The sequence below is a fragment of the Typha latifolia genome, chromosome 1, assembly GCF_019914945.1.
Source record: "Typha latifolia isolate L0001 chromosome 1, TyphaL0001v2, whole genome shotgun sequence".
Taxonomy (NCBI): domain Eukaryota; kingdom Viridiplantae; phylum Streptophyta; class Magnoliopsida; order Poales; family Typhaceae; genus Typha; species Typha latifolia.
In genome coordinates, this window is record NC_133086.1 from 23,076,390 (window position 1) to 23,134,877 (window position 58,488).

General features: G+C 38.1%; 10 protein-coding genes across 13 annotated transcripts; 6 read left to right on the forward strand and 4 right to left on the reverse strand.

Moving 5' to 3' along the window:
• The first annotated feature begins 456 nt into the window (after positions 1–456).
• On the forward strand, positions 457–11,437 carry LOC140800874 (enhancer of mRNA-decapping protein 4-like). Of its 3 annotated transcripts, none has more exons than XM_073155814.1 (12): positions 457–1,466; positions 2,916–2,965; positions 3,048–3,204; positions 3,381–3,599; positions 5,268–5,396; positions 6,062–7,687; positions 8,965–9,324; positions 9,414–9,533; positions 9,882–10,052; positions 10,171–10,332; positions 10,490–10,633; positions 10,783–11,437. In XM_073155814.1, exons 1-12 carry the CDS (start codon positions 690–692, stop codon positions 11,089–11,091), a joined length of 4,224 nt encoding a protein of 1,407 aa, XP_073011915.1. In that variant the 5' UTR covers positions 457–689; the 3' UTR covers positions 11,092–11,437. The 3 variants fall into 3 exon arrangements, with proteins under 3 accessions (XP_073011915.1, XP_073011998.1, XP_073012076.1); XM_073155897.1 differs by having other exon boundaries at positions 10,505–10,633; XM_073155975.1 differs by having other exon boundaries at positions 10,508–10,633.
• Positions 11,438–14,118: 2,681 nt separating this feature from the next.
• On the forward strand, positions 14,119–18,218 carry LOC140801141 (probable galactinol--sucrose galactosyltransferase 1). The gene is made up of 13 exons (XM_073156165.1): positions 14,119–14,463; positions 14,802–15,061; positions 15,176–15,266; positions 15,524–15,572; positions 15,658–15,749; positions 15,835–15,942; positions 16,049–16,183; positions 16,282–16,692; positions 16,782–16,923; positions 17,011–17,078; positions 17,162–17,296; positions 17,377–17,594; positions 17,707–18,218. Exons 1-13 carry the CDS (start codon positions 14,273–14,275, stop codon positions 18,081–18,083), a joined length of 2,277 nt encoding a protein of 758 aa, XP_073012266.1. The 5' UTR covers positions 14,119–14,272; the 3' UTR covers positions 18,084–18,218.
• A 990-nt stretch (positions 18,219–19,208) lies between these two features.
• LOC140801502 (heme A synthase COX15) lies at positions 19,209–24,620 on the forward strand. Its single transcript, XM_073156697.1, has 8 exons — positions 19,209–19,565; positions 20,326–20,639; positions 21,389–21,614; positions 21,710–21,955; positions 22,042–22,152; positions 23,458–23,589; positions 24,091–24,277; positions 24,386–24,620. The coding sequence occupies exons 1-7, from the start codon at positions 19,371–19,373 to the stop codon at positions 24,262–24,264; spliced, it is 1,398 nt and encodes a 465-aa protein (XP_073012798.1). The 5' UTR covers positions 19,209–19,370; the 3' UTR covers positions 24,265–24,277; positions 24,386–24,620.
• A 415-nt stretch (positions 24,621–25,035) lies between these two features.
• Positions 25,036–30,007, reverse strand: LOC140802166 (small nuclear ribonucleoprotein SmD1b-like). Its single transcript, XM_073157630.1, has 4 exons — positions 29,839–30,007; positions 29,687–29,763; positions 25,553–25,744; positions 25,036–25,457 (listed from the first exon to the last, which is right to left on the reverse strand). The coding sequence occupies exons 1-4, from the start codon at positions 29,850–29,852 to the stop codon at positions 25,396–25,398; spliced, it is 345 nt and encodes a 114-aa protein (XP_073013731.1). The 5' UTR covers positions 29,853–30,007; the 3' UTR covers positions 25,036–25,395.
• A 676-nt stretch (positions 30,008–30,683) lies between these two features.
• LOC140799440 (oleosin S1-2) lies at positions 30,684–31,145 on the forward strand. Its single transcript, XM_073153816.1, has one exon. The coding sequence runs from the start codon at positions 30,684–30,686 to the stop codon at positions 31,143–31,145; it is 462 nt and encodes a 153-aa protein (XP_073009917.1).
• Positions 31,146–31,350: 205 nt separating this feature from the next.
• On the reverse strand, positions 31,351–36,082 carry LOC140801222 (probable galacturonosyltransferase 4). 2 transcript variants are annotated; one of them, XM_073156344.1, is made up of 9 exons: positions 35,580–36,082; positions 35,440–35,474; positions 35,291–35,314; positions 35,060–35,171; positions 34,530–34,894; positions 33,441–33,715; positions 32,889–33,246; positions 32,111–32,686; positions 31,351–31,975 (listed from the first exon to the last, which is right to left on the reverse strand). In XM_073156344.1, exons 1-9 carry the CDS (start codon positions 35,686–35,688, stop codon positions 31,700–31,702), a joined length of 2,130 nt encoding a protein of 709 aa, XP_073012445.1. In that variant the 5' UTR covers positions 35,689–36,082; the 3' UTR covers positions 31,351–31,699. The 2 variants fall into 2 exon arrangements, with proteins under 2 accessions (XP_073012445.1, XP_073012367.1); XM_073156266.1 differs by having other exon boundaries at positions 35,273–35,314; positions 35,580–35,943.
• A 7,153-nt stretch (positions 36,083–43,235) lies between these two features.
• On the forward strand, positions 43,236–44,481 carry LOC140801842 (chitinase 2-like). The gene is made up of 2 exons (XM_073157210.1): positions 43,236–44,184; positions 44,337–44,481. Exon 1 carries the CDS (start codon positions 43,317–43,319, stop codon positions 44,172–44,174), a length of 858 nt encoding a protein of 285 aa, XP_073013311.1. The 5' UTR covers positions 43,236–43,316; the 3' UTR covers positions 44,175–44,184; positions 44,337–44,481.
• Positions 44,482–45,144: 663 nt separating this feature from the next.
• Positions 45,145–47,581, reverse strand: LOC140801354 (disease resistance protein RPM1-like). The gene is made up of 2 exons (XM_073156471.1): positions 45,593–47,581; positions 45,145–45,187 (listed from the first exon to the last, which is right to left on the reverse strand). Exon 1 carries the CDS (start codon positions 47,574–47,576, stop codon positions 45,621–45,623), a length of 1,956 nt encoding a protein of 651 aa, XP_073012572.1. The 5' UTR covers positions 47,577–47,581; the 3' UTR covers positions 45,145–45,187; positions 45,593–45,620.
• An 80-nt stretch (positions 47,582–47,661) lies between these two features.
• Positions 47,662–48,365, reverse strand: LOC140799534 (disease resistance protein RPM1-like). The gene is made up of 2 exons (XM_073153924.1): positions 47,771–48,365; positions 47,662–47,675 (listed from the first exon to the last, which is right to left on the reverse strand). The coding sequence occupies exons 1-2, from the start codon at positions 48,363–48,365 to the stop codon at positions 47,662–47,664; spliced, it is 609 nt and encodes a 202-aa protein (XP_073010025.1).
• A 7,768-nt stretch (positions 48,366–56,133) lies between these two features.
• On the forward strand, positions 56,134–56,964 carry LOC140799616 (chitinase 2-like). The gene has a single exon (XM_073154038.1). The coding sequence runs from the start codon at positions 56,134–56,136 to the stop codon at positions 56,962–56,964; it is 831 nt and encodes a 276-aa protein (XP_073010139.1).
• Positions 56,965–58,488: the final 1,524 nt, after the last annotated feature.

The following is a 58,488-nucleotide window of genomic DNA, read 5'->3' on the forward strand; positions in this document are numbered from 1 at the left end:
TTTTTTTTGAGCTTATTAAAACTTTTTTTTGTTTAGGCCAACCGAGAGTAGCTCGCTTATTTTGACAGCCCTATATATAGAGAGTTGGTCTTTCCATCTTGTAACGCCAGATGAGGAGGATTCTATAGATGATTTAAATGATGTATCAAAAATAGCCAAATTGAACAAATATTGGATAACCTCGAAGAAATGGTTAGGGCAACCTGTCTCATGGTGCTAAACAATTGGAACTGCTTATTGCTATGTACAAAGCGAGAGAGAGAGAGAGAGAGAGAAAAGCATTGCGGAGAAAAAGAAATTAGAGAATTATTAATGTCCTAACTCCTAAATTTAACCGCCATTCTAATTTATAATTTCTACCAATCGTTTCAATCTCTTCTGCTCCGCGGGTGAGCACAAACAAATTTAGCCGTTTTATTAATATATCCTACAAATCTATGAATTTTACTTGTTTATTCTTTAATTACTGTTTTCTTTCCCTTTTGTTGCTTCCTCTTCCACGCTCGTTCGTCCTCTCCTCTTCCCTTTCTCACTCCTCTCTTTCTCTCTCTCTATCTCTCTCCCCCTCAGATCTACTAGCCTTCTCATCCGGCGCACGATAGTCTACCCTCTCTCTAAAACCCCAGCTCTTGTTACCACCGCATACGGCGGAGCCACCACCACCTCTTCCGCCGCCTCCACCTTCTCCGATGGCTTCCCCCGCCGGAAATCCTAACCAATCCGGGCCCTTCGAGCTAAGCAAGCTCTTCAAGCCACCTCCAAACTCTAACCCTAACCCTAACCCTAGCGCTCCTCCACCCTTCCCTCCTCCGTCATCGTACGCCCCTGGGCCTCCGCCGTTCCAGGCGGCACCGCAGCCTCCATCGGGTCCCTTCTCCTACCCCCCTACTACTCCTCCCTTCCACCATCGTCCCTTCCTCCACTACCCCCAAGAACCCCTCCACCGCCCGACTATATCCTACCAAACTCCACCTCCTCAACTCCCAAACCCTAACCCTAACCCTAACGCCGGGGCCCGCCTCATGCAACTCCTCGGTAACACCGGCACCACCCATCTCGAATCGGCGGTCTCGATGCCTCCGTCTTCTATTCCTCCAGAGTTCGCTGGGCCAGCAACAGCGAACGCGCCGATTCTTCATGCGATCCCGTCGGCCCCGGCGGCGGCGATGCCTGGGTTCCCCCAGCCGCCCCCGGCGAGGATGCCCAGTAGTAAGATGCCGAGGGGCCGACACCTCGGCAGTGGGGATAGGGCGGTGTATGATGTCGACTCGAGGCTGCCAGGGGAGTCGCAGCCGCCTCAGCTCGAGGTGACACCGATCACCAAATATACATCAGACCCTGGTCTTGTCCTTGGGCGGCAGATCGCGGTGAACCGGACTTACATTGTCTACGGGCTTAAGCTCGGGAATATCCGAGTGCTTAATATCCACACAGCATTGAGGTCTCTCCTCCGGGGCCACACTCAGGTCCAATCCCATAGAACCTTTACTATGTTGACGTTAGTTTCTTGTGAAGATTCTTGTTCTATGTTTGTGTTATTATGGTACTTACTAGATTTAGATATTCTAATTTGGTGCTTCAAAGAAGGGCACCAGATTCTGCTTCTGGCGTGCAGAGCGCGATTGTAGACGGAAAAGCTCAAAATAAGCTCTAAGATTTCCTCTCCTTGAAGGTTTAAGGGTCTAAGAAACTCTTTCAGCACCAATTTTCTTTTTTCTCATGACAATAACTGGTCCCTAGGTGTAGAAAATATCATCTTTTTTGGAATCACTTATTGGTTCCCTGCTATAACAGTTGGTTTCCACCTTGGATTTTGAAGAACAAGGTAGAAGATCGGTATTTCTTTACTTCTTTGAGTGCACACAATGTTCATTGGCTAACTCAGAAAAAAGAGTCATAGCTAACCGAAGTGATTCAAGTTAATGGTGCTTATGTTCTATTGATTTCTGAATTGCTCGGCTATTGGGTGGTGTCAAGTTTGATAAATGAAATATTGCAACTAAGGGTGATATGTGGAGACTGGGATGAAAGGATTCTAGTGATGTTGGAGTCTTAAAGTGAACATTAACTACTTATATCTTTGACTACTATGTGCCGTTAATCGTATTTTCACATAAATGACGATTCAGGCGATGCATTGTAAGTAGTTGAGAGAGCAGCATTTTGGTGCCAATTTTTTATATGTAGCTAAAAGTGAAATTTTACTTTTCTTCAAAAGCTTGGTCGAACATTCAGTCATTCATTGTATTTGATTACATGGTTCAGTATGCTGCTTATGGTAGATGCATGTTTTTCTAGTTACAACAATTGTAACTGAAATACTAACACGCCATGCAGTAGGCGTTTAAGATATTTCAAGATTATGTCTATCATGGGATTTACTTTTCTAACTTGTTGAAACAAATGTTGTTGCCAGTCCATTGTATTATCTTTTAGTTTTGCTTTTCGATATTACCTGTACTTTGATCATTCAACTTGGATGCTACTACGGGAGGAACTGGAAGACCCATACAGGATCTCTGAGGCGAGTCTGACCGCTTATGTAGATGGCAGGAAATTGATTTTATTATTAGGTCCTAACAATTGTGATGCTTTTATGTTTGTTCGGGAGTGATGAGATTCAGATATAAATCAACTAGCATTCTAAAAGATGACAATTAATAGGCTTCTGCAGTACTGTCTATATATTTTTAAGGTAATAGGAATATCTTATTCATATTAGTATCTTGAATCAGTTGCTGTCTTTTGCATAAAGTCATTACCTTCCAGAAATATGTTATTTGGTGCTCACATTTTCTCTTGATCCTCAAGTGGCTTGCGGCGAGTATTTTCTTATCTTCTGTGGGATTATTTCTAGGCCTGTCCTAATCAAGTGTTTGTTATTGACATTTTTACTACGTTTGCATTTTCTTCAGAGGGTTACAGACATGGCTTTCTTTGCTGAAGATGTTCACCTTTTAGCAAGGTACTTTTCCATGCATCATCTGTTTGTCTTCCTTGATTTTTTTTATTCTTAGTTTTTCGCAATTTGTATTTTGCTTTTACAGTGCAAGCGTAGATGGGAGGGTTTTCATATGGAAGATTGATGAGGGACCTGATGAGGAGAATAAGCCACAAATAACAGGAAAAGTTGTTACTGCTATCCAAATTTTAGGTTATGGTGATTCGTATCATCCAAGAATCTGTTGGCACTCTCACAAACAAGTAAAGTCAGATTTTGCATAGGACCCTCAACTAGTGACTTTTCTTTATTCTGTTATATAACTTCATATCAACAGTATAATATGTGTTTCACTGTGACTTGCCATATGCATTTATTTGTAATGTTATATTTTGATGGAACTTGAACTCATGTTCTATTGATTAAATTCATATGACAGGAAATTTTGTTTGTTGGAGTTGGGAACCGTGTGCTAAAGATCGATACAACAAAAGTGGGAAGAGGAAAAGAATTTTCTGCAGAGGAACCACTTAAATGCCCTATTGAGAAGCTGATAGATGGAGTACAGTTGATTGGTCAACATGATGGAGATGTGACAGATTTATCCATCTCTCAGTGGATGATAACTCGTTTGGTTTCAGCATCAAAAGATGGCACGGTTTGTACTTTTGTTAAACTTCTTATTTTTCTGATTTGAGATTTGACCTCATTAGCCAATAGGAAGCTATATATATACTATCCCTAAGAACTAGCTGCTGTTCTTCCATTTAGGATTAGTGAGCATTAGAGTAACCGTATCTGACAAAACTGGGCATTTAGATATCATTCTGACTTTGTGATGCTTTACTGTAAAAATCTCGCACATTTCTTGTCTCTCTCTCTCACCTCTGCATGGTGGGAGTTATGTTAGTGGTTGTATCCATAGAAGATGTTCTCTTTTCTTGTCTGTTATATGCGTCTATGCAACATACCTCAATAGCTTACACATTTCATATATCAATGACAGAATTTTATGGCACATACATAAAGTTGCATATAAGAAATAGAAAAATAATGAAGCAACATGACACTTTTACTTTTTAACTTGAAATGTTTGTAAGCATCATTTCTTTAAGATATATATTGAATATGAAGATATGCAGATAGCCAAATACAGATTATCTATTTTAATTGCATCCTTATATTTTTCTCATGTATTCAAAGTGGCCTCTTTAAATGTGAAAACCTCTTTACCCTATACCGAAAAGTATTTGTCATCACAAATTGTCTGGTCCTTATGTGAAAATATCTGCAAAAAAAAAAACTTTTTTTAACAATACCTGAAAAGTATTTGTCGTTACTTCTTGGGCAAATTTCAGTCCTATTTTTGTATGAAAAACGTTGTAAGTACAATTTCAGTCCAATGCTGGTGTCTCTAGCTAATTTCATAGCTGGTTAAAGGGTTCTCTTTTCCTTCTAGTGTGTCACCTTTGTCTAGTTTCTGAGGTGGCTTGTAGACTTGTAGGAGGGTATTGATATCCATGTGTGCACATGTTTTTTCATATTTCATGGCAGTGGGCAGTGAGGATGGTCCATGAGGTCGAGTTGGATGTAACATGGATAATGTGCCATGTGGAACTCTTTACAATCTACTAAAGATGTTTAGGGAGGCTGTGACACCCGAAAACCACACACGTAGGAGTTTCAAGTATTTGCACGCATGCTCGTCTTTTAATTCATTTTATTGTTTTGACTCTTTGGCTAGCCATGCAATTGTGTTGGCTATTGGGAGGCATGATGTTACTTATGGTAGGCTTTTAGAATTTATGTTGTCATCACGGGAATAGAAAGATGAATAACTTTCTCTATGGAATTGTGTTAGTGGGAATGAACGATATGTTGGTCTCTAGGAATTTTCAAACTCATGCATGGTAGTGAGTAATTAATGCGTTCAAGGGGTAGTTGTCCCATGAGTTCCATATGTACCTAATGTATTATCTAAAGTAAGCTATTTTGTGTTACTAAATAAATCTCTTTGAGAAGTTCTTCTTTTTGCTTCTATTTCCTTGGTAGATTCCTAGTGAAGAAGAGCATGCTCGACTTCAAAATGGAGGTGCGCATGTTTATTCGACCATATTTGTTTTACCTCCTCTAGTCTCCAAATTACTCAGCATCAAGCTGTCTAACTTTTATGGCACCAATATGTTATTCCTGGAAAGCTCCTAAAGATGTACTTGGAATCAGTCATGTTTATAGGGCCTATCTTCTGCTTCTTAACAAATAGCTTCCATTTTCCCAGTCACGTAGTAGTTTCTATTTGAATCTTGAGTATCCTTCTAATCTGCAGGTAAAGATCTGGGAAGATCGGAAATCAGTGCCCCTTGCTACACTGAGGCCACACGATGGTCATGCTGTCAACTCAGTTTCATTCCTTACATCACCTGACCGCCCTGATCACATTAATCTTATAACAGCGGTATGCTATGAAGCCTCTATAGATGCCCAGTAGATAATAATATATTATATTCCTTCTTAATAGATACTTTTGGGTGTGCACATATCTATTCCTTCTGTATGGTCTCATATTTTGTTGATTCAAGATAGGAATGTAGGTTTCTTTCAATAAAAGTGATTCAACATATCTCTCTGTGATGAAAGCAGATCAAAACAAGCTTGACCAAGCTGAGTCTAGAACTTTCTTTTTTTATCGCAAGAGACAAGAGCTGAGAGTCAGCTAAGAACAGTTAACGGGGTTTGGCAGCCCCATATTCATCCAAGCACAAAAGATCTAAATGATCCTGAGTGAACTTTTTATTAAGCTGCTATGGCTTGTCTCAATTGTTAGTCAGGCTTTAATTCATTTTCCTGATACAAGTTCCTGAAACAACCACAACTTATTAACCCTCCCCACAACTTATTAACCCTCCAATGTTTTCAGGTTTTTTTTAATAATTCTTCAATCTAATTTTTAAGTTTTAACAAAAGACAAGATATGAACTTTTCAAGAATTCCAGCCAAAGATGTCATTGACCATCAGAAAAGTTCTCTAGTTTCATAGAACAGATATATCTGCATTTTTCTTGCGTCTAATACTCTTATTTATATGTTAATTTCGTTAATGGTTTCTTATGTATATTGCAGGGCCCTCTGAATCGAGAAGTGAAAATTTGGTCATCTTCCGGTGAAGAAGGTTGGCTATTGCCAAGTGATTCTGAATCATGGCATTGTACTCAAACATTGGATTTGAGGAGTTCTTCAGAACATCGGTTGGATGAAGCATTTTTCAACCAACTTGTGGTTTTGCCTCGGGCAACCCTCATAATACTTGCGAATGCAAAAAAGAATGCTATATATGCAGTTCATATTGAGTATGGTCTTTGTCCTGCTTCTACTCGCATGGACTTCATCGCAGATTTTACTGTTGCAATGCCTATTTTGAGTCTCACTGGAACAAGCAATTCCCTTCCTGATGGCGAGCAAGTTGTTCAAGTTTATTGTGTGCAGACAATGGCTATTCAGCAGTATGCTTTGGATTTGTCACAATGTTTGCCTCCATTAAGTGATACTGCTGGACTGGGGAGGGACCCATCAATTTCTCGTGCTTTTGATTCACGTAATTTATCAGGAGCAGCTGAGCCTTCTGGTGGACAGAATGTTACTGAGCCTTCTGTTGGAATTACTTCACCAAAACCTTCGCCAACTGATAGCCCCACTGAGAGTGCAACTGCACGTTCGAATCATGTGATCTCACTTTCTTCAGAGTTCATCAGTAGTCGTGATGTGTCTACATCAAATACTGAAGTTAAACCATCTGCTCCTCCAATTATGAGTGCAGATGCTGATGCTGCGCAAATTTTGAACTCACCTATTCCTCTGAAATTGGATCCTGCAGGAAGGCTACCTTCCTTGGAGAGCCCTTCAAAAGGTTCTGAGCAGGGGCCATCACTTGGCGATCGTGATGGCAAGCATTCAGTTTTGGACTATCCAGCTGACAGGAGTTCAGAATCTGTTGTCACTGGTATAACTGATGCTTCCCCTACAAGTGATAACTTAGGGAAGGATGAAACTAGAGATGGTCAAAATGATATTTTGTTGGTCCCAAATCCTCACATGATTTGCAATCTAGGTAACAACACAAAACACCTAATAACTCCGTCAGAAATCTTATCAGGTGTGTTAACTTCCTCCAAAAGCCCTCATGTCAACCAAGGCCTGAAAGGTGATGAAATGAAAATTCAAGATGTGATTTCCAGTAACAACTCTGAGAGCTCAGAAGTAGAAGCGAAAGCTGTAGATGAGAGTAAGTTAAATCAAAATGTGCACCTCAACTCTAGGAAAGAGCCTCAAGTCATTTCCGATGAGAATAAGGAGCAAACCTCGAGGGTTTCGGGACTAAATCTTGATATAGTCAATGGAGCTCCTACACCAGCAGACACTTACAATGTGGACAAATCTCTCTGTTTAGATGGTAATGCTGCTCCCAAGTCATCCGAGCAGTCTTCTGCTACTGCTGAAGGAGAAATTCGGGGTCGCTTAAAAGATACATCTGAAAAGGTTGAAGAATATGCTGTTGATATAGCACCAGAACCTCCAGCTACAAAAGAGAAGCAGCAGAAAGCAAAAATATCGCAAGAATCTCGTTCATCATCCCCTTCTTTGAGCCCTTTTAACTCTATCGATTCATCAAATGAACCTGGAAGTAGCGAAAATACTCCTACTGATGTTGTTCTCCCCCAAATTTCGACCATTCAAGAAATGCTGAACCAGGTGATTGACATGTTGTTGTAAAATGCTTTACATACATAAATAAGTCTGTGATATATTGAGGTTAGTATGATGGTAGAGTAATTAGCATCACTATCCCAAAATTGTTCCTACTGACCTACAGTTTTCCTTAGTTAATGCACTGTTACTTTAGATTTTTCTTGCTTATATTTTTGTTGTCAAAACTTTTGGCTGTCTTTGGTCTTATGCTGGCTGCCTAGATGCAGTGCCTATTTGGCATGTGGTAAGTTGTTAAATGAAAGTATACTAAATTTTCTTTTTTCCTCTGCTTGTGTGTCACATGTAATGTCTCCAGGTTTTGTAGTAGTATCACATTTTCATGTACAGTTGTACAGAGGTATATATCGTAGCCATCCAGCTTGTAGATCTTGTACAGCGTATCAACAGAATCATGTTAGTTTAGGAGGAAACTCTAATTGGATGCCTAAGGTTTACCTTCATGCCGACACTATAATATTGATGAAATTTGCAATACATTCTAGGTAAAAGACATTTGCCTAAGCAACTTAGTCACAACCTCACCGTTGGCCACTACTTGCCTTGCCTGGCAAATTGTGTGCTTAGCGTACCTGCAATATATATTATAGGAAAGAATGTTTGCTAGATGTTGTTGCCGCACCACACAATGTCATACCTGCTGTATTTTATACACTCAAGCTTTCCAAAGAAAATGGGTGTTTGGTGGGCAGTTTTAATGGATCGCTGTTACATGATAGCATTTGGAATTGTCTTTCTTGCACATAAGGCAATTTTATGTTTGTTGCCTTTGGCTGTCTTGCATCGAAAGTGGTTTCTTTTGAAATTTGAGGGGATGAGGGGTTGATTTTGGATCTTTTTGTCGGCTCTTTTGCAAATTTTTATTTGTTACCTTTGTTGGAATTTGTTATGAACCACATGGGCAGTTCATTTGGCACTTTGCAGGCGATTATGTGCCTGTTTAATATTTGTGAATATTGTGAATTGATGAGCTAAAACATCTGTAGGCCAAGTTTCTTGGCTGGCAATCATCATAGCATGTGTTATTCTAGTAAGAAATTAACCAAAATCCTGGGTCAATTTGGATATTGGTTGCTTCAGTCATGATTGTGATTTCAAGTGCGACTAAACTGTGAAACTGTGTGCATGTCACTGGTCCCAGTGGTTTACAATATATTATTTTTATTTACTATTTCTGGAAGTTCTACTTCCGAGCTAATATTAGGAGTCATTTTGCACCGCCTATTTACTCTGTTCTTTATTATTGATGGTCTGTCTTGCAGATTATTACAGTGCAAAAGGATTTGCAAAAGCAATTGTCAGTGATGGTTGCTGTTCCTGTTACCAAGGAAGGTAAAAGAGTGGAAGCAGCCTTGGGCCGGAGCATGGAGAAAACAGTCAAGGCTAATGTAGATGCTCTGTGGGCCCGGCTTCAGGAGGAAAATGCAAAACGTGAGAAAGTTGAGAGGGACCGGGTCCAGCAAATAACTAATCTGATCACAAACTATATGAACAAGGATCTGCCTGGCATATTGGAAAGGGCATTGAAGAAGGAAATGTCGGCTCTGGGGCCAGCTGTAGCTCGGGCAATCACACCTGTTATTGAGAAGACCATATCTGCAGCTATAACTGACTCATTCCAGGTTACATATGATTTCATGTTCACTGCTTAGATTACATTTTTCATTAAATTACAAATTTTCATTAATTAAAGTCTGATTGATCTATCCAGAAAGGGGTGGGGGATAAGGCAGTGAATCAATTGGACAAGTCTGTCAATTTGAAACTTGAAACTACGGTGGCTAGGCAAATCCAAGCACAGTTTCAAACTTCAGGCAAACAAGCTCTTCAGGTTTGATAGCTTGGCAAGAGACTCTTTGTACCCTTGAATTTCTTACCTCTACTAAGAAGTAACCTGCTTAGAATCTGAAACTCTCTTTATATGCCTATACTAGAGATATACATGAAAGATTAAAGGGCATTGCTTAGTGCTTCAGTTTGTTGAATTAATAAACCGTGTTTTCTTTTTTTCCTTTTGATGTTCTAAAAATGCTTGAATATGTTATGAATCTCTCATAGCAACAATATAGTTGTCATATGTCTATATATACTGATCGGTTTTAAGAGCTGTCCTTTTTCTTAGTGGACATTACGTTGATGCTTGTACTCAAATACTTATCAATAAGTCATGTGCTTGCAGGAATCATTGCGTTCTTGTTTGGAATCATCAGTTATTCCTGCATTTGAGCAATCTTGTCGAGTGATGTTCGAGCAAGTTGATGCGTCATTCCAGAAAGGCATGTCTGAACATACAGCTGCTACTCAGAAGCAATTTGAGGCAGGACATACTCCGTTGGCACTTACTTTAAGGGTAATTGCTTGCATTGCCGTATAATGGTTGTGCAAGGACAAACTGATTTTGTTATAAATTTTAGAGTAACTAGTAACTTGGCTAATAGTCGTCACCTAATTTTATTTTGCCTTTGCAGGAAGCTATCAACTCTGCGTCATCAATAACTCAAAATCTCACCACTGAATTAGTTGATGGGCAGCGCAAACTTTTGGCTCTTGTTGCAGCAGGAAACACCAAAGCACTAAATCCTATTGCCGTGCAGGCAAACAATGGCCCCATGACCGGTCTTCCTGAGATGGTAATGATCATTGATTTCTCTTGTGTACTTTTGTGCTTCTATTTATATTATCTGCCATTTTCATTTGCCATTTGTATTTTAAAGAGTAAAGCACAGTTTAGGACAAGGCCCATGCGCAAAGTATATTAGCTTACTGAGTCATGGTTATTTCAAGCAGGCATTATCTGTTCAGCAGGTTGAGGCACCCCTTGATCCGACAAAGGAATTAAGCAGACTGATATCAGAACGGAAGTATGAGGAAGCATTCACAATGGCTCTTCAAAGAAGTGATGTCTCCCTCGTATCTTGGTTATGCTCTCAGGTATGGTGTGCTTTCTTGTCCATGTGTAGAGGTTAGGATTAACCTGTCAGGTCCTTCAATAATGTTGCCATGTGGTAAATTGGGGAACTTCCATATCCTAGTGTCAGCTGTTAAAGTGCTCTTTAAGCATATTGACCCATCTTTGGCAGGTTGATTTGCGTGCGATATGCTCCATGGTGCCACTTCCTCTAAATCAAGGAGTTCTACTGGCACTTCTGCAGCAACTAGCATGCGATATCAGCAAAGAGACAGCACGGAAGGTTGTGTGGATGAGGGATGTAGCCATTGCGATTAACCCGACAGATCCGATGATTTCAATGCATGTACGGCCGATATTCGAGCAAGTCTACAGCATACTGGCCCACCACAGATCGCTCCCCACAACCACAGTGGCTGAAATTGCAGATATTAAGCTAGTCATGCACGTCATAACATCAGTCCTGATGAGCTGTAAATGATTTCTATCCATGTTCCTGTTGTGATTTATTAGTGTGCAGAATCATAGGACTGCTTACATCTTGTATAGTGAAAAATCAAAAAAGCCTACGAGGAAAAGATGAGGGACCAGTTCTCAGATCAGAGTTGTTGTCTTAGTGTAAATTAGACGTAGATGTGGTCTGTTTGATTTTGCTCGTCAACTATTTAGTAGTAATTCTGTGATTTTGATAATGATGGCTATTCTACAGGTAAAATCTACCTATGTTTTGTATGATTTGTTACAGAATCATTGCCAAAAACATCTTGAGCTAACTGTTTATGTAGTGATGATATCTTATCAAAGTGTCAATCCATGTTTATTGTCAATCTGGTTTGTTGTAGTCCGTAAAACAGGAAAATGGTGCGGGTCTGAGCTTGAAGTTTATTTGAGGTATTGAGACAATTTGCTTACTTTGCCATTAAAAACGCGTTATTTTAATTAATTATTTACTCTCTCTCCTCCTCTTATCCATCAAATACCAATTGTAGTTTGGTTATATGCCAAAGTATTTTTTTTCTGTAACTATTACATCACTATATTGGTTTGTAATTGAACAACATAAAAATTTAAGTTGGTATAAACTTTCTTATGTAACATAAAAAGAATAACCCGTATGCATTGAGACTCAGGAAAAATCTAGAAAGCTATCTTCTAGATATATGCCTCTAATTAATCTATAGTAGGGTTTTTATTATTATTTTTCTATTTGCTTGTAATATAGAATGATATTGTAACAAATACTTTTGATATATTTAATGTAGAAATTAAACTTTTTCTTTTGTCTTTTATGAATTTAGAAAGATAACTCTTTAACGTGACATAAAGTGTATTGGGACTAAATGACCAGAAAAAAAACTTCTAATATATCTCGAATGCACCTAATATATATATATATATATGTGTGTGTATTAACATTCTCTATGTACGTATTTAAGTAAACAAATGAGATTTATGGATAACACGAGAGGAGATAAATAGAAAAATTGTGTAAGAAAATTGAGCAACAGAGAAGAGAAAATATTATTAGAATAACTTTAGACAAAATAAAGATAAAAAGCATAATTGTCACAATCTAAGATTTAATTTGAATAAATAGTATTTTAAATCTAGAGCTCGAAAAGAAATAATCCTCTCAGGGCACAACCAGACTCCACCAAATGTGATAAGCAACAATAAAAGTAAAACCAGATAAAAAAAAAACCATGGCATGCAGATGCAGGTAAACCTTGGCAAGATATTTTGGTGTACGAAAACCTTGGATCCACTCAGGGTTACAAGCTTTTCGACTACAACCTATTACATATTACAACAAAGCCGTCAAGATTAGCGGCTCAAAACGCATGCATGTGATCCAGCGCTAGCGACAGCCGATCAAAAGCTATTCTGTCTCTTACTGTATATTTATGGTCACTTATTACTAATCTTTTGCGTACCGAATTTTTCTCTCCCTTTAAGATAACATCTATAGAAACAACAATTTGGTTTTGATTCTTTTGCTTTTGCTTTTGCTTTTGATTGCAAGTGCCGAGTTACTGTAGTTATCTCTCTATCCGAACGATATGGACAAAGGAGATGTTCTGATGCTTTTTTTCCAGCAGTAGGTGAAGAAAGTGGTGCCATGATATGGACAAGAGAATCTTATACCTCACATGTTCATGCACATGAAAATATCCACCAGCAGTGAATTTGGAATCGTGCATTTGGCACGCAGAACTGCACCATAGTCAGGTGTTTCAGAAAAAATATCTTTAGAAAAAAGAAAAGGAAAGAAAAAAAATATAAGATGGAAAGAGCGTAAAATGTGACTCACTTGAAGGAGGTTAATTACTCCATAATTAATTGTAAGTTTTGCACTTAATACAATCAGTAGGGTGGATGGGTTTTCTGGGTTTGGAGAAAGTGTACTATATATAGTTGGCAAAGCCAACTCATGCTCATCGTGGCTTCTTTCCGAGGATTGGATTCTCATCTCGCCAATGGACAGAATTACCCTTCTAGTGTTTATGCTTTTCTTTTTCCCTCTTCATTGTCTTTTCTTTCGTAACGTAAATGTAATTTCGTAAATGCTACACTTGGTATACATACGAAGTATAGAAAAAAATTTCTGAATATTTTTTTTAGTACATTTTTTTGAATTTATATTAATTTTATAATTGAAAGATTAAGTAAAATATTTTTAATAATTTAGAGAGTTAATATCAAATTAATGGGAGAGTGAGAAGTGAATTAATATCAAATTATTATATCCTTGAGGGGTAAATTCGTCAATCTATCTTCTCAATAAAGAGTGAACGCGAACAATAGCCCGTGCTATTTACGAGGCGCCACGTATAGACTGACGAGGACGATAGCGACCCGCACATGACCGTTCTACGTCAAATCTACGTGTCTTTAGTAAGCTAATTTGAAATCAATCCAAACCAGGTCCAAAATAGCCATTACAAAGTATTTTACGCATCTAGTTTACTTTAAATTTTAAATTCGAATTTTAAATAAATTTCATCATATCAGAATTAACTCGATAAAAATGTTGAACCGTAACAACGAACTATTTTCCAATTCAACAATTTATATAATTTAAAAATAAAAAATTAAAGTAAATCGGTTAAGTGTTTCACTGAGATATAAAATTCACACCGACTTTATCTTTGAAAGTTATTAAGAAATTAATTCTCACATGAGTTACCTACGGGTTGAGCGGCTTATATGATACTCCCACGTTTCCACGTCAGCCTGGGTGAAAATTAAACTACAACTGACGTATACTTAACACCAATCAAATGGCGGGGCCCACCGGAAACAAAGAGGTTTAAAAGTGGGTGTATTCGTATTTTCACTGATTTGGGCTCTTTTGAGACTGGACCCAAATGCGTCGAACCAACCATTTGGGCCGCTTCCCGCCACCGCAACCTCTCTCCCATTCGTTCGTTCGTTCGTCGTTGGGTTCGTTGCAAGTTTTGGATCGCTCTGAGGTCCCTATATAAGGGGAGGGGGGAGGCATTTGAGCTTGGTACCGTTCAATTAGAGGGGAGATAGATAGATATCTTTGTGGGTTCTCTTAAGTTTGGATTAAGATCTCCTCTCCTTGGTTTAGTTCGTGGATTGTTCATAGTTTCTTCATTGGATATTTGGGGTTGTGATCGTGTTACTCTTTAGGAAAGATGACGGTTGGGGCTGGGATTAGTGTTCAAGATGGGAACTTGATGGTGCTCGGGACTAAAATCTTATCGGATATACATGGAAACATAGTTTTGACGGCGGCCACCGGTAACGGCGTGATGAATGGTGCTTTCATCGGCGTTAGGTCGGATCGCGGCGGGAGTCACAATGTTTTCCCCGTCGGAAAGCTTCAGTGAGTACTTCTCTTTTACCCGTCTCTGCCTTCCATTGAGTTTGCTTTCGTTTCTTCTTGTTCTTCCATTTATTGGGTTTTTGTTGCTTTTTTATTTTCATGATGGTTTTTTCTTCTGAAGAAAATTTGCTTCTTTGTTTTTTTAATGGTCGGTTGGATTTCCTCCTCTTTTATATAAGTTTAAAGAGGAAAAAAAAAGAATTCTTTTTGCTTCAACAATGCTGACTATAATCTGTTTACAAAATCTCGGTGTATACATTTTTATTTCTTCCACCTTGGTATATTATTATTTTCGGAAAAGAAAATCGTAGTCCTCTTCATGTGTTCTGGAATTGTAGGAATCTACGATTCATGTGCACTTTCCGATTCAAGATGTGGTGGATGACACAAAGGATGGGATCTTATGGCCGAGATATTCCCTTTGAGACCCAGTTCCTGATCGTCGAGAGGGATGATGGTTCTCATTTTGGGGAAGGGAGTGAGGATGGTTCAGGACAATCTGCTGTTTACACTGTCTTCCTGCCAATTCTCGAAGGCGCCTTTCGGGCAGTTCTTCAGGGCAACGCCAATGATGAATTAGAAATTTGCTTGGAAAGTGGTAATGCATGGACGATAATATTTATCTTCTTTCCTCTAGAAGTAGAAGAACTATAATTACTGAGATTTGTGCTTATAGAAGATGCTGATTAAAGAACTTATGATGGAATTTCAGGTTGTCCAGCTGTTGAAGCTTTTGAAGGTAACCATCTGGTTTTTGTTAGTGCTGGATCAGATCCATTTGAGGTCATTACAGATGCTGTAAAGTAAGTAGTTATGTTTCTCATGTCCTGCTTTTGACTCTATCAGAACTGATGGATTTGCTCTTTTCATTTGGAACTTATGCATTTAACTCCGGAGTAGTATTCTAATGTATAACTTTGTTGCATTAGACAAAAGATTTTATCTTCATGTGTTTTCTTTTTTCCAAATCTTATAAATTAGGTGTTTGAGTGAGATGTTGATAGTTATACAACATTTCTTGGTATGAACATTGTATTTGTTGTTCTTCAATTTCTTCCAGGACTGTTGAGAGGCACTTGCAGACATTCTCACACAGGGAAAAGAAGAAGGTATTTTGTTATCCTTACATCTGTGATCATATATCCTTTAGCCTTTAGGTTACTTGGCCTCAATTGTATAGTGTAACTTCTGCAGATGCCAGACATGCTAAACTGGTTTGGCTGGTGTACATGGGATGCATTCTATACGAATGTAACTGCTGAAGGGGTTCAGCAAGGACTCCAAAGGTACATATCCATTATCTTTATATTCATATATAGTGCTTAGCATGAGCAATAAACAGAGATTTAAAATGTTTTCCCTTGATTCCAGCTTAGAGAAAGGTGGAATTCCTCCGAAGTTTGTCATAATCGACGACGGTTGGCAGTCTGTTGGTATGGATCACTCGGCAGTTGCTTCTGAAGCTGATAATTCAGCAAAGTAAGCACTCTGGACATACTTGACCTTAAGATTTATTTGCATTGCATTTCCTTATTTATCGGTTCCAGATTTCTAGTGACCTCACTTTCCTTTTTTCCCCATTCAGCTTTGCAAACAGGTTGATTCATATCAAAGAGAACCATAAATTTCAGAAAAATGCAAAGGAAGACCACAGAGATGAGGATTCAGCGAATGGCTTTGCTCACATTATTACTGAAATTAAGGAAAAGCATGCACTAAAGTAAGATATCTTTTGCTGTTCATTTAATATTCATTATAGTATGCACATATTTATATTCTAGTCATTTTTGTAAAATGTTGCCACTTTCTTTCTCTCAGATATGTCTATGTGTGGCATGCAATAACTGGCTACTGGGGTGGAGTAAAGCCAGGGGTAACAGGAATGGAACACTATGAATCCAAGATGCAATATCCTATTTCATCACCTGGTGTTCAGTCAAATGAACCCTGTGATTGTTTGAACAGCATAACAACAAATGGTCTTGGACTTGTGCACCCAGAGAAAATTTACAATTTCTATAATGAACTTCACTCTTATCTTGCATCTGCTGGGATAGATGGTGTCAAAGTAGATGTGCAGAACATTCTTGAAACACTTGGTGCTGGCAATGGGGGAAGAGTATGGCTTGCTCGAAAGTATCACCAAGCTTTAGAGACTTCTATTGCCAGAAATTTCAAGGATAATGGAATCATATCTTGCATGAGCCACAATACTGATAGCTTATACAGGTAGCTGTCCATATCTTGATTTCCTGATACTACATAATCTAAATTTTAAGATAGATGAATTGATTCTCTTTTTCTTTTTCTGATTATAGCTCAAAGAGGACTGCTGTTGTGAGAGCATCTGATGATTTCTGGCCAAGAGATCCTGCATCCCACACTATACATATTGCATCTGTTGCATATAACACTGTTTTTCTTGGAGAATTTATGCAACCCGATTGGGATATGTTTCAAGTAACTTGTTCCTTACTCTGTACTCCCTGATTGTATAATTTGATATACAATGTTCTGTTACTAATTCGATTTTGGTGTTTATATTAGAGTGTTCACCCTATGGCTGGATACCATGCAGCAGCTCGGGCAGTCGGTGGGTGCGCCATATATGTGAGGTAATTGGAACATGGCTGACCACTAGGATGCCTAAATTAATCCAAGACCAAATATGGATTCTTTTGTGAAATTTTTTATACAGTGACAAGCCAGGAGACCATGACTTCAATTTGTTGAAGAAACTTGTGCTCCCTAATGGGTCTATCTTGAGAGCCAAACTCCCGGGAAGGCCCACGAGAGATTGCTTGTTTTCAGATCCTGCTAGGGATGGAAAAAGGTCAGCAGTAGTTTGTTGCGGTTAACCATGTATTATCCATGAGAAAATTTCTTATTATTTTACATTACATATTCCTGCAGTCTTCTAAAGATTTGGAACTTGAATGACTATTCTGGGGTTATTGGGGCTTTCAATTGCCAAGGAGCTGGCTGGTGTAGAGTTGGAAAGAAAAATTTGATTCACGATGAACAACCTGGGACAATCACTGGATTTATCAGGTCAAAAGATGTCAATTATCTCCCAAGAGTTGCTAATGGCGACTGGAATGGTGATACCATCATATATTCCCATTTAGGAGGTACGTATTGAAATTTCTGCCCACAGAAGAACTCGTTCTCCTTTGCAATATCAAGATAACATAATGCTGTTGTTTATTTTTCATCTTATGGCTGCTTCTATGTGTGTTACAGGAGAGGTAACTTACCTACCAAAGAACGCATCTTTGCCTGTTACACTAAAATCCCGAGAATTTGAAGTCTTTACAATAGTTCCTGTCAAGAAGCTATCAAATGGAGCCTCCTTTGCCCCCATTGGATTGATCAGTATGTTTAACTCTGGTGGAGCCATCAAGGAACTGAGATTCGAGTCATTAGGAAGTGAAACCATAGAACTACAAGTGCATGGTTCCGGCACAATCGGAGCCTATTCATCTGTGAGGCCCAAGAAAGTTACAGTTGATTCTGAGGTGGTAGAGTTCAATTATGATGAGGGTTGTGGTCTAGTGACCTTTGCTTTGGAGATTCCAGAGCAAGAATTATACTTGCGGAATGCTTCGTTGGAGTTATAAACGGTTGGAGTCTATGTTCTATGTTCTCAGTCATTTGAAGAACTCTGACATCAGTGATCAGTAGCTTGTGACGACAATGTATCCAAGATCTTACTGAATGGAAAATGGCTCAACGACCATTAGTGCATTGCATCAGATTGGAAGTAGTTCAATGACTTATTTTATTTCTCTTTAAATTTAGAATGAAGTTAATAATATGTTTCCTGGCCACCCTGCTTTTCTTCTTCTGCCAGTGATGATCATATTAAGATCATGATTCTTCTTCACTCAAGTTAAAAATTTTGATTTTATATCAGGCTAATTCACAATCTCAACTAGGATTGACTCTAACATGAGCAATTCCTCCTCGTAAGAGTAATAACACCAATCTCTTGATATATACTCACCTAAGGATCACGATTAGCGTACTTATGACTTCTTTCTTAGTCATTACCAATGCGGAATTTTGGAGAAGCCGAAGCCGGCAACGAAGGTCTCTTCTCGGCCGTGAACACCATCTTATTATGGAATATGGTGGCCCTGCTCCAGCGGCTCCCGGCCGGCCTCTACCGCCGCCGCCTCCTCCGCATCAAGTCCTGATGGTATCCCACGAGATAAAGCCGGCACCGAGCGCACCGGCCAACACGTGGTGCTCGCCATGGACGACGAGGAGGCGATAGAGGACGTCTACTTCCCCTCGACAAGTAGTGGTAAAGGGAAGAAGGGCCGCGTTAGTGGGTGTACTATTGCTGGCCGTTGGAGAAAGGGGCGCCGGCGCCGGCGGCGCGCAATGTAGTTAGTGAGAAGAAATTTTATACGTTGACGTTCGACGCGCGGCATAGGCCTGAGGTGGTGGAGGAGTATATTGAGCATGTCATGGAGATGAGCAGGGAGATTGAGACGAGGAACCAGCAGAGGAAGCTCTCTCCATGGGTTTGAAGAGGAATTATATGTTGATTATTGCTAGCATGCTTATACTTTTTTTCTAATTCTATTGCTTGAAAAGAAGGTGATCAATATTATATTTGAGGAAAAAAGTATAGATCATTACTGTAGCTTGATTTCTCCCTTGACATTAAGCTCAGTATTTATTCAATTTTTTTAATCTAACGTATAATAAAACTTGGAGTAAATTGTGATATTTTAGTCCAACCTCCCAGCAAGAAAGACTAATTTTTTTAATGTTAATTAGTCAACACCGCGCAGCGAGTAATACAATAATATGTTGTTTAGAAGGTGCGACGTCGCGTAGAGTTCTCTCACATTTCTCTCCGCTTCAGACGCGAAAGCTGTGGGCGCTCGGGAGCCATGCTTGGGAGCAGAGTGGGAGCTCTTCTGCGGCGGAGCAAAACCCTAAACCTAATCGCGCAGCTCAAGGGCTCTTCTAGGGTTTCTAATGAGTCATCTCTGCTCGCCTCTTCGAGATTCGCCGTCTCGGAACCTTGTGAGAGATGCGTTCTTTCGAGATACGCCTCGTTCCATGCATTCCGATCGCTACCCAAGGTTCCATTGATTGCTTCGCTTCTATGGGATTTAGCTTGATATGCCAGTTCTTTTGTTTGCGGTGATCAATTTTTTTTTTCTATTTTCGAGAAAGTTCCTAACGTGAAGGAATATGGCTTGTAAGAATCACAGGTTTCATTAGGGTTTAAAGATGGAATCTGATGGATATCAGTGGATAGGTAAGGCTGGGAGAAGATAAAATCGATTGGTATTGTTAACTAGCTTCTTCGAAACCCCGATTTGATTCAAAGGAGTTGTAGTAAATATACAACAAAAGTCCGTTCCTTGGATTTTCGCAGATCTCTCCTATTTTTGAGTTTAGCCCAACAAGGGAGCCGAATGCTATGATGCCCTGTTTAACATCTTTTATCCACCACTGGTTTGATGTCTAAAGTTTGTTTAGTTACAAATATTTGTATTTAAAAAATAATAGGAATTTCCGCATTTTCCCCAGGTTCTATTTGTATGATGTTCTTTCTTTTATGATTCAATTTTTCAGAGAGCCACCTATCACATTACTATGCCTTGTGCCGTGATCACTGAAAGAATTGTCGCAGACATTCTTTTAGTTGTTGTTATCATTGTCTAGTTAAGTTTGAACCACATAGTACTAGCTGAAAACACTTTTGCAGTTTCCATTTGCTGTTAATTTTTTTTCTTTTCAGTTTTTCGTTCATGGATGAATTAATCTTCTCTTGTCTGGCCTTCTCTATTATTGCCTTTTGGAAGACCTGACAGATCATATTTGCTTCTGTTTTAGGCTGTATTCGTCCAATCTTCGAGGAAGATGTCCAGTTCTGCAACACTCTTGAATTCCAGTAGTGCTGATTTAGCAAATTCAGGGTTGAAATTGCTTGTGTCAAAAGGACCCCAGGCACAAAAAATGGTTGGAGTATGGCTTTTTGGTTGTGCTGCTTGGGTTTTCAGTTTGGTGGTACTTGGTGGTGTCACACGCCTTACACGTTCTGGTTTGTCAATGACTGACTGGAAGTTCACCGGATCTCTGCCTCCATTGTCTGAGGATCAGTGGTTGCTTGAGTTTGAAAAATATCAGCAGTCACCTGAGTTCCAACGGTAAGGGTACAGTCTGTTTTTCAGTTTCCCATGTAACTAACCTCACAAATTCATAATTTGCTTTCTGAAATTGCCAATACATTCCACGAGATCACATTCACTTATCAATCACCTACTATTTTACCTCTCTGTTGCTTTCTTCAGTCGGGGATTTTCCATCTTTTGCTGAAATAATGTTATTCTATTTCAAGAAATTCTATCATTCCCGATTCATGTCTTTATTAACATATGCATGCACTGTGACATGTATGTCTGTTCAAATTTCCCATCTCAAAGAGAAGCTTAAAGGTAGAAGCTAAGATAAAAGCTGCTCTTTGTTTAGGTGCACAAAAGAGGGACTTTTCCCTGAGATATGGAGCTTCTCCGAATTTCTCTTTGCGCTTTTCGTTGGAAATAAAATATAGAGTTAGTAAACTTGGCATGATCAAGCCAGAATCTCGGTCAGAGTTTTTAGGCAATTAAGGGTCATACATCCATGTTATCTGGCAGGATATGATTCTGATTATTGATGATCCGATTGAATATATTGTTAATGATGGTTTAATAGATTATGAGGTGGGATTAACTAGTGTAAAGTATGCCATACTATAGATCTAATGCATGCTGGTTTTAATATAGTATGTCTTATCATCTTATGGAGCAGTTGAAGTTCTCTTGCAGTTTTTCCCAGGATATCCTTCTAACCATTGTTGCCTCTGAATTCACAGAATTGATTAATTGTATATGTGGTTTGACATGGCCATGTGCAGGGTAAACAAAGAAATGAGTCTTGATGATTTTAAATTTATTTATTGGATGGAATATGCACACCGGATGTGGGGAAGGGGATTAGGTGTTCTCTTTGCGTTCCCATTTGCATATTTTCTTGCAAGGGGGTTTATTACACGCCAACTTGGACTCAGATTATCAGCTCTTTTTGCACTTGGTGCTGGGCAAGGACTTATTGGTTGGTGGATGGTTAAAAGTGGTCTGGAGGTATAAAAAGTTATTATCCTGCTTATAAAAGTATAAAAATATTGTCATTACAATGAAATCTGAAATTGCTTTAGTTCTTCCTTTTTTGTTAACAGGAACCAGCATCAGAGTATGTTCAACCCAGAGTCAGCCCTTACCGTCTAGCAACTCATCTTACATCGGCATTTATTATATATTGTGGCATTTTGTGGACTGCTCTCTCAGTAGTCATGCCAGACCCACCAACTGGATCTATGAACTTGGTACATGGAGCGGCAAAAGTGAGAAAGTTAGCTCTTCCTGTTAGTGTCCTTGTGGGCATCACTGCTCTTTCTGGAGCTTTTGTTGCAGGCAATGATGCGGTGTGCTAAAATTCTCCTTTACTCTGTGATCATTGCCACTGAGAGAAACTTTTATGTGTTAACTTGTTTAGTCCTGATTGCTATAGGGTCATGCATACAACACATTCCCCAAGATGGGTGACTCCTGGATTCCTGATGACATATTTAGCATGCAGCCACTTCTTCGCAACTTTTTTGAGAATACATCTACAGTGCAGGTAATTATTTCCAATAATTGGAACATCATAGGTCAATCCTGTTTTAGCCAACCTGTGGAACCTCATTATCACTTTAGCAAATTGATTTCTTCTTGATTTGAGTTGTTTGCCTTCAGCTTTTCAGGTTTTGAAGTATTACTTGTGCTAGAATTTACGTCTGCTAGTGCTTAATGCTAAAAGTGATATTATTTAGTGAATATCTGAATATACATGTCTGCAAGATTCCTACTGATGTCTACTTGTATTTGTTGTAATCCAACAAAATAAATATAGCTGATATAGACTGGTCAAGTAATGGACTGCTTACAATGGGCTTTTTTGACTTTTGAGTCCTTAGACTACTTCTTAGATCACAATAATTAGCGTTTTTTTTTGGTCAGTTTATGAATATTTAGAGGAAATCATGGAGATAACTTATGCATTGAATGAACTTAACTTTCAAATAGTTGGATAAATCTACCACCAACACATAGTTGGTTTCATGGAATAACCTCTACCCTTAGGTTTGCAATGACCCATGAACTTCGGACCAACTCACAAAAGGGTCGATGTTAGATGACAGCTGGTTATACTCTAGAAGTTTGACGATGTGTGGATCCTTCACAACTTTGATTTTTCCTGTAGAGAAAGCATAAATGATGACCACAGGGACTGGTCAAATTAATTGCTAGGTATTGCATATTGTTTTTCTGTTGAAGAGATAATGTTCACTGAAGTTATCTCTCTGAGATGTCCAGAAAAAGCTCAGCAATCATTTCTCAGTTATGTAACTATGTTTGGCATTGCTACATATCTGATTAATATGATTTTGTTTTGAAAACATGTTTAACATCAACTTCATTTGCAAATTTAAGAAACGAAAAATGAAGATAGTACTATTATTTAACAGGCAGAGTATGGGGAGGATATGACAGGAAGATTTATGCCCTAGCAGGCTAGCAACCAAGAAAGATGTTCTATTACAACATTAACAAAGTGAAGTTCTTCTTTCAAAACTTTCCTACTCGGTAAAAAGTTGCACCAAGTTGCAAATCCAAGTAAAAATGATGTGCAAAACATGTTTCCTATAATTAATCCTATTTATTAGAACAAAGATGGAATAACAGAAATATAGTAATGCCAAGCATGTCGCATTTCTCTGTGCTGCATAGGGACATAGAGTGACTGTTGAAATGTATTATATATTACATTCACTTAGTTTCATGCTATGAAATTAGTTGAACTGCATTCTTAGCCTCTGCCCTAGAATTTTTTGTATTGTAAGATTCAGATAATAAACTAACAGCTGTGGTCTATGTTTTGCAGCTCAATCATCGTATTCTTGCAACGGCCACTTTGCTGTCAGTTGCTGGTTTATGGTCAGCTGCGAGGAAAATGGACATGCATCCTGCAGTTCAATCTTTGATTGGAAGTACATTTGGGATGACAGCACTTCAGGTACCTATCATTGCATTGGTATTACCATAATTTGATTAGTTTGGATAAACTTTGTCAATTGTATACCCTGCCAGGGCCGTATCTAGTTTGTAATTTGAATGTATTTCACCTCTTGCATGTTAAAAAGAGAGTCATTACTTGCAAGTAATTTATATAACCATATGATGTCTCAAACATTCTTCTTTAAGAAGTCCAGACAAAGGAGAGATGACTAGATCTTATATAGGAATCATGTTCATCTCTAGGCGCAGGTGAACCCAAAAAGTAGTTGAAACAAAATTCATAGGTTTCCAGGTTAGATAAACGTAGTGCTCCAAATATGACTTCATTGGCAGGAAGTATACTTTACATGATGTTAGAGTCTAGTAACAGGCTTCAACATTAGACTAAATAATAATATTTCTATAATATACAATGAGAATAATGGAAATAAGTTTGCTTATCGCTTTTGCAGGAGGCTTTTTTAAAAATGAATCGTTTGTTATGATCTAATGTTTCCAGGTAACCTTGGGGATATCTACGCTTTTGACATATGTCCCAGTCTCTTTAGCCTCGGCTCACCAAGCTGGAGCATTGACTCTATTGAGCCTCATGATCATTCTTACTCATACTGTTAGAAAGCCATCACCAGGCCTTCTTAAGTCTCTTGCCTCATTGCCGAAGTCCAAGTGCTAAACTTGCATCTGAGGTAATACCGCGCGTCCATGTTGCTACCTGGCAATGGATATCTGTCTATCAGTAAAATTTATTTTACATACTTGTTTCTTAAGCATAAGAGTCCAATATTTGGCTGCAGGCTAGTTTGGGAAGGTACTATGGTTTTGATGCGTGCAAACATCCATTTGCACATCCATTTCTGAAGATCAGGGGTGCCGCCCGTTGGGATACTTAATTATTCCTACAATTGTTGTGCCGTTGAAGCCCTGATTAATTTTGTTGGTTGGGCCTCAAGCAAGGTTCCAATTGTTTTAGAGTAACAGTCTAATGACCAATTGACAAATAAGAGATTTATTGCACTTCATATACAGTAACATGACTGATAGGCTGAGTTAATTTTTCTTGCTGCTATTTAGGGATGAATTCAGTGATAGACAATCCATTTAGGTCTTCATTTTGAAGGAAAATTATATTTCCTCTGATTATTTTGTTAGGCATTTGGGAGGTTCTAATACATCTTTCTGGTTCTGCTTCATGCAACATTTGTTGAGTCTTTCACTGGTAAATAATATAACTTTTATAAAAGGGCATATTGATTATCTTCATATATAAACGTCAGTCATATCTTCTTGGAGGCCTTAACTCTTTCATGATCCAAAATTCATTGCAGATGTTTAGCTTCACTGGAATCACATGTACCAGATAATTTAACACAACAACTACTGTCTATAAATATAATACAAACGTGCAACTGGCTAGCAAGAAAGCACACCAAGAATCAGCGCAACATGAACAATAAAGCATATTTTAGCACATTGCAATTAAACGCACATCAAACGGTTCCCACTAAAGATATCCTACAAAATAGCAGATACAGAAAGAAAAGTGCATACTTCGTACCAATCTGTCACTAGCTGCACTCTGAAACTAAACTACTCGCGATATTCCATAAATTCATAAAACAGCACTATTTCTACTGGAGAGTTGAAAGTACTATATCTATGATCCACAAAACAGGTACTTCGAAGCAACTCATTTACAAAACAGTCTCTGCTCAGATGATGCCTAGAAGAAGACTCGACTAGATCTGCGACTCAAGCAGGCTATTTTGCAAAGTAAGTTTCAAAAATTAACAAGCAGGGACCACTCCTAACGACCACGTCCACGACCCCTACCTCGTCCACGACCACGACCCCGTCCCAGAGGTCTCCCTGTTTTTTAAAAATTACCAGTCAGAATCTCATCTAAAGGATGATAAATTTAGTACAAATGGAGGACAAAAAGTTGTTTAAGAACAAACACAAACCTGCAGTTGGCTTTTTGGGCTTGACCCTAGGTGTCTCCTCAACCAGTAAAGTCTCAAGGTTTAAGCTGTCAGGAAGGATATAATACCGGATATTGTTACCTCTTACACTAAGATGATCAAGTGTAACTGGATTTTTCCCCTTCAGTGTAAGCTTCACCATTTTCAGATGGGTATTCATACTAATATCCACACCTGCAATAAGAAAAGATATATTAGCTTGCAAGCTTTTAATTCTGATAGTCCACACAAAAGTGGTTAATATATGGCAAAGCTTCAAGCACTCCAGGCACAAATATATCCTTTTCTAGACTAGGTAAGCTTCGTTTATATATAAACCATTTATACGTGCAACCTTATTTATGTAAACCATTCATGTAAACTGAAATTGTTGCTTGAGCATTTCAAAGGTTTATTCTACAACTTGAGTTTATATGGTAACCAAAGTAATCTTACCTGTTGAAGCTATCCATGAATCAATAATCCCTTAATAAAATATGTTGCACAAATGTTTCGTCAAAATAATGGCATGTTTGTTTGAATTTCTCAAGATTCAGATGTCTCAAACTATGTGTAGTTCTTGAGAAACTCGGTTAATTGGGTCATGTTTCGGTGGCTTATAATTACATTTGGGCTACTCCCAATCCTATACTTTGAAGAAGATAAAACAAATTTCACATTCTCTTGAGACACTGAAAAAGACCCTTTGCCAGTTATGGTTTACTTATTTCTCCGAGACCACAAAGTATCCGCAACTATTTCAGTAATATCTCACGAATTAGAATTCATTATCCTGTATTAAAGTAAAGACTTGAAAGAATTGTTAAACTCCAAATAATCAGCCAAATTGTCAATCTTAAAAGACAATAATCAGTAAAATAGTGACTAGCAGGATGAAACCATTGAGAGGTAATACTTACCTATCTTCATTGAACTTTAAAGGACTTAAGGTGTCAGAGTCATAGCAATGCAAATTTTCATAATTCGTTTTATAGATAAATGAGCTGCAAAATGCCAATGTACTTGACTGCTTCTATAATCTGTGGCAGGAAATGGGCATGTATCTAGATTGTGTGGCACCATGCTCTTATGACTTAGTCTATTTTCTCGCAAGATACTAAGCAACATAAATAATGGTTCCAAATCAGCAATGCCCGTGAGATATAATTCTAATCATGTGACAAAAGTGCATATATAGCAAGGTTGACTCTACCACACAGCAAACCAAGAATATAGCCTCAACAAAAGATGATGTAAGATATATAGGAACTCAGTGGTGCCTGAACATGATGTAATTACGTTTCTAATTATTCATTGTTCCTTTCATGAAGCAAATGGTTGATCCTCTAGGATTTTTGTATGCTTCAGCTCTTTTGACTATTTGGTTTCAGAAAACCATAGTTAAAGTCTACTTGCATTCCTAATATCATGTCTCTCATAGACATTGTTTAAACACATAAAGCATCACGATAATAACAGAGTCTCTGCATAACTCTGCATCCTAGTACAGTAATATCCAAAATTCATCAAACATGTACAAATAAAAGGATCAAAACCATGACACATAAGGAAAGGAAGAATAACAATGCTGCATTCGGAAAAAAAAAATAAAGAATACCAAATTCAATATGAATTATCACATGAAAGATCTACAAAGTACAAACAATAGCTTTTTTACTATCCTCAAATTTAGAATTTTGGATGAAGATTCTTTTTCTTCACATTACAGAAAACTAATCGCATCTCCCATGATGATAAATCTACTAATAAAGGTCTAATACTCACATTTCAAAAGAATCTAAACAAATTACTTCAAATAGATAGTCTCTTGTAAGAGCAATCCAAAACTATACACTCGAAACAAATGCTCAGGTGTCTCATTAGCATTTCTTCTATGAAAAGTTCACAAAGTACATAACCCTTAATAAACTTTCATATTTTTCCCCCTACACATTGCAAGGCCCTCTCATTATCCAATCAAGAATCTAGAAGCCCAGCATGCAATCAGAAAACAACTATGAAGTCTCTCTCTTCTGAAATAATAAAACATGAAAAAGGTGCAAGAATGCACATAAAATCCATGAACATTCAAACCACAAAGAGCCTAAATGTTAGGCAGGTGTCTGTGCGGATATTTGGGAGTCAAGGTAGTCCAAACATACAAAAGTGAAAGAAAATAGATAAAAGACGCATTCTACAAAAGGGATCTCAAATTTCTGTAGCTCCATATTATTTTATTAGCCCTCAACAACTTTCAATGTTTTTTGTCATTTAGCTTGATCAGCCGTAGGTCCATCTATTAATTTTGCATAATATGCAAGGGGTGTCCATATCTGATCTCAATTTTAGACCATTTGTAATAATCTTCAGCGATTGACCACTTTGACCAGTAGACAGATCACAAGTTGGTGAAGAGGAATAGAAAAGAATATTACACAATACACATCAACATGACAGTAAAGAAGATGACCATCAGAAGATGCAAAGAGAGTAGTAAGCATTATATGCAATGAACTCTGTTTGCAGTAGAAATCAACTCCAATTGAGACTTTGTATGCACGTCAGAACAAATCAGCTTCTTCCGTAATTTAATAAATCCAAATTGTCCAATATTACCTCCTAAGCTACATAAGAATGCTCATCTACACCTCCAAGCGAATAATAACAAGCAATAGATTTATATTGGTCAAAAAGTGAATTCTTTTCTCCAAGATGGATCTTTCCAATAATTTTCAGGCTTTCAGCTCATGCATCTTAGAGAGGTTAGGAAGAACACCAACTTAGCAGAGGCAAACCATAAAATCATGCTGAATTGGACCTCTGTATTGGAAATCAAGTCGGGCATAGGAGTGCTGCTAGCATGTTCACATGGTAGCATTCAGCTTCCTTTCATGTTTATACTTTCTACTTTTCAACCTTTCAGCATTAGCAAAATCTCTTAGGTATAAGGGTGCTAAGATCATCGTAAGACGAAATAATTAACTTGGTTTGACATAAAGCAGCAGATCAGACCTACTGGAGCACCATATTTTATACCGAAAACAGCCCAAAAAGGTCCCCCATTCCTACGTTCTACTGCAGAACAGTGAAACCTAGTTCATACCTTGAATCCATGTCAATGAACCAGAATCTTGATCTATTAGAGCAGACATCATAAACTACCGAATTCTAAAGATAAACCTAGGTTCCCTATTCCTACATTCAGCAGAACAGTGAAACCTAATCTGTACCTTGAATCCATATCCAATGAACCAAAATATTGATCTATTAGGAGACAACTTATCATAAACAGCCCAATTCTAAAGATAAACATACCGACATGATCTTTATGCTATTAACCAACATTTAGCCATTTATCAGCCTTCCTTTTGCTGTTCAAATGCTAGATTTCAAGATTTAGCATCACTTATCTGCAAATGAAGCAATTACAAATCCGAGTTCAGTAAGCTTTATCCTAGGGAAACCTAAGGACTGTAAGTTTTCAGTAATAATATTTTACAAAGTATAGAAAATGACCTCATAATACAAAATCTCTTTGGTAAAAATATCAGCAGCAACCAACAAGCTAAAAATGAATAACTATTCAATAATTATTTATTAAACCCCAACTTGAGGCAATGACCCACAAAAACTGACGTAGATTGACAAAACTAATTGCCTAGATGGTTTAGACAAAGGATTATTGTACTGTAAATAACATCTAAAGCCAAAATCTGCCGCATGCAACTATAAAAAAATGATTGTGTAATCTCGCCGAACTCCCACAATAGATTCTTCCTACATATATCAATATACGGAGGCACTAAAATTTACAACCATAAAGAGAGATTTGGGAATAATAAAACAACTTAAAGTTTCCAGGTGGTCATATCAATAGAACACCTGCACAACCTTTAAATCAACAAAAAAAAAAAGAAGAAAATTCACGCTGCTGGGTTCTATCGTCAAACAAATTTTCTTCTACATCCCACATTACCAATGTTATCCACAAAACCTAAGGTAATAGCATCACCTATATACCCTATAATCCATGGAAAGGAAACCCTAAAAAATCAAGAAATACCAAACCCATACGAGAAACTTTAACCCTAATTACACAGCCCAAGAACAACTCGAAAACACGCGAGAGGGAGATACCTATGATGGTTCCATGAACAATGGTTCCGTTCTTGAGCTCGATCGTCACGGTTTCATTGTTCAGCTTCATCAAGAACCTGCAATTTTTTTCCAACAATTACACCAATCCGAGATCAAGAAGAGACAGAAAGAGAGAGAAGAGAAGAGAGAACCTGACGAGCTTCATCTTGGAGACTGGAGTGGGCGAGAGGAGGAAAGCTAGGGCTCGAAAGGTTAAGAAGCCAAGTTTTAGGAAGCGGAAGCCAAAACCCTCATTTTTATAGGACCACGACTGACCACTCTATGACGAATCTCCACCGTCCGATCCTCTCGGACTCCTGCGACATAAATTTCCATCCCTGCGATCCTGTTATAAGACCAGTTTTTTTTTTTTAATGAACTACTATTGGTTAATTGCATAGTTTATTTTATCATAAGGTGGTGGGATTTTTAGATTTAATTCTAAACCCCATTTTATCTTCGTGGGCTAATAAAATCACAGGAGGGCTCAAATGGGCTCATACCTACCTGCTATAAAATGAGACACAAACATAGTTTTTGACCAAAAATAGCTCAATTTTTTAAATTGTTTACTGAAATAGACTATCCTCAAATTTATTTACTAAATATGATATAATTTATTGTAGCCCTAATAAAAACGCTGAACCGATCAGTATTTTTATCGCCAGATAATTTTTTCCCTAAATTGTCAAAAGACTAAGTTAAAAAGATTCATATATATATATAATGATGAACATATCAGTATTTTAGGACCAGACAAAAACACCGGAGGCTAGTGTGGTTAAAAAAACTGCACAAACATAAGCCTTATCCTTTCACTTAATCTCATGCAATAAGGAGTGCCCACCACTGGAAGACACCTGCCATCACACGTGCCACGCTTCATGCTCTCGTGGCACGTGTGCACAAACACCTTACCACCACCCTCTCCTACTCGTTTTTATACATACAATTCCGTCATATCTAGCAATAAGTCTTCACTCCAAGCAAGAGAAATATGGACGAGCAGCAAACACAAGAGAGGTCAGAACAGCACCTTAGCAGCAGCAGCACCGCCACCACCACAGTCCTCTATGCCACGCTTGCAAGCCTACTTATTGGAGGCCCATTACTTGGCATGATGGGCTTCACTCTCTTAGCATCCACCACCCTCCTTGTAGTAACCTCTCCTCTTCTGCTCCTCTTTAGCCCAGTCCTTCTCCCCTCCGCCTTCGTCATCGTCGCCGCAATGGCGGGCTTTGCCTTCGCCGCTGCGATGGCTTTCGGAGGTCTTTTGGCTCTTACATGGGCTTGTAGCTATGTTGGCGGCGGTCGTGGGCCGGCTGTGGTTGAAAGAATTGCGGAGATGTTGACGGGGTCCGGCGAGAGGACGGCGGAGGAGGCGAAGCAGTTCGGTGGATATTTGAAGGAGAAAGGGGAGGAGATAGTACCGGAGGATAGAGTAAATGGAGAGAGTTGATAGCTTAAGCCAAAAGAAAACAACAGAGTTTATGTGTTTGTTATATGCAGCAGTGAGGTATATATCTGAGTTCTAACGGCAATAGCGTCTATATATATCTAGCGACTCCTTAATCTTTATCATTAAAGAGAGATAATTAATATATGGTGGAAAACTGAAGGAGATGAACTCAAATAAATAAAAAAAGTCCAAATCCTAAATGATGTAAATAAAATAAAATATGAATTAGAGTGGTAACACGTACTACATGCAGCGAAACAAAAACAAATAGAGAGATTTAAAGAAACAGATCTATAAACTCTGCAGGCCTTGACTTTTAACAGCAAGTTGCCTGCGCATTTGCAAATGAGGGAAAAGGAAAAAAAAAAAGGAAAGGTAGAAAGAATAGAAACTCTGAACGATTTACATTTCTGGAGCATAAAGAATCAACCTAGATATGTCACTCAATGAAAGAGAAGAAAAAGAATAAGATCTGACAAAGAGAATAGAAGTATCAAAAGATATTCACAGAAGTGCAGGAAGAAGGAAGACGATGCAAGACACCATCAACTATCTCAAGGATTTATGTTGCATTCCCGGAGAAAAACTTGATCAAAATCCACGAATTTCGACCAGTAATTGCGGTACTTTGGCAATCCAATCTCCAACCAAGGCTTCAGATTTCCATTGTAGTGAATGACAGCAGCCCGCTCGATACTCTTCTGGCTAACGTTCGGGTCGTATCCTAAACCCAACACATGCCATGATCGATCAAGAGGCAAAGTGCGATTCCAAAATGTCACTAGTCCAGCAGGGAGAGTTCCTAATTTCCATAAGAGCCTCCCTTCGTTCTGCAGCCAATATATATCAAAGTTAAGGCTCAAGAAACAATGTGAGGCTAAGCGTTAACTTGAAAGTAGATTCTAATGCATCCATGTAGGAAATTAAGAAATGGGCTCAAAAAGGATAAATGTTCAAAACATTACCAGCTGCTGCCAGGAGTGATAGGCATCTGTCAGTTTCTGCTTTTTCCACTCAACCAGATCAAATATATTCATCCCGTACGCCCAGCCGCAAGCATTAGGGTCAAAATTCTTGGAAATGAGAGGATTTGAGAAGTTGAGATACCTATCAAATCTGTGGAAGCTCTGGCGGCAAGTCTCCACGGCACCGTTAACCTTCCCTTTGAAATCAATCGACCAAAGAGCAGTAAGGTCCCGTTGAACTACAATATCATCATCTAAAAAGAGCACCTTGTTAAGCTTTGGGAAGATCTCAGGTAGATAAAACCGGAGATGATTTAGAATGGATAAATATTTCGGGTTTCGGAACTTCGAATTTTCGTCAGGTTTAGCCTGATGAGCCCTAAAATAGTAATCGATCATCGATTGAGATTCAAGCTGCTTCAGAACTGGACTGTAGCTTGAGTTTAGCCATGCGAACCCTTCAATATTCTGAACCTGGATAGCTGCTTTGCCCGGTGGACTAGCTAAAAACCACATCCTCATTGCTGCATAATTAAGTCTATCAGTTACAATGTGGAAGACGTGGTTCTCAGGATTCTGCAAGGGAAAGAAAAGAACAATAGATGTCACTATGTTAATAAAAATTGCTGAAAATATAAAACTTGGCAAGGGCAAGGTGTTAGCACGTCTTTAGAGCTTGAACTAAAGTTGGAAAAGGTCAGTTTTATAGCAGACCAAGTCCGAGCAATCCAGTATTGGACTCAGTTCTTGCTGTAGCAATTGCATTCAAACGGCTCACCTTAGCATGAAAGACAGTGGAGTTGACGACCACTGCTGCTGCCAATATATTATCTGAGAACAACGCATAATGATAGAGTTTAGGGTCTTCCAACTTTTCTTGATGTGGAAACTGCTGTTTACTGGAGTCTGAAGTATAGTATTCAGTGGTAAGACGCAGAGGAAGGCAGTGGAGGCCTTTGGGCAGAGCTTTTGCTGCTAATTGCATCAAATAAAGAGTCTGTTTCTTATTAAGATCAAGTTGTTCCTCTGTGGTTGCTAGAGTTGCATGAAGTTTCTCCATGTCCACAGAGCAGTTCTCTTCAATCTTCTTGCCCAGAGACAATGTCTGCTCCATTGCCTTAAGTTTAGCATAGGCACTGGTTTAGACCACATAAAAGAAACAGCTGGGTATTAGGAAAAGCCAACAAGATTACCAAAAAGAATTAATATCGATTTAACAATCAATCCATAAATCTTTTTCCAATCATTACTTTATCTTCTTTCCAAAATAATTCAGAAAAATTACATGGGCAAAAGTCCAAAAACAAATAAATGCATTGAGAATACTTACTTCTTTGGTAATGCCGAGTCCTCTGTCGAATCACCAAGTGCACGTTGAACATCCCTTATCCGTGCATGGAGATCCCTTATAAAGTTGGGATTTCTTCTAGTGGATCCAAGACCAAGATAAACGTTTGCTCTAAGCAACTGGTTCTTCAGGTGGCGCACCATGGCATCAGGTGAAGTTGTACTACCAATATTAAGTTTATTTGCGGGTTTCTTCTTGCGCCTTCTAATACGAACTCTATTAGACATTGGTTCAGGCGATTTTTCATTATTAATTTCCTGGAATAGAAAGAAAAAGTAATAAAGAAGTAGATAATCATGATATAACCCTTAGATACTTCCAACGAGGTATAAAAAAATGAAGTATCTAAGTGGTTGGTCGCATAAGCTATGCATACAGAATTACCAATTTCTCCTGAAGTTCATGCTCTCTGGAATAGTTGAACCATCACCATCTCAAGTGAGCACAATGAAGAGAAGGAATGTAGGAGGAGAATAATTAGAGACAGAGTCATGGCAGTCGAGGTCTATGATGTGTCATAGGATTAATGAGGATCATTCACCAGGCTTTCTAATGGTCTCTGTGACGACACCAAAAGTGCAATTCTTTTTTATTACATTACCATTGATGAAATAGAGGAAATAGTTAGTTAAATTGATCCTTGTCAAAAAAGATGAAAAGGCTGGTTAGTCCTAGTGGTTTCGACTACCAATTTCCTTAGTCTTTAAGTAGTGCCTAGAACTCCAAAATCCTATGATTCTTAGAATCTTATAGTCACTATAACTATGAAGCAATCACTGAGGAATTAATAGTAGTTTGACTGAAAAAATGTTTTAAGATCTGGGAGAAGAAACTAGTTCAGAAGGCATCTAGGAGTATCAATATGGCTTTGATCTTAAAACTGAAGATATGTGCACATAAAAGTTCCGCAATAGAATTGTGTAAGAGCAAGGAAACAGAATATCAAATTGAAACTAATCAGCACATGATATTTAACAGCAAATTCTATGAAACAATAAAAGTTTGAACCTTCCATAACTAGGTAGACAGCACTTTATATTGTATTATTCTAAATTTGGTTGGTCACATTACCTGTTTCAATGAAACAGTCGGATCTTCAATCTTCTGCAACACCGCGTCCTTGTTCTTTTCACCAATGTCAGCTTTCTCCATTCCATTAGTGCCCTGGCTGACCACTTGCTCAATCATACCCTTGTTTTCTGATTGAACCTCATCATTGGTCATGCTTAATACACTGTTTGTGGGTTCTTCATCTCCGATTTTCTGCGATGCCGTCTCCTTGTTCTCTTCTCCATCTTTAGGCTTCTCCAACACCTGCTTGTCACCAGCCTGACCAACCACTTGTTCTACGACATGGTCACTTTCCGATTGAGTGCCGTTGTAGGCTGCCGATAGCACCCGGCTCTTGTGCTCACCAGAACTCTCAAGTGGCAATTCTATACGGAAAAGTACCATGAAAAACAAGGTTATTGACCTTATGTCCATTGTGCACCGAAACAAGTACTATGACATGAAGTTTATTGCATAGTTCTACAAGCCAAGATAAAAAATAATATGAGGAAACTCTAATTTTGTGCCAATTAGACAACGATGAACCTCACCTTCAGCTTGCAATGCTGCCGTTCCAGCCGAGTGATCTGAGATCTGATCAGAAATGCTAATGGAATCAGGGTGAACTATCCAGATGGGCTCTTTCACAGCATCAGAGGATTCCTAATCCAGATTTGGCCACCCAAAATAAGTAACCAAATCAACACATCTCCCCAAACCCAAATTAGTGATTCAGAATTTTAAAACATAAAAGTACGAATCACCTGGTGAAGAGCGTTTACCTTGCCAACCTCGTTTGTAAAACTCTGGAAGTAAAACGGGAAAATGAAAAAAAGGTTAATAAAGTGTATTTTTCTTCTTTCTCTAAGATTTCAAAAGAAGGAATGAGAAAAAAAAACAATTAAGCCAAGAGCGGAGAAGTAGGTCATACCAGATTTGAACCGTCATCAATGAAGTCGCTATTTACTGCCAAAAGAATAGAAGAAACTAAGCCGAGACTTGAAACATTTGGGCGATCGAACAAGGAAGGTAGAGATTAAAAAAATCGTTCTTTCTGAAATCAATACTTACATATAGAAGTCGAGAAATTGGCAAGCCTATCGGTGTAAAGAACGATTGGCGCAAGAACCGAGACCAGAAGCAAGAACAAAACCGTCCTCCTCTTCCTCCACCTTGCCATGTCTCCTCACCGAAAGCCGCTCATCCCGACCGCCTACGGCCACCGGAAAACCTCTTCTCTCCTGCAAATCCGCCGAAGAAAGCGCCTTTTCGTGATCCAATGGAGTGGATCTCCACTTTCGATTAGATGGCGACTGCCTTCCGCGCCCCCTCTCCCTCTACTTCAATCTATCTTTCAAGCCAATTAGATCGCCGTATTAGGGGAAATGTCTGCGCTTTTCTAACATTAAGATCTGACTTCGATCACCGAAGAGATAACACGGTAGAAGGAGCACTTGACGACACGTGGTCTTCGACGTTGGATTTAGATCGGGCATTCCTCTTACGGTGTTCATCACTGGGGGGTAGTTTGGGCATTTTAACGTAATTGCATCTCTGCGGGAGTAAAATTACGTGGGCTTTGTAACCGGCCCTACTCGGTGTGTGAACTGTGAAGTGTGATTGCTACTCATTAATACTAACAGCTAGCAATGAGTAGGCAAGAAAGAGCAAATTTTCCACACTTCCAACTTCACAAGCTTGAGGAGTAACATATAATTTCAGGGCAAAAATGTCAATTGCCACTGGTTGACAGGAAGCAATGCCTTTAGATTCGCGAACATGTAAATTGTCGGCGGAACGTGCGGCGAGAATAGCAAACCTCAGGCTGCCGGGTCCCACCGTTGGGGGCAGTTGGATGTTTATTTATAGTTTGACCCCCCGATTTCGCTAAAATGTCAAAAGGATGACTTCATCTAATCATCTTAAGTGATATTTTTATAATTTAGACCTCGGGGTTTTGCCATTTATTTGGCAGCAAATATATTTGTGAAGAAAAGTTGACGTGACTCAGATATAGTTGGTAAAGTCCCATCTTTAATTAATTTTGTCTAAAATAAATAAAACTTCGTTCTATTTCTCTTGTGGGCTGAGAAGAGAAGGCATTTGGGATGGCCTATTAGCATTTTATGGGCCAGAATTAGGCCCTTTTAAATTTTGAACTTGTAGCTTGGGTTAGATGGGCCAAACTTTTTTTTGCTTCACATCTTATCTCAAAATGAAAGGAATTTGATTCAGTATCAATATGGTAGATAGTAACAGTAACAAGGTTAACAAACTTACTACTTATATGTCACAATACCATATGGAACTATTGAAAATATGGATCTATCTGGTATGATATATTATGCAATGCACAATTATTTATATGAGTAGCATAATCTCACAAATTGAAGTGGGTCCCTGATAGCCAATGTTAATTCTCCTTCATGCCAAATCCATTCACAGGATAATGGAAGCACTCGTCTCAGGATAACGACTACAGCATCTTGCACTAAGCATCCACACAAAGACCTACTCCTCGAAGAGACACTAACTATTTCAGTTACTAAAGAAACTCTTGCTGCATTTGCAAGTGTTGTCCACTTTAGCTCCTCACTGAATCAATACAACTTAAGGCCTCTAGTATAATTCTCATGCTTAATTCTTCAAATGAATCTTTAAGCTCATCAAATAAGAAAACTGCAACCAGGCCCATATGTTCATAGGTAAGCAAACAAATGACAGCAAAGAAACTGATTCTGCTAAATTAACTAATGTTTACATGAAATGAATAAAAGCACATGTTCCACATTTATTCTAGGAGACATATTATTATGTAAGTTGCTGAACCTGCTCAATTTACAATTCATTCATGATATGATAAAGATCGCCTATTTCACAGCTAAGGTACTTTTAGGGGGAATTAAGCAACTTTATCTTGAGAACATCGTAACGGACACGACGTTATTGATATGCTAACGACAATGTAATTCAATGCGAATTTTACAGTCATGCTCTCAAAAGTGGATCAAATATACTTGAATTACTTACATATGAGTATTGCTATTAGATAGGTACATTCATTGCATACGACAATACCGATACGCTAGTGATACTATGAAATAACGCAACCTTTATACGTTCGGTAGATATGCACATTAATTGTATACGACGCTACCGATATGCTGAAGATGCAATTATGAATGCAATATATAGATTCATAATTTTACAAAAGTGCACCAAATGTACTAATTACTTATAGATGAGCATAAGCGTTAGCTATGTACTTCCACTGAATGTGAGATGATCGATATGATAAAGATACTCACTTTCAAAGAACTTCTTATACTCACATTCCAAAAGGAATGTATCAATAAGTATTAGACTCACACATATTGATATGCAATGCCATTAAAACTAAAACTATCACTGTCTGTCGTTATGAAATCGAATTCAGACATTCGAACAACACAATCATTTGGATAAAAAAAAACTATTTTAATGCATGCAAGTCAGCGAGATCAATGCAATGTAGAAATATTAGTAATTGGCACAACAAAAGATGTAACAAGAAACAGTAAAGCATTTCTTTTGTAAACAACCAGAGAAGGGACTGACACGTCCACAAGTTCACCATTTCATATCTAGTTTTTAATCTCCTTATTTTGTGAAGAACACAGCTCAAGGTTCTTCTTCTAATCTGATATCTTTTTTGTATTCTAAACCATCTCCTTTCCCAGCTATTATCGGCTAGCACCACCAGTAAAACAAACACCAACACCTAAACGGATTTCTAAAGAGAGAGAAAGACATCGAAGGGCAAGAAAATTAAAAGACGATGACCTCCACTTTCTCTCTCCCATCAGGCGGTGGGTCGCTTGGGGTCGCTGGGACAGACAACAGGGAGCGGCTCCTGCAGCACTGAGCTCCAGATGCAGTCTACGTCGCCATCGTCGTCGGGCAGCTCGATCGGGTACGTGGCGGGCGGGGACAGGCGCGCGCCGGGGACGCCCATGGCGGCAGAGCGGCCGTCGATCAGAGAGGAGAAGAAGACGTCGCGGAGATCCCAGCAGTCGGATTCGGACGCGGCGGTGACCTTCTCCCAGGGGAAGTCGAACAACCCCGGTGGGCGGTGACCGTACCCTCCTTCTTGCTTCTCCGGTGCTTCGGCCATCTTGGCCTTCTTCTTGGCATTCTGCGGCTCCTCCGACTCGGCCGGGTACTCCTCCTTCCCTCGCTTCTTCGTCTCGTGATCCATTGCCTTCAAAACGCAATATCAACAATAGAGAGATGAGAAAACTCAGAATTATCAATTAATTCCTCGTAGGAATCGAATTGTTACCTTTGAACGAGTCGTTAATGTGAGGAAGGGGGGAGGAGGAGGGTGGGCTATTTATAGCGGCAAAGATTGAAGCATAACGCGACACTGAACCCTAGAAACCCGAATCCGATAACGTCTCTCGCCACTGTTGCTTTCCCCTCAAATCCTCGCTTGCCTTTTCTGGTTCTCTCCCTCGCTCGTCTCATTATTGACAACCAACAAAACGAAGAAAACGTTTTATTTTCACATTTGCCCCTGGAAAATAGGATAATTAACTCGCATAGTATAAATCAGTAGAAATAACGGAAAGGGCTAAACCGTCTATTCACTGAGCATGGAACGGAACCAACGAGGGCGGACATGCCAAACGGCCAAAAGCTTTTCGAAAATCGCGCTTGTGTGTCTCGCGGGTTCACGATAAGCTTGAGTGCACCTCACAATCTTCAAATCACTACCTATATTTTCACCTTATTCGAAAATGTATTACATGAACCGACGACGGTAAGGTTACGGAATAAGGATGAAAGTTAGGGGGCGATATGAAAAAAAACGAAAGGAGTTTAACTTAATCCGAAGGTCACCAAACACGTGTCGAAGCGGAACGGAGATGCGGATAAGCGAAGCTCGATGCACCACAACTAAGACCGAAGGTGTAGTGTTGAATGATTAATTAGAAGATAATTAATTAAGAGTTACATTTAATGGGCATGAGATAACAGTGTAAGTAGCAAACAAACACCTAAGCGCACAGCTGTCATGTTCTCTGGAGCAAGTGCAACAATTGGAGGCGGGGTGAGACCACCAATGCTCTGTTACGTGACAGCTTAGCTATGTCACAATTGGTGGGTTACGAAACGGTTAAAGTTGACTGAGTGAGTTGGACTTTCTAATTTTAGCAAGTCCTATATAAGACAAGAAAATTAAAAATTAAAGTTACTTTAATTGTAGTAACATAGTTTCCTGGAATGTAGATAATAATATGACACCCTGGTACTCATATTTTTGGACTCTAAAGTCTAATTGTCATTTAAAATGATTATGTTTATCTTGTTTGTAAAATATATTTTTTTCTAGAATAATTGTTTGTCAAATATCTCGTAAAATAATTTTTTTCTCCTTTTGTGAATAATTGTTTCTAAAATACTCCATTCAGATAAATATTTTATGTTTATTTAGATTTTTTATTTAAAACTAACTATACAAAATCTAAAATTAATAATATTCAGTTGAACCAATATTATTTTGTCATAATTACGTTATTAAATAACTAAACTCTTTCAACAAACCTCTATGTGATAATTGATAAATTCTTCTCAAATTATATTATCACACTAACTAAAAGTCGAAGTCGCGATTTGGTGTGAACAACTTCAATTTAAGAGAAGGCCGAAGGGGGCACATTGTCACCCCACCCCCTAGCAGTGCTAGAGAGCCAAAGCGCCTATACTCTGTTTGAACAAGATGAGTTTAAACACGGGAAGAGTTGGATAATGAAGATAATTTAAATTAGACTTCTAATTTTAACAAGTCATGCATAAGAGAAGAAAAGATTAAAATGAATTTAATTGTAGTACCATAGTTGCCTAAAATTGATATAGTCACATAAGACACTAATGCTCATATCTTTGAACTATAAAGTTCAATTTTATTTTGGGGGGAAACTTGTATGGTGATGTAATTCATTAACGATTACAATGACGTATTAATATACAAAAAAAATATGAGAGATAGAGCGGCGGCTCTTTAATGCAAATCTCACATTTGATTTATAGTAGACGTTGCTACAATTTAATCTAGAAGATAAAGTTATGACACAAAAATAAATAATAAAATGAATAACAACTCAAATGATTCCCATGAGCAAAGATTCTCATATTTAATATTACTATACTAATAACTGTAGATTCCGTCAATCTAGTAGTCCAAGACATAGCCTTAAGAATTCATAAAGATAGAAGAATCGAAGAACACCCACCCGTAACACAAATTAAAAAGAGACAACATTATTATACTAATAATTATAGATTTCGTCACTCTAGTAGTCCGCCTAAGAATTCATAAAGATAAGAGAATCGAAGATCACCCACTCGTAACACATAAGAAGTTTGTTACTTATATACCATACTAACATTTCTCAAATATCCAATATGATACTAAACTCACTTTTCTTTATTTTTCATTGTTATGATACCCACTTTAGAGTAAATTTTTATTTACTTCTCTTCATGAATTTGACTAAGTGAATATATGACAATAAAGTACTATTTGAGCTAAATTAATTCTACTATTAAACCATCATTAATAATATGTGGGGCCCACTTAAAACTTAGCTCAAAGTTAATAAAAATTCATGTCAAATACATAAAATTACCAATATTTCTCAAATTATATTAATGAGGTAACTACAATTTAGCAGAAGCAATTTGAATTTAAGGTGACAATACCAATCATTGAACAGAAAGAGCTAATCATTCATTATATTAATGAGTTAACTACAATTTGGTAGAAGCAATTTGAATTTAAGATGACAATAAATCATTGAACAAAAAGAGAGTTTAAGCACATGTTAGAGCTAGGGCCCAAAACCCTCCACCCCTTTGTTATTGAACATGATTTTCACCTAGGGTCAATGCCCCCCCGAGAGACATTCCATACCACACTGTCACACCTCCTTCTCACTTTTTTTTTTTTTTCTTTTTTCTTTTCTTTCTTCTTCTTTATAGCACACCCTGGCTGACGCTAAAGTTCGATTTTTTCTCTATATATATTTTTATTGCCTAGTATATATATAAGAAAATAAATCTAAAGATATATGAGTTTAGTTTTTTTAAAAAGAAAAACTCCCAAGATAAGTGCATTATATCCTTATTTTTATTATATGTTTATATTTGTTTTTATTTTCGGTTATTACAGCAAAATAATAGTAAGAGTCGAGGATTGCCAAAAATCTCAATATTTGAATCCTAACAGCACAAGAATGTGCAGAGAGATAGGTTACAACTCTTGCCCTCTGGGTCCTTTGCACCCATTCAAAACAGCCTCTGAGTGGTAATGAGGCCAGCCGACAAAGAACACACTAAGTAAGCCCAGATCCGCAGTGGCGGAATTACTGCGGTGGCAGCAAAATGGGTGCCTACCAAGCTTGGATCCAACTGCAACATTTTACCCTGTCCCAATCAAAACGAGTTTAATCACAGGCCGAGCTAAGGCCCAAAACCTTCTACCCCTCTGTTATTGAACAACATATATTTCACCTGAACTAGGGGGCAATGCTCCCCTGATTTCAATTGTAGTACTATAGTTGTTTTGAATGGATGTAAGACGCTATTAGTCATATCCTTAAATTCAAATTTCGACTGTAATCCAAAATAATTTTACAAATTTCGTTTGTAAAATATGTTAGAGTGACTCTGTTTTAGGGGTTTTATGTTTTCACATGTCTTAATTTTTCATGTAAATTAGCAACATAACTTCTAAAATTAATGGTTTACTAACGTTGAAATTTTCTATCATAAGCAAGTTAAATGACCAAACTATTTTTACAATCTTAAATCAAATTATATATCTATGATATCTATACAGGTGATCAAGTATTTTACTAGCATAGCTAAGAGGAGGCGCGAAGTGCTCACTCATCATCTGTCCAAAATTTTACCTTGTTATTCTGATTGTGTATGTTTTTTCTTTTATATTTGCACCTTCTAGAAGAGAAATTTGGTTTGTATTAATAAATTTTGACAACTAGAATATTATATAGTTTAAATAATGTAAATATATATCTTACCTAAAGGGTATAAGTTTTGGTTGGTATTGACAATTTTGTCTCAAAAAACCCACCATTTGAATCAAATACTTAAATTCAAAATTAAGTCGAAGCAAGATAGTACAGCAAACATTGTTTTGTGCTCTGCTTATAATTTGGGGCCGCCAGTAGGAAGAGAAATATATGTGGGTTATTGGTATTGGTCCCAAACCCTTCTTGGGCCTGTTTTTTGGCCCGAGGGCAGCTGATTACAAGTAATTTGCCCAGGTAATTAATTATAATAAATCTTGTATGTCTTCACCTTTTCCGACTATATTATATGGCAATAATTGGACTGACCGCTCCCAAGTAATGGAAATCAGGATTAGAAAACTATACTCTTGCAAGTCATTTACTTTATCCGTTCACACTTTCAATAATTTTTAGTGAAGGGATACGCTCCTCTTATCCATCCTAATCTAAAAGGTAAATCAAATAGTACTACTCTTACATAGTACCAATTAACAAAGTTACAATATTTCATCCACCATTAGCCATGACTCCTTCAAAGTCTGCTGCCTATAGATTACAAAAGCTATTGCACCAACATTGCTGTCATGGTGGTTGTTGGTACTTGGTAGGTGAAGTTTAATTGGCAGGTTAGGTGTTAGTGGATGAGTGATGTGACTGCAATGTGTGGTGTAGTGTCCTAACTCATAAAGGTGTAGAATTTCACTGCATCTGTGAAGTCTCCAAATTCTTTCTCATGGCATCCGGGAAGCTCTTCAGGGAATACATCGGAGCTGAATTCAAAGACGTCAGGCTCTCCGATGTTCCCATAAATAGAAACGTCGACTTCCACTTCATCCTCTCATTTGCCATAGATTATAGCGCCGATTCTTCCACTTCTCCCCCTTCCCCAACCAACGGCCAATTCGACTTCTTCTGGGACTCCGATAACATCACCCCGGACGCCGTCGCCGCCGTCAAAAGCAGCCACTCGAACGTCAGGGTCGCCCTCAGCCTCGGCGGCGACAGCGTCGGTGACGATACCAAGGTCTTCTTTGCTCCATCTTCTATAGATTCTTGGGTCGGGAACGCCGTCTCGTCGCTAACTGACATAATTCAACAATACCATCTCGACGGCTTCGACGTCGACTACGAGCATTTTGACACCGACGACGGTCCCAGCACCGACACGTTCGCCGAGTGCATCGGGCGGCTGATCACTACTTTGAAGAGGAATGGAGTCATCTCATTTGCTTCCATTGCTCCATTTAGTGATACGATAGACTACTATCTAGCTCTATGGGGTAAGTATCAAAATGTTATAGACTATGTCAACTACCAGTTCTATGAGCTTCGTGCAGGTGCAACAGTGGAGGATTACTTGGACGATTACAACACTCAGAGCGATAATTTTGATGCAAGTAAGCTTTTGGCTAGCTTACTTACTGGAGACCCAGATGCAATATCACCAGATACTGCGATTGATGCATGTAGGACTCTTCAGAGTCAGGGGAAGCTATTTGGAATCTTTATATGGTCTGCTGATAACTCCAAGAGCCAAGGGTTTACATATGAGAACCAATCCCAGAATATATTGGCTAATGCTGGAAATTAATACTGATGAGGTTGGGGATTCTGAACGATATATATGGTGTATAATCGTAGTTTATTGGCAAAAGAATCAGTGTGAATTGTGCTATTTCCATTCAGTATTTATGATTTATGTCCTTGATTGGAGGAAAATTGATATGCTTACAAGTTACGAATTACTTACCAGATGGAATGTCATGCGGGACCCAGCTCGTTCATCCTTCCACGTCAAAGATGCTGAGTCCCCTTGGATCATTAGTTCTCTTAATGTGCTGGTTCATAACAGCAATATTAATCTTTAATTATTGAAGTAAATGGGATCGGGAAAAGAACATGATACTCTTACAAGTCATTTTCTTTATCAGCTCACGAGCCTGAGCTTCTAAGTCTTTTCTCATATCACCCTGTATTTGGACATCGTTACACAAATTTCACTCCTCTTTGCTCACTTATTTTGCAAAACCCTACCTCCCTCCCTTCGATTGTACACCAATATCTAGAAATAACAAGCCACAACCAAGGAAATCATATAACATCAATATCTTGGAATAATCTTTCTCAAAAGTAAAAAATAGAAAAACCAAAAGTAAAAAAACAAAAACAAATTATTCTAGAAATAATTTAACAATAAGTATAAATCAATTATTAGCCACACCAATGAAATTTAACAATAATGTTTAGAAACTATCCAACATTAATTCAGCATAAAATTACAAACCATAGTCATTGAGATTAAATAACAATGTCCAGAAACAATCCAACAATGTAAACACCATCCATGTATTATTCCTCAAACTTGGAAAACAGGAAGAAAGATGCAAACCAAACCAAACCTTAAGCAAATCATCACTGAGGAGAAAGTCGTCGTCTCAACCAATATTAGGTAAGAGACAAGGTTCCAACTTATTTGAAACTTATAGAGAGAATTATATATATATATATATATATATATATATATATATATATATATATATATAAATGGAAGATTGAGCGTGCCGCTTTGGAAATGTGGGACCCCAGTCCGCGTAGTGAGTAGTTCTGCAAGAAAAACAACAGTGGCAAATCTAATCAATCCATCAGTACCAATTGATGGTACAATTAACCATGCTCCTTACTTGAGGAAAAGCACAATAGTTTCATTAATAATTATGAATTTAGATAATTGATACAAAAAAACTACTAGAAAGGAACTTAGTTTTTGCTCAAAAAGTGTTTGTTTAAAAAAGTAACTTAATTACTCTTCTACTTCAAATATGGATCCCTATGAAAGTTCAGTATGTGCAAGTAGATTCCGTGAGGCTATGAAATAAAGAAGGGGAACAGCTTAGATTTGGAGAACATAAATTCAGAGTATTTTGAAAGGCGAAATGTATAACCTAAAAGTGATTATTGATACGATAGCAATATATGCAGAATTACGTGAGGATGAATAAGCGTACGTACTCCTTTTGTTATATAATGCAGGATCATTTTATGAGTAGATCCTGGGGATCGTCCTTCCAGTTCCCGCGAACCTCCTCCTAATTTCTTCGCAACAGTTCACATCGTACAAGTGCAGCTCTTTGAGGGACTGGAGGGACTCGATGCCAGCTGGGGAACCTCGTAGCCCTTGCAGGCCATCGAGTTCGAGTCTCTTCAGGCTCGTCATGGCTCCGCCCTCTATACGCAGTTGAGCGATTTTTGGCATGGTACGGAGAGTCAGGCACTCTAGCAACGCGAACCCTCCTGCAGGAAACTGCAAATCCTGCTCTCCCACGTACACATTCTGAAGAATTAGTTCTTTCAAGTTTGGCAGCTTAGAGAGGACTCGGATCAGATCTTGATTTTCCTCCAGCTGAGTCAGCTGACACCACGAAAGATTTATATACTGGAGACTGCAGTTGTTCTGACCGTTGAACAAGGGTGAGTTGAATGTCCCATTTGACAGCCGTCCTTTTAGAACAAGGCGATGAAGAGTTGGAGATGCGGTGTTCAAGTTGTCTAACTCGAGAATCTCATGTTCATTGCTGGCAAACAAAAACAAGTAGGAGAGTAAGTTCATCTGTGACAAGGACTCACAGAGCTTTGCACAGTGGGTGCGCTGCAGCTTGTAGATCCACAAGGTTCTTAGTTGGCTCAGTCGTGCTAATTTTCCCACCAACTCTCCGTTCGCTTCCACCGCCTCGAACGTTTGCAAGTCCTTCAGTTTCCACACATCTCCTGGTGCTTCGACGCCAAGACCATGTATGAACAGTTCCCAGTTCGTGTCGATTTCCTGGGTGGCGTACAGGTGCCGCAACTTGTTGCATTTTACTATACAAGCTGGCAATTTCCTTATGCCGGTGCCGAAGAGATCCAGCGTCTGCAGGTAAGAGAGTTTCCCGATGGATTTCGGGAGCGATTTCACATTTGAACAACACCTGAGACCCAAGTAACGGAGATTAAACAAGTCTCCGATTGAATCAGGCAGGGTCTCAATCGGCAGTCCTGTGAGATCTAGCACCGCGAGGTATCTAGATTTGGATGAAACGGACGAGAGCAGCAAAGAAGGGGACATTTTGGTATCAAATGCAATGAGAGATCGAAGGCGTGGCAGATCTATCCCTGATTTGTCGTCGGTGTCGCTGCAACTAAGCAGCGACAGACGACGGGCATCATGATGTATCCTTACATTTTCACCTCCAGTGTACACTTGATGGAAACATTCCTCTCTCGACAAAGAGATGGCCAAATCGCGTACAAGGTCATGCATCCGAAACTTCTTTACCCTGCCGAAGTGATTCTTTTTCACAAGTTGTAACATGCTCCGCCCGACTAACTCCTTCAAATAGCTCTCGGCGACTTCCTCCAATGTCTTGTTGGGTCCCCTTTCTTCTACCAACCCTTCCGCTATCCATAGTCTGGTAAGCTTCTTCCTTGATAGCAAATAGTCCTCTGGAAATATGCTGCAATACAAGAAGCAGTTCTTGAGGTATCTTGGCAGAGCCTTGTAGCTTATGTTTAGGACGCACTTCGTACGAGTTAGGCTGGGGTTGTTATTCCATTCCCAATCAAGCTGTTCAGATATTTGCGTCCATTCTGTCAATGTCTGCTCTTTTGAGGATAGGAAGAGTCCCATTGACGCGATCGCCAGCGGCAATCCTTCACACTCGGCTACAATTGCCCGAGCACACTCCTCAAGCTCCGAAGGGCATTCACGACTTTCTGTCTTCCAAAAAGCCTTCCTACAAAAGAGAAGAAACGCAGGATCAGCACCCAGGGGCTCGATTGTGAGCCTATATCGATCATCAGTTGCAAGTTGTGCTACATCATCGATTCTGCTTGTAACGATAATTCTGCTTCCTCTGTTATTACCGCGAAGGGCATTCATAAGGTGCAAAAATTCTGCGGGAGCCCATACATCATCCAGTACAATCAAAAACTTTTTATCGCTAAGAAGTTCCCTCATTCTCCTTGTTAGTGCTATGTCATCCATCTCTTCATGATTTTGGGCATTTTTATTAATTTCTCTTATCAGGTCTCTTATGATACTATCAAATCTGTACGACTGTGAGACAGAAACCCATGCAACGAAGTCAAATTCAAGTTTTTTGGCTTGATATACGTTGTTGACTAAAGCAGTTTTCCCTACCCCTCCAATACCCCGCACCGTGATTACGGAGAGATGGGGTTCGCTGGAATCTAACAAGTCAGACAGTGCACGTCGGATCTCTTCAGTCCCCACAAGTTCTTCTTCCTCGTAGAACAACTGGCTTTCACTAACGTCACTAGAAATGCTGCCAGGTCGATCATCACTTGTGCTCTGGATCCATCGATCTTTCATTTGTGAGAGGTGCGCGAGGTTGGCCTCAATTTCTTTCAGCTGAGCAGCAATACCATGCAAAGCTACCAAAGTTTGGGGTCCCTTCCTTATCTTCTTCCAATAACCACCCAATCCACTCACTTGCTGAGATACTACAGAGACATACTCATCCATGATGTCCTCCACCGTATATGCTTGCTTTCTCACATGCCTTATCCACGCTTCATGGGCTGGATTCTTGAGATTGCTCATATCTAGCTGGCTTAGGAAGCCCTGCATCATTTGAAGTTCGATCTCTATGCGACTTATTCTAGAAGGGAGTTCTGCCAGTAACGCGAGTTCTTCTGATAGCAAGGACGACAGTTCCTTCACCATTTGTCCTCCCAAAGCTACACCAATCTTTTGCACTGCTTCTATAATTGCAACCTCCGCCATATCTGGTTCTAATACTGACCACACACACTTGTACTTCTGTCTTCGTGAATTTATTTATCTTTTAAATAGTCTATACCCTTGGTCCAGCGGCAACTGTTGAACATAAATGGACGTGGTGTAAGATGATTGAGCATATAGACAGCTAGTTGAGGGAGTTGAAAACGATCCAGTGCTAATTAATATATATGGATAAGAACAAAACATAGAGAAACCTACATTTGGTCAACCTACGTACTGATGCACGCAGTTGTGCAAGTGAAAGCAACTCCATTCCTTTCTTTTTTAAAATAAAAGAAAAAAGCTCAATTCTCAAGAGTATCGATCGATTTCCAATTTGATCTCGTCCAGGCCTCTAATAGGGGAACATATCAGGCTATCAAGATAAATAAATTTGATCCTATCCACTATCATAATCGCACTTCATCATTATTATTTTTATTAACCTTCATGAGGCACAAGTTTCTCTCTGGAAAATGCAAATGCTAATTAATTTCGAGCCCTCCGTGTCAAAGTGGATTATAGTCAAAGATCAGAGTCCAAGAAATATAGGAATATTACTACTCTTTCTTAATAACATATGGTTAATAATAAACAGAGCCCCATCTCCAGTTAAACTTGACAAGTTTTTTTAGCAAACAGACTTACAAAGGGGAGGGGCTCTATTTATAAATTATAAAATAGATAAAACTTTATTTATAATATAGTCAAAATATAGAGTAATGTTTGCAATTTTTATTGCTAAATTTAACAAAAGAAGATAAAAGATCTCTAGTCTACATGAGATTAGAAAGTAAGATACATACACATTTTAAATGAATAATTAAGTTTAAAATCATATATGTCCCATAATATATATACATATATACATATATATCCGCAATATATTTGTGATCTCCTCCACTAATTTGAATGATAATAACAAAATCTATAAACAGCGAGAGTCCAGAGATTGAGAATGTCATCAGCTCTAAGTATCAGAAGCGCCCTTTTTCTCACCAGGTAATACCAATTTGGGATGAACTAAGAATTTATTCTAGTATAAAGAAATGTTTATTCTAATTTACTATTAGATGTCCGGTTATAAAAAGAAGGATAAGTGAAACTAAAAATATAAGATAAGATAATATTTGATAGTTGGAATAAAGGATAATGAAACTGATATTATTATATTTTTTATAGTTTAATGTAAATAGGTATTTATTATTTATTATTCTTTTTTAGAGAAAGAAAGAAAATTATTTTAAAATTAAATATAAATTGTAATTTTATTTTATTTTTATAATTTTTGGCCAAAAAATAATTTAACTTAATTCATCATAATTTACACAATATAATATCGTTACAAATGGATAACTCAATCAAAATATTCTTTTAACTAAAAATATATTCTAACATATTAGTAAGTATATTACAGTCATATTACATCTGGTACTATGAAGAGCAAATTAGTTATTTATATTTTGAAATAAGTGGATAGGATGTTTCAAAAAATTTATCCCAACTAAAATATGTGATAAAGAAATCCGGATAAGTTTCATTTATTTTATTTTCATATTATGTTTGGCATTATTTTTCTAGAATATAAGAGGTTTTATTTTGGATAACAGACCTTAAGATTTTATTATATTATTATATTCTTGTTATCCAACTCTCTTTTTTTTTTTTCTAATTTCTCATCCCAGCTCTCTTGATTTTAAACAATTTTAACAGTAAGGCATCAAAGCAAGACATTCGCATCAATAATGTTATGGTGTTTTAACATGAGTTATTGCTCCCGGAGCCCTAACATGGTTTATTATATATCTAGCAAATTTCTTTAGAAACATTGAGAATCTGATGGTCATTAGAATGTCCCAATTTAATCATTGCAATTGGAATTCCAATTCGAATTTGGGATTACTCATACAATCTGAGACCCAACTCTAATCTCATTGGCTTATACTAGCTATATCTGGCATTAGAATGTTATTTTAAACAAATAAGATTATAAAATACACCCAACATTTTGTCTATGTTATAAATAAAACCCAATCTTTTTATTATCTATAAACATAGCCTCTTATTTGCTAGAAAAAAATATATTAACAATATCTTAACTTAAGTTGAAATAATTAAGCACATAATGGAAAAAAAATTAGAATACTTTATCAATTTCAAATAATATTTTTATATTTTTTAAATTACTATTAATCCCATCCCTCTATATAGCTTTTATGATTAAACATCAATAGTTTTGGATCCAATAATTTTGTGTGACTCGGTGTCTTGAATGCGATTTTAGTAAAACATTGGTTAGATTAATTTATATCTATTTATCAAATAGTAAAGTGTGATTTTAATACGATCACAAATCGGGTCTGTAAAATGTATCGAATTCAACCGTTGGATCTTGGTCTATAATGGATGAGTGGAAAGTAAATATGGAGGATTAGGGATCAACAGTGGAGATGGAATAATTATGAATGGTAGATGGAAGCTTATGGAAGGGAATAAGAAAGATTTAGAAGGATAGTCAATAAATAAAAAATAATTTAAATTAGATTAAGATTGAGATTGAATTTGAATCTCAATACAACCGCAGATAATTCCACCGTTGGATCTTTCTAAGATTTGGCTAGTAGATAGATCTTTGGGTTAGCTTTAAAGTTGTACCGACTGCTATCAGATTTAGTATTTTTATCCTATTTATAAATAACAAAAAAAAGGCGAGCTTTATCTATAATATAGTCAAAATACATATATAGTATTCTTTCTAATTTTCTCTTTTATACGTGAATCCCACGACTCCCTATCTCACTTAAATTTTATATCTAGCATTAGAAAAACCAACTCTAGTGATTTTAACGCCTAGACTCAAAAAATAAAGAGGTTAGCATAGGGTAAAATCTACTATTACATAATTAAGAAAGCATCTCTATATTTTTGGTGTTTGTTGTGGAAAATTAGAAGAGTATATTTCTAGGCCTATCCTCAATCTCAAAACTCTTTCTAAATTCTTTTAAAGAATTAAGGTTCTCTCTAAATTGAATAGAATTAGTGTTTTGCTATGGGACAACATGGCGAAAAGATGGAGAATAGGTGGAAACAAGAAAATAATCTCCCTTCCATGACACATACAGTGCAAATGAGTCAAGTCTAAGCAAGTCGGCTCTAGCTTAGGCTCGTCTCAAAATTAATATTGAGCCCTCCAAAGTTGTTCGGGCTAAGCTTAGTTTAACTCGAGCTGAGCCAACCCAAGTTTGATTAGAGGAGGTGGCTGGGACGACAACTTGACTTATCGATGGAGGAGGAGGAGGTCGACAAAGAGAAGGCGGTTATGGCTTCTCGATGGAGGACAAGGAGGCGAGATGAGGAGGTGAAGGAGGTGAAGGAGGAGGATAAGGAGGTGGAGGAGGAAGATAAGGAGGCCAATGCCGAGGCCAAGGATGATGGAAGAGGAGGCCGACGCCGATGGAAGAGGAGACTGACACCGGGGCCAACGCTGATGGATGAAGGCTGTCGGGAGAGGCTGGAGGAGCCGGTCGATGGTGGAGGGAGACGAGGAGGAAGATGAAGAGGAAGAGGAGGTTGGATTTGTTGCAGAGATTCTTATTAGATTTAGGGTTATGGTTAGGTAGAGATAGGATAATAGTAGCCATTGGATCAAAGATCTAATAGCTATAAATATATATATATATATGTAATATTAATAAATATTATATTTAAGTTGAGTCTGAGCAAGCTGGCTCCAGCTCAGGCTTGACTCAAAATTCAAATCGAGCCTTAAAATAAGAGTCAGATCGCTCGTTTACGCGAAGGTGATAGATTAAGAATGGTTTAGCATATATATATATATATATATATATAAGGATAGCAATATAGCATTTATACTTCCAAGAAAACTTAAAACAGAGGTAGGCAAATGAAGACGTACCGCTCTCGCTAGGTATACGTATAGATATTCAAGAACAATATGGACAAATGAAGGCACTGCCCTCTTGCCTCTTAAATGCTTACGATGCAACATCTGCCACAACAATGGTGGATTAGCTCGGCCTGCCATTTATAGAAGTATCGGACCGAGGGAGTTTATTTTTCTTTTCTTTTTTCTAATGAAAAGCTTGTAGGCAAAATGTCAACGAGCAGTTTACAGGCCTAACTAAAAGTTAGTATAAGGCAACTTGTCTTTTTCTTTTTTTTTAGAAATTTCATAAATCACATCTTATATTTTATTTATTATATGATTCACACTTCATCTCATCTTTGATGATTTGTTAAACGTGAACGGTACCGACAAAGAATTATTTTGTTATAATATATTAAATATTTTAGAAAATACACAAATTACTCCTATCTCCTTCGTCCTCTTATTCTCTCCCATCTTCCTCGTAGAATAGATAGAAGAAGAAAGTAAAGAAGAAGAGGAAGAGTATGAGGGGGAGACGGAGGAGGTGGTGGCGGTGGCGGTGGCAGTGGTAGTGGCAGTGGCGATGACGAAGGAGTTGGTTGAGGGAAAATAAAGAAAGATGATAGATGAATAGAGAGATGAAACTATTTTAACCTCCGTTCACTTGTGGAATAGGAATATGCTTCTTCTAGAATAAGCCTCATTATTTTGGTATAGTAACTAGACAACATCTTACCTTATTCTAGTATATTATTTTAACATTCTCTTTCATCTTATTCCACATAACTTTTAAAAACTAATTTATTAATACCCAAAAATTACTGTTTTACCCTTTTGAGCTGACAACACTAAGTTAACATCTAATCAGCTACAGTTTGATTTCTTTCTCTCTTTCTCTCTCTCCTCTTTCTCTTCTTTAGAAAGTCAGCCATGGCTTCCATCACCATGCCTAGGGCTGCGTTCCCTCAACCTCCACACACCTCTCCTCTGACGAAGCATCGTGACCACGCTTCGTACGCCTCTCCTCTGACGAAGCACGCTACCACACTTCGTATATCTCTCCTCCGACGAAGCACGCGACTATGCTTAGCACACCACTCCTCCGACGAAGCACTACGACTATGCTTCGCACACCACTCCTCCGACGAAGTACTACAACTACGCTTCGCACACACTCTCCTTGCAGGAGCACATCTCTTCGATCTCTTCGATTAACCAGCATTAAACAAATACACATAGGAGGGTAAAAACGAAGTAGACTGCGAAGTTATAACCAAGAGGAGTGCGGGATTGTAACCCTGCATACTAGCGCAGTGCGGATTTATAGTCCCTCATTACTGCATAGTGCGGGATTATAACCCTGCATACTAGCGCAGTGCGGATTTATAGTCCCTCATTACTACACAATGCAGGATACTTACCCCGCATGCTCGAGTCAAGGTTACAACCTTGCATACTAGCATACTACAGGGTTATGACCCTGCAGCATGAGAACAAGTCTACATCTTTCCGCATGAAATTTTTTTAACACAATACACTATTTACACAAATTATAATGTACAAATTACTTGCCTTCTTCCACTTGCTTTGTCTGCCCCTCTTTCATGCCACATGGGAACTTCGAGCGATATCTGATTCACTATGCGCCTGACTTTGGGGACTAGCCTTTCTGACCTGACCTAGGTGAATGTGGTGTTTTGTCTTGCGTTTCTCCATCGATGCGCACACCTAATCCGGTTGAAAAGACTTCAAAGTAGTGTCTTTCGATGTTTTTTGTTATAGATGCTAAGAGAAGTTATGCAAACTACAACTTAGAGCCATCGTCCTCCTCGACCGCGTCTCCTTACAGTGGGGCAACATCTCCGCGCTCACCCACGATTGCTCCGATGCCCTCGCCAAGTAGCATTAATGAACACCCGAGTGCGGGGTTATAACATCGTATAGTGCGGAAAAAAATCCTACACACCACACTGAGGGGTTATAACCCCATACTATAACCCTACACAATGTAGAAAAGTCCGCAGTAGAAAAGCCCCATACTATTTACTATTTAACATATAGTCAAGGGTATTTTTGTCATTAGGTTTAAAATATTACCAATTCCCAATACAATTTTGTTATTTTAATATCCACTTTATATCACATCAACTGTAATTATTACACCTTATACTAGTATTGAACTAAATATTACAATAGCTTATACTAGTATTAGCCATTTTCTTCTGGTTTTAAAAATTAGAATACTTATGCTTATTCCACCCTTATTCTATAAGTGAACGAGCGGTTAGTAATTCAGTTAATATCAGTTAGGTAAAATAATATTTAGGTGTTAAATAAAAATTATAATAAAAAATGAGTTATCGACAACAATGAGGTATAAATCGCAAAACAGATAAAAAAAGATGACGGAGGAATACAAAAATGAAAGTATTTTAGTAATTTAGTTAATATCAATTAGTTAAAATAATATTTAGGTATTAAATAAAAATTATAATAAAAAATAAGTTATAGGCAATGAGGTGTAAATTACAAAACAGATAAAATTTACGGTTTAATTTATAAAATTTCCTTATTAATTAATTTGACTTAGAGAGGGCCGGATTGGTAGGTGGAAACAACTCCTTAGGACAAATTATTTTCCCGAGCATGAAGAAGGGCCGGTTATTAATGCTATATTTTTATTTTCTTAAAGTCAAAACAATTAGAAATGACCACTACGCCTACTTTAATTAAAAAAAATTAAAATATTTAGATAAGGCGTAATATATAAGTAATACGATCCAAAATAATAGCGCATTTGAGTTTTTCTATATTATCTCGATGCTAATCCTTTGTCCTACATTTCTAATAATTTGGAACATAAAATAGATCGTGATCACCACTTATACCAATCCACATTTATATAAACCTTTACACTCAGCACGCAACCAAATAGGGTACTCATAGTTTGGCAAATCTAAGAACTATTCTGTTACCGGATTGTTTGTTGAATCCTCCCTCATGCATATCATTTTATTTCATTCTCAATAACTTTAGAATGGCAAAGAATTGACATATAGCAATAGAATATCATTCAATGTTACCATTTCCTTTTATTGTAATGTTTTATTTATATAACTAAGTATAATTTTTGTGTCAAATTATTGTCGCCCTATTTCTTTTCTCTATCTATATATCAAGATTCTTGTTTAATGAATTAATAAAATCTTACTTACAGACACGCTGGTTTGGCAAATGTTTTAAAACAACACTGTAAGTTGTTAGCAATTTTGTGATTGAACTCATCGTTTTTATTTGGAATTTTTATATCACATGTTGGATTAACTTAAACTAACGAAATTTTCTATTATGTATTTTTCGCCAGTTGTTTATGATAATTATTGGACTGACCACATCCATATATGCAAGTGTTGAGCTGGTGTGACTTAATTTAACAAGCAGACTTATTCCATCGCTTCTTTCATTTAGTAATATCTTTAAATTAACGAGAAAGTTATTGAAATGGCCTTCTCCAAGTGAATGGAGATGAGGAATAGAAAATGATATCCGTACAATTCATTTTCTTCAAGCCAAAGAGTTTATATTCTCAACAATAGACCAAGGACGCGAACTTAATTACCCCAATAATTCATTGCAATATTTCTCCAAAGTCTTTGTTGCCATCTAACAATGTGGAGATTCAAAAAAAAAAAAAATCTAATAATGTAGAGATTGTTATATTGACTTCCATTCTACTGTAGACTCAAGTCTATGAAAAAAATTCATCTCCTAAATCCGCTGCCCATCCAAATTAGCTATAAATAGAAGCCAAACTTCCAATGTTGCTCATATCTCAATCGTCCACCACTCTCTGGAGTCAATCAAATCCTTTAGTTATATATCATGGCATCCCAAAAGCTCTTCAGGGAGTACATCGGAGCTGGACGCGAGCATGTCCGGCTCTCCGATGTTCCCATAGTTGAAAACGTTGATTTCCACTTCATCCTCGCATTTGCCATAGATTACACTAAAACCCCTCCCCATGAGCCAACCGATGGCATTTTCGACGCCTTCTTTTTCAACGAGTACATCACCGCAAAAGACGTTGCCGACTTTAAAGATCGCCACCCGAAAGTTAAGGTTGCCCTAAGCCTCGGCGGCGCTGAAATCCCCCATGGTGGCACCAAAACCGCTGTCTCCTTCGCTCCATCTTCAGTAGATACTTGGGTCAACAACGCCGTCGCGTCGCTAACCAGCGTGATAAAAAATTACCATATCGACGGCATCGACATCAACTACGAGTCTTTTCAAACCAGCACCGACATGTTCGCCGAATGCATCGGGCGGCTGATCACTAAGTTGAAGACGAATGGAGTGATCTCATTTGCTTCCATTGCTCCATATAAATGGACAAATAACTTTTACAAAGCTCTATGGCCTAGGTATGAAGATTTTATAGACTATGTCAACTACCAGTTCTATGCGGTTGATAAGAACGCAAACGAGCAAACATACTTGGACGACTACAACGCTGAAAGGCTCACGTATGGAACGAAGCTTTTGGCTGGCCTTGCTTCTGGAACTGCAAATGCAATTTCGCCGGATGTTGCAATTCGAGCTTGTAGGACGCTGCACAATGAAGGGAAGCTTCTTGGAATCTTTATATGGTCTGCCAATAACTCCAGGGCACGACGGTTCACATTTGAGTACCAAGCCCAGAATATATTGGCTTAAACCTCGATCATAATTAATACTGATGGGGCTTGGGGATTCTGAATCTATATATATATATATATGATGTATAACTGTAGTTTATTGGCAAAAGAATCAGTGTGACGTGTGCTGCCAATAAACTACTAAATAAGATCCGAATAAATATGAATGAAATACATCGTCAGCTTCTACGTGTGACTTTTCCAGTTTAGTTCGTTTCTATCCAGGCAAATGAAATTTGCATGAAAGAAGAAGAGATTTCATTTGCTTTACATATGTCAAATAAAATTTAAAGAGTCGTGCCAAAATGGTTCATAATAAAAGTCCAGCTAAAAGAGCAGAGGCGGTGGCTTGCAACAACTCAAGTTTCTAATATGTTCTTACGTGCAGATCGAAACTGCAAGCTTTCCATCTATAAAAGTACTAGTTAAGTGAGCAATTGACATACACCACTAGTCATCTGTTGGAAACCAACCTTAGATTTGCTATATATTTTGCGATTTTCGTCCATTATTTCCTTGATGGTAAGTTCATGTGCTTAAAACCAACTTACTTAGTACCTCAGAAAACCTAAAGTAGTAGCTCATTAATGGAGTTATATATATGTATCCTTCTCTACACTATCAAGTATCAACAAGCAGAGAAGAAGACAGATAGGAGAAGCAGCTAAGCTAGCTAGTAAAAGTTGAGACATCACCAATGAAGGAATTCTATGTGTTCATTAAGATATATCTTCCAAGAAAACTCAACATCATGCCAAACATTCATCATGACGAGGGGTTGCTACACCAAATCTGCGTGCAGTAATGCAATCACAGTTATGCCGAATCCTTCTGGTGTTGCTGATATTCCTTCTTCAAATGATCTTCGCCGACGAGATGGTAGCTCTACTGCTGGGTGTAATGTGTGAGAGATCTGCTCATGAACTTTTGGTTTGGTGAATAAATTTTCTCTACTAACAATGGAAGTTATTAGTAATATTTATTCTTGTTTTATGCTTGGTAAGATATATATGAGATTTTTGGGTCTTTTTGCAAATCGCCGCCTGCATTATGAAATATTTACAAATAAACTCCTCTTTACTCAATTATTTTGCAAAAGCCTACCACCTTTAGTTTAGAAGTAAAATGCTCAACTTTCTTTCCCACTCTTCAACAATTACATATGAAAAAGATCCCATCATCTGATGTAACCAATACCGAATAGGATTCGATCAGGCAAAAGAAAACACTTTTACGTGTAGAGTTGTAAGTGAACTATTGGTGACGAAACTGTGGTCCCTATTCTGCTCCCAATCACATCCTCTTGTGGATCCAGTGGGACAAGACAACCATAAAAAGAATTCGACCCGCATTATACGTATTCCTACGAGAATATCCTGCTAATTCCCATATTTAATCTATCACTCTCCTTAATATTAATCTTAATCTTAATCTTAATCATAATCACACATGCCGTACTTATATACTAAGGTTAATCACTCATCACAGTGGAAACAAATGGCCAACAATGGTCGTAAAGTTAGAGCGCACTCACGAGCTCACG

Excerpts from the sequence above, each read along its gene's own strand:
- LOC140801354 (XM_073156471.1), bottom strand. The coding sequence starts at position 47,576 with ATGAGGGAACTTCTTAGCGATAAAAAGTTTTTGATTGTACTGGATGAT.
- LOC140801502 (XM_073156697.1), top strand. The coding sequence starts at position 19,371 with ATGCTTGGGAGCAGAGTGGGAGCTCTTCTGCGGCGGAGCAAAACCCTA. Across the intron at positions 20,640-21,388 it reads CAGTCACCTGAGTTCCAACG|GGTAAACAAAGAAATGAGTC; the intron begins GTAAGGGTACAG and ends GGCCATGTGCAG. Across the intron at positions 23,590-24,090 it reads TTGGGATGACAGCACTTCAG|GTAACCTTGGGGATATCTAC; the intron begins GTACCTATCATT and ends TAATGTTTCCAG.
- LOC140802166 (XM_073157630.1), bottom strand. Across the intron at positions 25,745-29,686 it reads TGTTCATGGAACCATCATAG|GTGTGGATATTAGTATGAAT; the intron begins GTATCTCCCTCT and ends TTCTTATTGCAG. Across the intron at positions 25,458-25,552 it reads GCCCAAAAAGCCAACTGCAG|GGAGACCTCTGGGACGGGGT; the intron begins GTTTGTGTTTGT and ends TTTAAAAAACAG.
- LOC140799440 (XM_073153816.1), top strand. The coding sequence starts at position 30,684 with ATGGACGAGCAGCAAACACAAGAGAGGTCAGAACAGCACCTTAGCAGC.
- LOC140800874 (XM_073155814.1), top strand. The coding sequence starts at position 690 with ATGGCTTCCCCCGCCGGAAATCCTAACCAATCCGGGCCCTTCGAGCTA. Across the intron at positions 7,688-8,964 it reads TTCAAGAAATGCTGAACCAG|ATTATTACAGTGCAAAAGGA; the intron begins GTGATTGACATG and ends TCTGTCTTGCAG. Across the intron at positions 10,053-10,170 it reads CGTTGGCACTTACTTTAAGG|GAAGCTATCAACTCTGCGTC; the intron begins GTAATTGCTTGC and ends TTGCCTTTGCAG.
- LOC140799616 (XM_073154038.1), top strand. The coding sequence starts at position 56,134 with ATGGCATCCCAAAAGCTCTTCAGGGAGTACATCGGAGCTGGACGCGAG.
- LOC140801222 (XM_073156266.1), bottom strand. The coding sequence starts at position 35,688 with ATGGCAAGGTGGAGGAAGAGGAGGACGGTTTTGTTCTTGCTTCTGGTC. Across the intron at positions 35,315-35,439 it reads TTGATGACGGTTCAAATCTG|AGTTTTACAAACGAGGTTGG; the intron begins GTATGACCTACT and ends TTTTACTTCCAG. Across the intron at positions 31,976-32,110 it reads ATCACTCCTGGCAGCAGCTG|AACGAAGGGAGGCTCTTATG; the intron begins GTAATGTTTTGA and ends TATTGGCTGCAG.
- LOC140801842 (XM_073157210.1), top strand. The coding sequence starts at position 43,317 with ATGGCATCCGGGAAGCTCTTCAGGGAATACATCGGAGCTGAATTCAAA.
- LOC140801141 (XM_073156165.1), top strand. The coding sequence starts at position 14,273 with ATGACGGTTGGGGCTGGGATTAGTGTTCAAGATGGGAACTTGATGGTG. Across the intron at positions 15,750-15,834 it reads GTTCAGCAAGGACTCCAAAG|CTTAGAGAAAGGTGGAATTC; the intron begins GTACATATCCAT and ends CCTTGATTCCAG. Across the intron at positions 17,297-17,376 it reads CCTGCTAGGGATGGAAAAAG|TCTTCTAAAGATTTGGAACT; the intron begins GTCAGCAGTAGT and ends ATATTCCTGCAG.
- LOC140799534 (XM_073153924.1), bottom strand. The coding sequence starts at position 48,365 with ATGGCGGAGGTTGCAATTATAGAAGCAGTGCAAAAGATTGGTGTAGCT.